This window comes from Syzygium oleosum, unplaced genomic scaffold (genome assembly GCF_021117445.2).
Source record: "Syzygium oleosum isolate NSW1041296 unplaced genomic scaffold, Sole_v2.1 Sole_v2.29, whole genome shotgun sequence".
In the NCBI taxonomy this organism is placed as follows: domain Eukaryota; kingdom Viridiplantae; phylum Streptophyta; class Magnoliopsida; order Myrtales; family Myrtaceae; genus Syzygium; species Syzygium oleosum.
Genome location: NW_026607513.1, coordinates 296,008 through 356,955, shown reverse-complemented (window position 1 = coordinate 356,955; position 60,948 = coordinate 296,008). Strand labels below are relative to the sequence as shown.

The window sequence follows — 60,948 nt, the reverse complement described above, 5'->3', positions numbered from 1 at the left end:
AATACATTTACTGTAGACTAATTTTAGTTTTGCAACAGAACCCAAATTGGTATCCTCGATCCAAATCTACCATCCGTTAATAGTTCATCTAATATCCTGTTAAAATACATACTTGTCAATACACGTAACAAACGAATGCAAGGTGGATTTGTGACGAGGAAAATCCAAGTATTGACACTATGCAATTTAAAGAAGGGTAGATTTGGACCATCAATACAAGTTTGAGATTTTTATGAGACGAAAATTAGTTCAAGGTAAATATGTTTTAGGGGTACCGATTTGAGATTTTTTGTGAAATGGAAATTAATTTGGGGTAAATATGTCAACATTTATTAATTCAGTTGTAAGGAAAGCTTTTCAGTAAACAAGGAATTTAGTAGCTACCTAACGCCGGTTCTGAAACTCCTGCCTCCTTTGATGCTCTCTCTTTGAGAAGATTTCTCTTGGAGTCATAAAATGAGTGAGAGACAATGTGGTGGTAGGGTTTTTATTATGGAGAAGTGGTTAGAAACGTGTCCAAAAAAATGATTTTTGAGGCCGAAAATCTTGAATTGAACTTTGGCAATTTTTTTGTCTCACTCCTCTCTATTATGTACATAAGTGTGGGATGCTCAAGGGCTCATATCCTGGACTTGGTATTTTCCGGTCCAACCCCCAATCCCTTTACCAATAGAAGTACAAGCCTGTTGGCAACTTTGGCAATTGGCCTAGTGACATCTTGCTCTAAATGAGCTTTTTCGTAGAAGTGGTAAATGGATCAAGAACCCATATGTTAACCCATATGTAATGATTGTGGATTATGAGTGGGTTGGGTTTAGTTTTAAAAATAGAATTAAATTGGTCATTAATGGGTTGTTTATTAACTTAATGGGTCTTAAATGTGTATTAAATGGGTCATAAATGGATTACCCAATAAGCTTAAGTGAAATTTTCAATGTTTTTTAATTTTCTGATTTTTGTAATTTTTATACTCTTTTTATTCTTTTTCTTTTTCTTTTTTTCTTTTCCTTTTTCCTTTTCTTTCCTTTTCTTTTTTCTTCTTCCCCTGCCGGTGGCCGACCACAGGCACGGGACAAGCTCGCTAGAGGCCGACGAGCTCGAGTCTCACCAGGCGAGCTCATCCCTCGCCTGTGGCCAGCCGCCATCGGCGGGGGAAGAAGAAAAAAGAAAGAAAGAAGGGAAAAAGGAAAAGAAAATAAGAAAATAAGGAAAAGAAAAAGAAAAATAATTAAAATGTGATTTAAAAAAAATAAAAATATTAAAATGAATGCATAGAGGAAAATATGATTTTTCATACTAAACGGCGGAAAATATTTTCTAGTTCATTTCCAGGTTTCAACCAAATATCGGAAAATATTGTTATTTTCCTAAAAACATTTTCCAGAAATGTTATATTTTCCGCGAAACAAACGGAGCCTCAAGTGTTTTTTAAAAGATTTGTATTGCATGAAGATGTTTCCGCAATACAATTTTTTAAAATAATTATTAGAAATAAGTTTTCCTAGATTTCGTTAAATGGGTCGGGTACTACAAAAAAACTGGATTTTTGCCACGAAAATTTGCGACGAAAAAATTTTCGTTGCAAATTTGCGACAAATTTTCCAACGAAAAGTAAAATTCGTTGGAAATTTCCAACGAACTATATTTCGTCGCAAAATTCGTTGGAAATTTCCAACGAAAAAATTTTCATTGGTAAATTAGTTGGAAATTTCCAACGAAACAAAATTCGTTGGAAAATTCGTTGTAAATTTCAACGAATTTTCCAACGAATTACAAAAACCCGATCTGTTCGGGCATTTTTATATTCGTTGAAAATTTGTTGAAATTTCCAACGAATTTTCCAACGAATTTCAATTTTCCGGGCAATTATTTCAAGTGTGTGCAATTTTCGTTGGAAAATTCGTTGGAAATTTCCAACGAATTTTCCAACGAATTTCAATTTTCGGGCAATTATTTCATTGTATACAATTTTCGTTGGAAAATTCGTTGGAAATTTCCAACGAAAAAAAATTTGTTGGAAATTTCCAACGAATTTTCCAACGAATTACAAAAAAAAAACCGGTACCGTTCGGCATTTTTAAAATTCGTTGGAAAATTCGTTGGAAATTTCCAACGAATTTTCCAACGAATTTCAATTTTCGGTCAATTATTTCATTGTATACAATTTTCGTTGGAAAATTCGTTGGAAATTTCCAACGAATTTTCCAACGAATTTCAATTTTCGGGCAATTATTTCATTGTATACAATTTTCGTTGGAAAATTCGTTGGAAATTTCAAACTAAAAAAAATTCGTTGGAAATTTCCAACGAATTTTCCAACGAATTACAAAAAAATCGGTACCGTTCGGCATTTTTAAAATTCGTTGGAAAATTCGTTGGAAATGTCCAACGAATTTTTTTTCGTTGGAAATTTCCAACGAATTTTAATTTTCCGGACAATTATTTTAGTGTGTACATATAACCCCCCCGCATCGGGTCCTTGGAGATCGGGCGGCGGACTCCTCGGGGAGCGAGCCGGCGTCCGGAGCGAGAAGGACGACCTCCTCCGCGCCCTCGGCTCCGCGCTAGCCGCGAGCGGGGCATCCACGGCCTGGTCGATGGCCTCGGCGCCGCACTCCTCGTCGTCGGCGATGATCCCGACCGGCCTCTGCAGCTCCTTCTTCACCTCGGTGGCCCTCGCCGCCCTCGCCGCCGGATCGGCGTCGAACACCCCGGTCTTCGCCATCGCCGGCAGCGCTTCCCGCTGATCGGAACGGCCGGAACGCGCGCCTAGAGGGCGGGAACGGGTACGGGAACGGGACCGGCGGGCATCATCCTCGGGGCAACTTCTCCGGCGCCACCGTCCGGGCTCCTCCTTCCTTCCTCCCTCCCTTCCTCCTCCTTCTTCCTCTTCCTCTTCTTCCTCTTCTTCAGTGAAATCCTGCGGGATGGAGAGAAGGAGGAGAGAAGGAGAACCACCGCACAGCACAGCACTCTCTCTCTCTCTCCCTCGCCATGGCCGGCGAGCTCGAGCTCGCCCAGATCTGGGCGAGCTCGGCCCTCGCCGGCGACGAGGGCCATTTTTCGGCCAAAAATTTTTTTTTTGAAATTGAAATTTTTCGACCAAAAAACAAAAATTCGATGGAAAAAAACTTTCCACAATTTTTCGATCAAAAAAAAATTTGTAATTTCCAACGAAAAAAAATTCGTCGGAAAAAAAAATTCGTTTCCAACGAATTTAGCCACGAGTTTTCCAACGAAATTTCCAACGAAAAAATTTTCGTCGCAAATTTCCAACGAAAATTGAAATTTTTCGTCGGAAAATTTTCCAACGACCTATTACCAACGAATTTTTTTTCGTTGGAAAATTTGTTGGACAACGAATTTTCCAGAATTTTTCGTTGGAAATTTCGTCGGAAAAAATCAGTTTTTTTGTAGTGGTCGGGTATGAGTCAAGATTTTTGCCTTGCGATAAATGTGTCATAAACGAGTTAAATGGGTGAAGTTGGGTCGGACCATTTATGACCCGACCCAAACCGACCTGACCTATCCGTTTAATAGGTTTACTTTTCCGGTTGTACTTACGTGCATTGTAACTCTACCCGGATCAAACTCTATGTTCTATTCATTATATAGAAAGCGTAAAAGTCACTGCATTAAATAACCTGCAAAGCTTTCTTGGTCTAATTGTTGAATGAAGAAGTGAGGTTAGGTACAAAACTTTCAAAATGAAGTCCTCGAGATTTCGTATCAACGTGACTCACATGTAGATCTCGTTTTTTTCTAGTTGAAACATGTAGATCTCGTTTGAATAGCCATATGTTGCTCAAAAGCAATCTGTCGTATGGTATCTTCAAGAGTACACTAAGCAGCTAGCGTGCGCTATTCATCTCATACTTTAACATGGCAACTAACTGTAGTTTGTCGCGGCTCGTTTACTCTAGTTTAGGTCGAGGCATGAAGTAATTGCACAAGTCATAAAAAACCGAGCTCTCCATATTCCAAAAAGTTAGCGTGCGCTAGCAATTGCACAAACCATAAAAAATCGGCTCTCCATATTCCGAAAAGCTAGCATGTGCTATTGATTTCGTGTTCTACATCGGAACCGACTAGAGACACATTTATTCCAGGTGAAGGCATGAAGTAATAGCACAAATCATAAAAAAAAGTTAGTGTGTGCTATTTATCTCATATTTAACTAGTAAGATCCCTAATGAATTGCCGCGAGCAACTCGCATTACAAGTTGTACTTAAAATCAAGTTCAAAAGTCATGAAAGTAAGTCAGCTTGAACATAAAATGACCTGAAGCCCGCCAGTGCTCGGGCAAGTACGTTAATGTCCGGCCTGCATTTTCTTTTCTCTTTGTATGGCCACCGTCTGGCATGGTCGGACACCATTTTGTGTGCTTGGTGAAGTGAGATCGCGCTCGTTATGATACTATTTTCAAATTGTTGGCAGATGCCTTGATTCAGGAAACTTCATGTGACGTCTTGGATTAACTCACTGAGATATTGTTTACTTTGGCCCATCCCATACTAAGCCTCACGGTTTTGTTTTTTGGCATACAGGTGGGCACCTTCCCTGGAGTTCATCCATCATGGGACTGCTTTCACCTGAGCATGCTTAACTTTGAAATTCCAAAGCAAAGTTTGTCGTTACGTTAAATGGCGCCTCCGTGAGTTAATTTCAGTTTTTACATATATAGCTCAAAATTGTTTTCCTCCTATTCGGTACATAGTTCGGTTCATTCTTGCCCTCTTCGCCATGCCCGCTCAGAGCCGCTCCTTGCCCGTGCCCTCCGGCCTCGTCGACTACTATCGACCCTCGTCGGACTGGGTTGTTAGACTTCATATTCATTTTTGTAATGGATGTTTCATTGAATCGCGCAACTGGGGCTGGACACTGATCCAAAAAACTGTGTGTGTGAGGTTGAGAGGCTCTTTTGGAGTTCTATAGCTATCGTTATTACACAGGCGCAACTAGGACATTGATTTGGTTAAACTATGACGATCACCCTCCATGCGTGGACATAGTTCCTTCGTGAAGGAATTTCGATTTAATTGTCCCCTAAATTTTATGAACATTCTTTATCGAGTGACGTGGATACGTATTAGTCACTAATTAAAGGATGTAGGGATCTAGGACAACAAGCGTGTTATTCAATTCATGAAAAATCACATACGTATTAGGCTCTGTTCGTTTGGCGGAAAATATTCTCTTTTTGGAAAATATTTTCCTGGAAGTCATTTTCCTGAAAAATGTTTTCCCGGAACACAATTTCTGGTGTTCGGCGACCGCCAATCCGGCGGCGGCGGCGGCTGAAAAATGTTTTCCCGGAACACAATTTCTGGTGTTCGGGCGACCGCCAATCCGGCGGCGGCAGGCTGGAGACCCGGCGGCCGCGGCGGCGGCCGGCGACCGCGGCGGCGGCGGCCGGCGACCGCGGGCGGCAGCCGGCGACCGGCGGCGGCGGCCGGCGACCGGCGGCGGCAGCCAACGACCAGGGGGGCAGCGGCGGCAACCGGAGGGGGGAAGGAGGAGTTTGGCGGAAAATGATTTCCGCTTTTCAGAAGCGGAAATCATTTTCCGCCAATTTGGTCATGTTTTCCCTCATTGAGGGGAAAATGTTTTCCGGGGGAAAATGTTTTCCGCCCCCGAACACCGGAAAACCCGGAAAATGTTTTCCTGGAAAACATTTTCCGCCAAACGAACACAGCCTAGTCACTAATTAAAGAATTTTGAACTTTTTATTGCGTATTTTATTTTAAGCATTTGTCTTCTATGGCTTGTTACTTTCGGCAAGTTGAGATTTCTGTTGTTGCTTTATCTTAGATTTTTGTTTGATTTGTAACAGTGTTCACTATTTGGTTGTTCCATATCACATAAACGATTGACATGTAATTTCAAAGAGCACGTTTGTCGAAATACAAAAAAACGAGACAAAAAAAGAATTGATTGATCTTTGGTTGACCTTGGAATCGGACCGAACCCATAAAGTTGGTTCAGTCCTTGGTCCCAGGTTCAACATCGTTGGTCCTCAGTCCCAAAATTTGGGGACCAACACTGTGCGGGTTGGTCCCTAGGTGAAATGGTGGATCGGCCCAACTCGGACCATGCTCAACCCTGTGGATGGGGGTGGATATTCACCAATCCTAGAACATCTCCGATTGGTTTGACCACAGGCCAAGCCTCGAGGCAGTTTTGCGGAGGCTGATTCAAATGAAGTAACTTATGCTAACTATACTTTACTATAAGAGAATTTTCATTTTCTTTGTTCGTAGTAAACTTTACTTGCTTGTGGTAAATAATGTTAATTGGAATAAAAAAGCTTACTAAGAATAAATACCACGGACAAACGATGTTTATTAATGATTGTTCTTACTAAGAAATGAGATGATTTACCATGAACCAAGTAAAGTTTACTATGAACAAATATATTTTACTTACAAATACACTCACTTTACTCTTAACGAAGGGGATGTACCACAAAACAGATGAAGTAACTTATAATAACTATACTTTACTATAAAAGAATTTTCATTTTCTTTGCAAGATGAAGATCTACTAAAAATGAGATCGATTTTACTTTTCGTTAAGACGATTTTTTATCAATGAACTTTGGACCTGTTAAATCAAATAAGAGACCTCACCTTGTAGTGCGGTGAAGTCACCTTACACTAGAAGCCCACCTCTCGAACCATATACATCCAATAAATAGTCTTGCAAAACTAAACTGAGCACTCTAGATGTTAATTCAAACTGGCTGCTACAATTATCAGCTAAGTTCTCCATAGAAATGAACCATGATTGCATTGGAAGATATATACAAGGTGTTCGCAGCCATGGTGCCTCTCTACGTCGCCCTGATGCTCGGCTATGGCTCCGTGAAGTGGTGGCGCATGTTCACCTCAGAGCAGTGTGACGGCATAAACCGCATGGTCTGCTGCTTCATCTTCCCTCTTTTCAGCTTCTAGTTCATGGCCGCGCACGCCAATCTCTTCGAGATGAATTACTCCATCATAGCGGCGGATGTTATCTCAAAGTTCCTCGCTGTCCTGATGCTTGCCTTGTGTGCCAAATGCAGCAGCAAAGTGGACTATAGCTGGTGCATCACCACCTGTTCCTTGCTCACCTTAAATAATCTCCTAATTGTCGGTACACCAGTATTGAGATCGATGTATGGTCAGGTGGGAATGGATCTTGTGGTTCAATTAATGGTTATGCAGACCATTCTTTGGTTTCCGCTTCTTTTGGGTTTTCTCGAGTTTTGGAAAATGGGGATGGAATTTTCTCCAACGATCGCGAACACTGATGATTCGGTGCCAAGCGAGAAAGATATCAAAGGGAACGGCCGAGGCTGTGGAGACCAATAACACATGACCAAGATTGTGGACCGCCGTGATAATTGTGGGTCTGAAAACGGCTTTGAATCCTAACATCTACACTTGCGTCCTCGGCGTCGCTTGGGCAGTAATAGCACAAGGGTTTGCAATTCAAGAGATGCCTTTTGTTTTCGCAAGCAATGTCAGATTCTCACCGAATATTCATCCGCTCACGTAACTATTTCTCTTGTAAGGTTCAAAGTAAAAATGCCAGGCATCGTCAAAGAATCCATACAGATTCTATCAAGAGCCGGGTTAGGAACTGCTATGTTCAACATTGGTAAGTAAAGAATTAGCTTGAACTAGAACCATGTGTTGGCATGCTATTAAAAGGTTCGGTCGACATCTAAGAGGAACTAATCCTAGTTACTTTCATTTACAAGAGTAGGATTTCATATTTGCTCTCATCTGATATGTGTGCAGGTATATTCGTCGCAATGCAGAGAAGGGTGATAGCTTGTGGCATGAAAATGACATTTTTGGGAATGGTCTTGAGGTTTATTGCTGGACCAGCTCTGATGACCGTGAGTGCTGTTGACACCTAGATTTAAAAAAAAAATAAATAATAAAAAAAAAGACTCTTGGTCTACCAAGACCGATTGGGCCTAATATGCCCATTCGGCCCACTGCGCGTTCGGCTTATCTTTCTTTCCTCGTTTGGGCCGAATCCGGTCCCCTCTTCTCTTTTCTTTATTTTTGTCTCTAAGCCCAATTTATTTCCTTTGAGCCCATTTCTTTTTACCCTCAATCTCACGCCCGTGATCCCTTTTGTTTGCTCACGCTTGTGAGCAGAAGATGGTGACGAACAGAGGGACCATCTGTGGTTGAGAACGGCAGTGACGAAACGAACATGTGACGGAAACAAATCCAGGTAAGGTTCTAGATGCTTGCTGAGCTGTAGAAGTTGTTATCAGAAAAACAGAATGCATTAGTGGAAGCGCGGGAAGATATATATATTGACTCGAATGAAGAAGAAAGGGGGGATGAATCAGAAAAATCGCCGGGGAAGAAGGGTCTTGGAGAAGAGAGCGTTCGGTTCTTCTACTCGCGTAGAAGAATTCCGGCAAATCTCTTCCCCTTCTTCCGTCGTTTGTTCACCATCGCCGGAGAACTCCTGCAGCTGCTACTCTAGCTTTTGATCCATCTCTTCCCTTCCTTGGACTCGGAATCTGCAACCTCCAAGTTGTTCGTCGCTTCGGACGTACGAGGCATTATTGTTCGTCGTTTCTTCGCCGTGCCAGAAGAAGCCAAGTTCCGTTGCGGTCCCGTTCGTAGACTACCGTGAAGTCATTGTCCACGAACCAGGTAAACCTTCTATTTGCAATGCTTTGTTTCTCTGTTACACTAAAGCATAGAACGCCGAATTGAATGAATGATTTCTAGTCAAAATCATGTGAAACTGAAGCGGATTTGTGGAATATATTGGTGATTCAGAACTTTATATATTGTGTTTACGCTGAAAATCGTTGGAAAATTAAATCAGAAAATCGTTTTTGAAGTTGCAAATCATATGTTCGGCGAAATGCATAACTGAAAAACCGAATTGATTTTTGTGAAATCGACGCATGGAACTCGTCCTTTGTGCTTGATTAGGTCCTAGTTTGATGAATCAATACTGACTTCGTGTTTTTCCTTGATTTTGTGGCATATTCATCATTTTTCCGAGTCGGCCATTGATGGAAGATCCATTCCACTTTTGCCGGAGCGATGCCTGCGGTTAGAGGCCGCTTCAGTTAGTCTATGTCACGATCTGATTTGCATATATGTTTCCTACGTGGGACTGAGTTTCAGTTAACGTGATTTTTAAGTTTGAGAGTTTCTCGCCGGAGTTAGTCCGACGGTGTAGAAACCGTCGGCCAACTAGTGGCCGGTGGTCATTAGCCGGCCGTGGTTAGTTGACGTCAATGATTGAAGGTTGAGGTCGACGGTACTATGAAGTTCGCCGGAAGAAGTGTTCTCGGTGAAGGTGGCAAATAGCTATTCTCAGTGAAGATGAGGGCGTGAATAAAAAAGGCCATCAGGGAAGAAGACCAAAACAAAAGGGAATAAAAAAGAAAAGAAAAAATGAAAAAAGAAAAAAAAAAGAAGTAAAAAGAGTTGATTATAATGGAGATCGAGTCACGTTCTGATTTGGGTGGAGCAAAGATGTAATGGGCTGTATGTCAAGTCAATTGAATGGGCTGAATTGGAATTGGGCCAAGATGGATAAAAACTGAAATTTGATAGTTTGGGCCTTATTCCTATTGGGCCCAAGAGCTTGCCCGAATTGACCTAGCCCGGACCATCAGGGTCTGGGTCGGACTATTGAATCAAACGGGGTTCTTAGACCCAGTCTGAAGTCCGTTTTCCCGAAAAAAAAATATAAAAAATATATAAAAATTTAGAAAAATAAAAAAATGTGAAAAAAAGCTAAAAAAAATGTAGAATTCTCTTGGTTTGGGACTTTCAATAAGCACTTTTGGCTTGAACAAAACTTGAACCCAAAATTTAATAAGCCTTTAGGGCTTTACCTTAGGGATTTTTTATTGTTTTTTTTAGAGACGATGTTAGGTCGTTATTTGTGTACCTTCATTTTGATTTCATTTGATTGCGTACTTTAAATTCATTGATTGTTGTTTTCCCCTTTTAGAATGATTAGGATGAAAATTCAAAATTCTCAATTAGTAAAAGACTACTGTGATATTTTGGTTAGCAAATAGTCGAGTTTTGGTATCGAAAGGGCATTAGTTGAAAAACTAGTGTAATCAAGTCCCCAATCCCTAATAATCTCTGATTGCGTATGTTTTCGAGATAACACTCCCATATCTCGATTAGGGTTTCTAGTCGACCTTTAATCGTAGCTAGTAGCGATTCCTATTGAACAAATAGATTTAAACAACCAATGTCACACGAGGTATGAACTTAGGGAGAGTCTACCTCTAAACCTACTTCCTTGAGGCGGCCCTCGAAGATTAGGCTGTGACAAGTTCCCTTGTTATGGGACTGCGCGGCGATGTTCTCAGAATCACTATCATGCAGGTAATGAAACTAAAGATCATTGCCTATATTCGACCACGGGATGCCATGAGATTGATTCCATCTTATGAACTCAAGCAATGGATAGCTCATATTTTAAATACGCCAATGTAAACTAGTATTGCTTAAGTAAGCCTAGTGATAGAACTTCCAAAGCTATAGCTCTGGTTGTCACTTTTATTTAACTTTCATGGATCCAGAAGAGTGATTGCCTTTTCCCCGTTTGCAGGCGGCACTACCACTGGCGATTACAACTTTCATCTTCGCCAAAGAGTACGGGTTACATGCAAATGTTCTCAGCACTGCGTAAGTTGTCTGAATTCATTCAAATTAGTTCTGTCCACAATGTTCACCCAAATCAACTTTCATTGACCTAAGGAAGGCATCTGCACTTGTATATTTGTAGGGTGGGCACTAGGGGTGTCAATGAAACCCGCGCCGGCCCGGCTCGATCCTAAAATTTGGGGTATTTTGGGGTCGGGCCTTAATCTTATTCGAATATGGCCCTAAAATTTGGGGTTTCATTAGGGTTGGGGTAGGGTCGAGCCGACCCATTCACACTCTGGGCCGGCCCACACCTCTCTCTCTCTCTCTCTCTCTCTCTCTCTCTCGTCTCTCCCCTTCTCTCTCCTCTCTCTCACTTTCTGCGCACATTTCGTCGGAGATCCTTTGATTTTTCGACACCGATCTCCGCATCCGTCGCCTGGTTTTCGTCTCGCCGGAGCTCGCTCTCTCGCTCTCTCGCATGAAACTCTGTTCGGAGATCCACGGCGCCTCGTCGTAGCTCGTTCCTCCTCGCTCGTCTCATCGGAGCTCGCTTGTTCGCTCGCTTGCTCAGATCTCTCCGCTTCCGCCGACAGGGTCATGTCCTCCCGAATTCATCTCTCTCTCTCTCTCTCTTCTCTGCGAATTGTCTGCAACTAGAGAGAGAGAAACGGTGAAGAAGACGAATCGCGGCAGCTATGTCGGTCGCGCTGCACGGCGGCCACGGGGTCGAGGTTGAGCCCCCCGGGTTCTCGATCGGCGCCGCCCGGCCCTCGGCCTTCGATCCGCCGGAGCTCAACTCCTCCGGCGGCGAGGGGGGCGCGGCAGCGCCGGCGCCGGCGCGAAGCGGCTCGTCATCGGCGGGGTTGTCCTCGATCGGGAAGGACAGCGACGACACCGGGAACCGATCGTCGGGAGGAGGGGGGGAGGAGTAGGAGGAGGACAAGTAGGAGAACGAGGTGCAGAGCTCTTACAAGGGGCCGCTGGAGATGATGGACGCGCTGGAGATTGTTGTCTCTCTGTATCAAATTCATCTCTCTCTCTCTCTCTCTCTCTCTCTTTGTGGTCTCTGCAAATTGTCTGCAACTAGAGAGAGAAACGGTGAAGATGACGAAGAGGAGGAGGAGAGAGAGTGGGAGAAAGGTGTGTATGTGTGTGTTTGAAGAGAAAAAAACCCGAAACCCGACCCGGCCCTTGGGGTGTATGCTGAACAGGGTCTTGGGCCGGGTCTGGACGGGTCAAGTACAACCCTATTGTTTTCGGGTCGGGTCGGGTATCATGAAAGCCCGACCTGACCCGACCCATTGACACCCCTAGTGGGCACATTGGCATCCCTTCCACTGCTGATAGCCTATTATGCTGTTTTAGAGGTTATATAAAAGCTGACCGAGATCCAAAGATTAGATAAGAAACATTTGAAGACAGAAAATGGAGGATCAATGCAAGAGCGATGAGAAAATTTGTGGCGATTAACTCATGAATTATCTAACATCACGGATTCCTTAGTTGTGATTTGTACACCCCAAAAATTCCCGAGTTCTTATAGAGAATTAGCGTTAGAAAAGAAATTTTAGGGGGAGTTTCAATTGCAAACTTAATAAAAATCAATTGTGGGTGATGTCCATGCAACTCACCAATTTTGGAAATTAAAATGTACTTTTTTCAATGCTTTGATTGGAATATTGCAAAATCCAATCAAGGTTTATACAATGTTTATTTTTGAGATGTGAAGAATGTCACGCTAATGGTTAAATAAAAGTTTAGCAGCCCCACTTAGGATTTTTTTATAGGTTAAATAAAAGAGACACGGTATATTCACAGTCCTAAAATTTATAGATGACATGTTATCGAGTCTTAAAACTTTTTAATGGTGTAAGAAAATCTTAAAATTTATAAAAAAATGCTAAAATAAAGTATTTCCATTAGCTCGATAGTTTTAAGTGACAAAAAATTTTAATGTGACTTTTTAAAATATTTTCTCTCTCGTTAATACAGTGTTTAGAAGACACTTAGCGCTATATGTCGTCAAAGTAGTTGTCACATTAGAGAGAGAGACAGAGGTGACGGTGGACAACAATAACGGCTAGAAAATGGTCCGATCCATTTTGACACATTCAACCGGCTTTGATCCATTTTCATACAATACAATTCTAGCGACTCATATCCGACCCAACTCATACTCATATTTCATACAATACAATTCTAGCGACACATACCTAACTCATATTGCTAAAACACTTTAATATTAAATCTAATTTAGAAAAAAAAATTTCTTATAAACTTTTAAAATATAAATATTGTTAAAACATGGTGGACAATTTTTATAATTTTTAAAAAAATTCTGATTTTTTATATTTTATGGATTTCTTTTTTTTCTTTTTTTTCTTCTACGTCCGACGACTGGTGATGACCGGCAGGGACTGGCGGTGACCGGAGGCAAGGAGGTGACCGGCAACCGGCGATGACCGATGACCGACGGAAGCCGGTGGTGACCGGCGACCTCCAAGTGGCCAGCGATCGGCGACGACCGATGATCGACAGTCAGTAGTTATCAACGACGGCGGTGATCGTTGATCGGCGACAACCAGGCAACATCGTTAGGGATGAGAGTTCTAGATCTTCATGTCAGACCGTGGTGATTTGAAGGTCTATCGTGACATCCTGAAAAAAAAAATCCGAAAAAAAGGGGGGAAATCAGAATAGTCAAGTGAATATTCTGTCCGAAATTGCCTTTAAATCCAAGGGTCCCTCTCTTCTTTTTCGTTTTCCTCTTCTTCTCTTTCCTTCTTCACCAAACTCTCTCTCTCGCTCGTCTCTCCGCCGAACGCCGCTGCTCGAGTCGACGACCGACCGTCCACTACCCGGCACCGTCCGACCAGCAGCTGATCATCTTGCCGTCCCGTTCCACCCGCGCCACCAGCAGCAGCCGCGCGAGCTCAAGAAACCGCCGCCGCCGTGCCTTTCCTCTCTGCCTAGACCTCATGCCGTGACTGCCGCACTCGCCGGCAAGGCAAGTGTGCCCTCTCACTTCATACTAACAACGACAATGTTTGCACGTCGATTTTGGGTCTCGGATAGGTCGTTGAGTTGGCTGGATGGCGGTAGGAGAGATCGATCTGTTGAATAGTTGCTGTTCTTGTGTGTTTGATCCTCTAGAATGAGCTTTTTCTAGAGCTTTGGCGAGTCTTGATTGCTAGACCACGTTGGAGAAGGTTTCCAACATGTTGCATGTTGATTTGAACTCCTGGTGTGGTATTTTCGTGGCTGAAAAGTGGTAGATATCAAGATTGAAAACGTTTCTTGGAGTTTTATCTCGGTTCTAGAATGGGTTTTACTGTACGTTCCTGATTTTCTATTTTTATAGCGCCTTTTATGGTCCGAATCTTGCGAAGTGTTCCCCAAAGTTGTTCAGAAGATCTTGATCTATAACATACTTAAATTTCAGATTTTTCTGAGTTCAAATGGGTCACACGAAGGTCCAACATCTTGCCGAATCAGAACTGTTTTATACTGCAGAACCCGTGACCTTCGTACCTTCTCAAATTTTAATAAAAATTTCCAGTTTGATTTCAGTTACACTTCCTTCACAATATTTGTTAAAGAAATCCATATCTACAACATATAAAAATTTCAAAGTGTTTTGAAAAGATTTGGTTTGTGAAACAAGTATTTTCTCGTGGTTTGGTTTCTCTGTTTGGACGGACCAGTTTCGGTTTGTCTTTGAGCCATTAAAGTGGCCTTTACATAAGGATTTTTGGATTGTGTTCCCATGGAAAATATTTGTTAAGGCCTTTTTTATAACATATTCGAATTTTAGAATTTTTGGAACCCATTTGCTATGTCTTTGAAATTGATTTCCCAAATCATGCAAATTTGTCCAGTTTTACTAGATTTCAATGATCTGCCGGTTTTTACTTGAAATCATTGGCTTTTGATTTCTGGTCTACTGGAGATAGTAATCACACTTACCTGGCTTTTCAATGATGCTTATTTGGCCTTGATTTGATGTCATATGTTTTTTGTAAATTGGGTAATCTTTGAAAGAACAGAATATGGGAATTGAGTTGGGGAGATGTGTCGAATAAATTGAAAGGGTTGTTTGTGTCTCGGCTGGGTTGATATACCCCATATATGGATTGTTATTAATATGCTTATGTTAGACTCATTTGCACTCATCATATCATCATCGTGTGATAATGGACGGTGATGATCGTCAGATGGGGGATCCCTGATGATGTCTTATATGAGTTTGCTTCATATGCATCATGTAAAAATGAATGGTGAGGACCATCGGCCTGTGCGCCGATGATGCCCCGCGGGAGTATCGGGATGCCCAAGTACGGAAGGCTTGGATGCCGTCGGTCTGCGCGCCGACGATGCCTCGGAGTGAGATGCTTGTGGTTGGTATACCATGGAAGTCTGGTCTACGCGCTAGAAGTTACCTGCACGGGTCGGTTTGTGCACCGATGTAACCGTGGTATGGGGGTCGATATTTGATGAAAGAACTGAAATAATAACTGGCATTCAACATGCATTGCATCCATTCACTGCGTTTGCATCATTTCCCTCATAATTAACTGGGTTCTCACGGAGGCCTGGGGGTGTAACACGGTTCCCCGGAGGTCCTCGGTTACAGTTGATCACCGTCACAAATATACAATGAGAACTCGTGCGAATGGCTGTTCATTGATCGAAAATCTCTTTGCCTGGTGATTAGTCGCTAAATGAAAAAGGGAATCTTTGTATGTTGTGGCTGATTCTGGATTGGTTAGTTGATTATCTACTTGACCCTGTTGAGGTGCACGATATTATCTGTTTAGTATGGTGTGATAGAGCTTATCTTGCTGAGCTTTCGCTCACTGTTTATCGTTGACACATTTTACAGATCTTTGAACATACCACCGACCCCTTATCCTGACAGTGACACTAGTGATCAAGGTGGTGTCGGCAAGTAGTGGGGTGGAGTTGTGGATGTAACTACTTTAGGGGAGTAGGATCCCAGTTTGGCCTCCCAGGTGTATTTCTGCCATCGTGTTTGAAGAGGATATCATCCAAATTACCTCTGTATACAAATATAAAGGTTTGGGAAATGAAAATGTGGTATTTTGGTGGTGCTTTGTCTTCCGCTTGCGCTATAAGTGAAAAGATTTAAGAACGCTTTTAGTAAGTGGCGTGCCTGGGACGTCACATCTATCTTGGTGACATGCACGACATGCACACCTACTTGATGCCTCATGCCCACCTAGTTGATAACACATCCTTACCTCCCAGGTGTCGTCAGAGTTATATTGTAGGAGAGAGAGAATATCGCAATAATTGCATGCATAGTTTCCATCTATCAAAACCGACCTAGTCACCAAAAATATACTTGATTGTACTATTCTTTTATAAGTTCTAGATTTAGATTGCACTATATGAAGTTTCCAATGCTTGATTAAACTTTGGGTAAAAGTTTTAGAACTTATAGTAAATCTATAGAGGTTGATTTTACTTTTTTAGACAGTACCAATATAAATGTAGAGCATTATGATTATATGCAATTCAACAGGTACCATACTGTAAAGAGTTTCGAGTGAGTTATTGATTACAAATCACCAATTTGAAATACCACGAAATCTTTGAACTGCTGGACTTTAAAAAGAGAAATTACCTTACCTTAAGAGGGGGCCTCCTTGGATCCTTGGTGTTTAGTAAGGTTTACCTCACCAAGGAGGAGTGTTTTCATCTGTGAGGGCTACAACGCCTTGTTTAAAGAGCCGGCAGCAAGTCTACCCTCACACCCTTGTCGCGACCTAACCTCCGCGGTGCACCACCTAGAGGTTCCACTAATGGATTATTAAGTCTAGACCTAACTCGGGCTCTTCCAAGTCCACACCAATTCACGACTCATGGTTTAAATTCTTAACATGCAAATGATTTTCAATTAGGAGTCGCCACTAATCAGTTTAGTGTGGATCGATTAGAAACCCAAGTAAAGTATCCTACGAACCATAGATTATGGATTCGGGGACTTAATTAGAAGATTATCCTATCTTTCTAGAATAAATTAAAACATGCAAACTATCTATAACAATCAATTTAAATTATCTAATCTCTTTTTGGGATTTTCTTTTAAATGAAATAAAATCTTTTTTTTGGTAACGCGAGACTGTAATGTCTATTCTTCTCCCCAATGTCTATAGTTGCCACACGTCCAAAATCTTCACGATCTCCTTGCCAACTGTTCTTATGCTTGCAGGAAATAAAATCACATAGCCCACAATGTTATTATCAAATCTGGACAACATTCAAAAGAAGACAAATCCACCACTTAAAATTATTTAACCGAGATTCTGGCAACACTTTTTGACCGTAGACTTCAGGCTTGCAAGCGGTGACCCAAAAAAAAAAAAAACATGACGTGATATCGACATTGGTCGGGAGATATTGGCCTTGCTGGAACTTGGCGAAACCGTCAAACTAGATGGAACTCGCAAGAGTCTTCGATGATTCTGAATTATGGCAACGGTGGTTCAAGTGACCCTAGGATGTGCTTGTTCGCGGTATAGCAGAAGCAACAGATCGTGGATCGTCGGGGATGCAGGAGCTGCTCGGGTGATTGATGCAAGAAGAAACCACGGTCTGTTGTGGCTGCAGCGAGTTGAGCAGCAGTCGAGTGCGAGGAAGGCAGCAGCTCCGTCAGCGTCTCGGTTGAGTGGGGGCTCGTCGGAGCTTGGTCACACGGCAGTAAGCCTCAATTGGGAGGAACAACAAGTGTCGTGGGGGTCAGCACAGCAAAGCAGCGTCGGAGTCGAGGCGGCGGCGAAGCGCGGCTTAGAGGAGCCCGGCTGCGGGTACTCCTCTTCTCTCATTACTCTCTTTTGTTCTCACCTCTCACGACTTTTCCGGTTTCTTTGAATGGCCGTGTATGAATTGTGTGGCCTCCTTTCAAAACCTGCAGGAAGAAAAGGAATTTTCTTTCCCTCTCTTTCTGCCTCGCCTTTGTGGCCGAGTGTTCAATATGTGTGGCCTCCCCCTCTGAAGCTTGTCCTCACTCTTCTTTATATAGGCCAGGATATAAAACTTTGAACAAGGCAAAAAATATATTACTATTCCCTTTCAATAAAATGAGATTCACTTTTACTTTTTCCCTTTCTTTATGTGCCAAAATTGCGCGAATATGGCCAGAGGATCATGCATCAGTTCTTTCCTCTTCATTCAATGCTGGTCAATTTTCTTGCCCTCCCCATGTTGACCGAATTTTGCACAATTTTACGGCTCAATGCATAATTTTCCTTCCAAGCGTGGCTTCTCCATATGCAAATTGGTGGCCGCGTACACAGTGCTCTTCTTTATATTTGTTCCCTCAAATAGTTAAGCATGCATGTATATATTGGGAATTTATACCAATTGCTTCTTGATAATATAAAGATTATTGTTTCAAATTTCGATCAAATCAATTTTGGCACACACAATTTTGGCTCTCACGGGCTTAGTCCGATTAAGCTGACAACCATCTACCGCCGGTCTAACCATCTAACTACTAATGCAGATGCAATTTAACTAATATTTTTGTTTAGGAACCGAAGTCGATCCCTAATGTTCTATGCAATAAATAATTTACTAGATCGCCAAAATTTAGGTGTCAACACCCATTGTCCCTCCCCTTGTGTCTTTTCTTCCGGGGGGAGACTAGAATACTCTCTTATTTTCGACATCCTGAGATCTAAATGAAGTTTTTTAAGTACTTGCTCAAGTCCAACGATCGATAATAGTAGAACACATCAACTTTTTTGATGACTTTAGAAAGAACATTTTTTTACTAGCAATGAAATCACCATGAAATTGTAAGATTATCTCCTAATCAATGTGGCCGTTCAATTCAAAATTACCACTAACACATACTAAAATCCGTAGAACAACACATGTTCCATATAAGTAGATCTTTATTTAAGAACGTTCAAAAGATCAAGCAAGGTCACATTTATGAAAGAACTTTCGGCGGGTCATGAAAACCTGGTTTTGGAATTCCACGCTTCGTCATGATCGAAATGCGGCATAAGATGCGACTATTGAAGTCAAATTGAATCACTCACGATTGGATTACTTGCAACACTGCTCTTAGGCATGAGCCATTATTTAATCGGTTGTACATAAGGTCTTCGTTGTGTTGAGAAAACTTCATAATATATTTTGAAAATTGACAAAACCTTTCATAGTATCTATTGAATCTAACGAAAGTATTTTCAGGTGATTTCATGAAGAAACGATATTCAAATAGCTCCAACACATTGAACCACTATTGAGTGCATCGAGTGTGTCTGCGCCGCCAGCCTCGCGCTCTTCTAAAGTTTCAGCCTAAATTTGCCTATTATAGGAGAAGGGTCCAATTCCAAAGGGAAAGAAAATGTCTCATGGGGCCTTGAACAACACAAGTAAAGAGCAATTCTTGCACAAAATACACTGGAATAAATAGTTCAAAAGTCCACTCAGTAATTAGAACAGTACCATGCACGGAATTAATTATTTACTTTTTTGACGAGTTAAAGATTTCATATTGGCAAACTCGAGCTTGTTACTCAGCAGCAACTTTTTCTGAATTATCCAACAACTTTTTCATATTGACGACTTCACGGTGATTATCGTCATATATGAATATATAAGACACGTTTTTAATGCATGGTGATGAGAGCATCTTTCTTCATGACTTGACGATATGCACTTATCCTCTCACATTTGGGAGCTTCTCCATAAATATCATGATGGAAACATTTTAGGGAGGAAAACCGCAGTTCTCACATATAGGATTCTGATAACAGTAGAGTAATGGAGATTGTTGCATCTTCCCAATACTTCAGCACATGGTTTTCTCGCGTGATACCTCATTGATAATACATTCTCTCTTAAAATCTAACGTAACGCGCATCCTTGGTTCTACAACGACAAATTACGCAGCCCATCAAAGTAATGTTTAACCTGGTATTTATGAACAAAATCAGCTATAATCTCTATTGAAACCTGGATTCAGTTCATAAATGTAATTAAGAGCCTCAATATGTAACAAATTAAAATTGGTGAGTTCCGGCAGAGAAGTATGACTGTATGACACCACTACCATTGCAAAGTTCTCAATCTACCTGGGCTTCGAATTAGTAGAAATATGGAAGTATCCATACAAAATGAGGAACCCGAAACCAAACATGATAGAATAGTGTACGCTCCACAGATTCCTTTATATGGAAAATTAAGTCGCACTTGACATCAAGTATCTAATTCTATGCTGCATCACATCCCTCAAGGAAACATATGCATCTTAAGTTGGAGCAAGTGCGGTTGGACATTGCAGCCAGTAAGCCTCCAATGTTTTCTCTTCCCATACACGATGACCATGAATGTTAATGCATTACAGAAGAAAAAAGCTGCCAGACATTTTAGGTGAAATTTCGCTTGCGTTCAACGAATCTTCCCAGATTCATGACCCAAGAAATGCCTGCAAAATGGATAAGTCCAGGAATTACACAATGATGAGATGACAACATAAAATTCCATGGAGAGAGAGAGAGAGAGAGAGAGGAATTGCCAACTGAATGAGATTCTAAATGCATTGATCCGTGAGCATCACATCAATCAATTTCTACGCATGTCTCAACTTACCTCTCACTTAACCAGATCGGTCTATTTGCAGATTTGGGCAGTTGAAGTCAACATGGCATTGAGGTGGTACTTTGAACACAGTGCTGCTTAGACTAGGCAAGCTGCACAGTCGTAATCTTTTCAATGAAGAACCTGCTGAGCTGCCACTGAATATAGTTTCCAAGCGTTGACATGAGCTTATCTCAAGAATCTCCAGGTTTGGCAGTGATTTGGATGAGGGAGAAACTTCTTTGAGCTGGGGACAAGATTCTATTTTAAGCAGTTTTAGCTTTTTGAAGGTCCCCGGCTTCACTCCCCCACTGCATATGGTCTTCAGCCTAGCAGCATGGTAAATATGGAGAATTTCCAGATTTTCAGCTTCTCCAAGCACTTCATCTAGATTCTCCAGATTCTGACATTTTCTCACTTTCAATACTCGCAGGGAGACCATCATAACCCCGATTCTCTCGAGCTTTGGTAATTCCAGAAGATCCAAGGTCTGCAAGTTACATTCTGCGGACATATCAGGGTTGAATAGCTTTTCCATTTTCTCACAAAATTTGATTTGGAGGGTTTCGAGCTTCTTTGGCAGCTTGGACAACGGGAAAATGTCAGCGAGCATCGGGCAACAATCTATATACAAGCTCTTAAGACCTTCAAAGACCTCGGACTGCACTGTATCATCACACATGCGTCTTAAGGAAGAGAGATTACACAGATAAAGAAAGTCAAGCTTTCCTGAAACTCTGGCATCTTCTTCTCCAGTGACTATACTACGGATATTTGTGCACCTATCAAGCCAACAGCTCCTTATTGATCTCAGATTCTCTTTAACAAGTTCAGATAAGTGACTAAAAGAGCTATCATCCATCAACGATATGTGATCAGCATGCTCGAGAACATGTTCAGGTATACTGGAAATGCAACAGGATCCATGGATCTCCAGATACCGCTCTAGTTCTTTATGATGAGGAATTCTTCCTTGAGATTTGATATCCATCAGTAGGCCCCTGTCTCCGAGGTTGTATATCCTTCCATCTGAATTTTTGGGAAGCCAAACAGAAAAATGGAATTTTTGGAAGCATGTATTCCTCAACAAGAGATTTTTCTCCACGAACTGGAAAAATCTGGTACCACATATCTTTATGGAAGGCCAGTCAGAAGATGCGGCAATCTCAGAACTTAGGGATCCACAACCACCCAAGTTGAACTCCTCTGGAATACACTTTATCTTCGTCCAGTCAATTTCTTTAATATGCTTCATATCCCGCAGATTGAGCTTCCTTAGACTAGTCAGATCCGAGGTTTCATAGGGAAATTCTTTTATTTTTGTCCCTGAAAGATCCAGAACCTCCAATTCAGTAAGAGACTTCAAATTTACCAAACTTTCGAGATCAGCACAATCTCTTAGCAGTAGTTGTTGGAGCTTGCTAAAAATCTCAAGGGTAGGTAAAGACCTAACCTTGGTCCCCGATAGATCCAGCAGCTCAAGCTCCTTTAGGGCATCCAGCTTCGACACTTTACAGGAACAACCTCTCAGAGAGAGCTCCCTAAGGTTAGTGAGGTGGGACAGAGATGGCAATTGTTCAAATTCTATTTCAGAGAGGTTCAGAATCCTTAGTTTGCTCATATGGCTAAGAAATTCAAGTTTTATATCGATCAAATATTTTGCACCACAGAGGTCGAGTACCTCCAGGTTCACCAGAGCTTCCAAGGAAGGAAGGTCATTCCATTCGGGGCAATTTCTTATTATTAGGTGATGGAGGCTGACAGGGAAGAAATCTGGAGGAAGGCTTTTGATTTTAGTCTCTGACAGATTGATCGTCTTCAGGTGAGACATTGCCTGGAAGGAGTCATTCCATGCTATCACCAACTCAGAGCATCCCGAGAGATTAACAACTTCTAGTTTCTTGAGTATACTCAAGTTTTGCAACTTAGTAAGGAATTTACAATTCTTTAGCAAGAGCAAACGAAGTTCAGAAAGCTCGGAAAGTGATGGCAGAGCTTTGATTCTAGTATTTGAGAGGATGAGTCGGCGAAGGGAATTAAGATGTTCAAATGAGTCATCTTCGAATTCTTCCAATATAGAGGCATCAGAAAGGTTCAGCTCCTCAAGGCCTCGGAGGTTTTGCGTGGATGGCAATTTTGGAAGCTCTACACAGCCACTCAAAAGAAGATAAGATAAGCTGCTGATGTTGCAAGGTAGCTTATTTACAGCACTACCCGTGAGATCCAGAACTCTAAAGTCAGTCTTAGTTTTCTGAGAATCATCTTGCACTTCTTTCAAAGATGTTGTCTTCGCAAGATCGAGAATCTGAAGTTTAAGTAGTGGTCTTAAGGTGGGAAGTCTTGCAAGGGATGGACAGTCACTTAAGAGGAGTCGAGTGAGCTCTCTTAAATCGTGAAAGAAGGGCATGCGCCTAATGCTGGTCTTAGAAAGATTGAGAATTTGAAGTTTTTTGAGCGGAGAGAGGGTCTTGACCTGGATTCTTTGGAAAGAGTCTGAACCAGAGAAATCAAGCACTTCCAGCTTTGCCAATGAAAGCACTTCCTGATTTAATGCTTCCTTTTTCTTCAATAAATAAACATCACACAATTGTTCCAAATTTGGACAGTTTCTAAGAATGAGCCAACGGAGTTCGCCCAGATTTAAGACAGAAGCAGGAAGCCGCTTAATGCCAACTTCAGATAAGTTCAGAGATCTAAGATCTTTCATAAGCTTGAAAAGATCGTCATGGATTTCCTTCACAAAACAAGCCCCAGATATCTCAAGAGCTAGTAAGTTCGTAAGTTCATGGATCTCATCTACACTCTCCAATAGACGACAGCCCCTCAGAACAAGTACTTGAAGCTCCTTCATTTTTGAAAGTGGTGAGGGCACCCTTTTGAACATCGGATTTAAGATGACCAGGACTTTAAGTCGTTGTATGTGTTGGAAAAATGTTTCAGGGACTTCCCTGCAAAAACGAGCACCATCTATAAATAGCGTGGACATCTCGTTCCTTTTCTTACTACTCGTCTTTATCATCCCATCAGTCTGTATAATCCTCCCAAGACCAGCCCAAGTTTGGTCATTCAGCACACTAGCCACGCCAACATATGCAGACCCGCTGAGTCCATCGCGTCGGTGATCATCGACTCCCAAAGCATCACTTTCCATATAAACATAACTATTCTCTTTTCCTCTAAGAATTCCGCGATTTTTGAGCTCCATCAGAGTGCGATGTGCTTCCTCATAGGCCTTCTCAATATTATCATGATGATCAAAATACCCTTCCAGTAACCAGTGAGCTATCAGCTCATTGTAGTGGATGCTATCATGATGGAGAAACAAGTATCTGCAGTGCCAACAGCACTTATTGAGGGTACTTGGCAACATTTTATAAACATGCTGCAATAATGTTTCAATATCAGCAGATTCAATTATAGAGGCCGCTTCTTCAACTGCATTGTCCAACTCAGAGGTGTTAACATTATTCATGGCTTTTGCGATCATAATAATTGCGCCAGGATGACCTGAGCTACTTTTTCCAATAGCTGCAGACAGTCTTTCAAACCCATTTGCCCTAGAAACTTCCACCTTGACCCTATTCTGCAGTAAATCCGAAGATTCGACAGGAGACAGGAATTTGATTTCATATGATCTTACATTGTCTGTCCGAACTGTATCCGCATTTCCCTCATTGCCAATACCGATATCACTTCCCCTTCTTGTGATTAAAACCTTAAGCAGGTGCCCCTGGAGGAGGTCACTTAAATCAAGAAGAATTTTGTTTTGGTCCATGTCAATAACATCATCCAGAACTACGAGAAGATATGGATCTTTTCCAGCGGCAGTTTTCATCAACTCAAGCTTTTTCAGTATTCCCCGTTTCAGATCCAAGTCCACTTCTTGCTCCTGCTGCTCCACATCAGAATCATCATCTTCCTCCCACTCCTCATTAGAAGGAAATACAGACAGCTGAAAGTCAATATTTTCAACAAGAGATTTGCCTTCATAATAATATCCTGGGACCACCCAAATAGTTCCATAGGAGGAGCCCTTGAGGCTGGCAGAATTAGCAATCTCTTTTGCCATCCATGTTTTAGCTTCTCCAAAAAGGACAACTGTTTTCACGTTATTATCACTTAAAACAGTTAAAATCTCTTGTTTCCAAATTTCCAGAAAATTTGTCCAGTTGGCCATCGCGGGCAAATGCAACTGTACCAAAACGACATTGATTAAGCATGATTTTTTTTTCTTTTTCCTTCTCTGCCGAATTATCCTTCTAGGTTAACCATTGAGAACAAATTCATACACAATTTGATATAGTGCTTCAACACAAGCATGCATTGTCAAATATCAACTACAAAGGCTCCAAAAAGGGGGGAAAAGACCTTCAGGAATAAAATTTAGTTACTCCAACCTGAGAACTACTCGATGTAAAATTGTTTATTTTCTCATCAAACATGAATGTCGCATATTATTACTCCTAGCCTCTAGGAGCCCCCAATTCAAGAAGAATGATCGCATTACTTATAACCAATGTGCTTGATATCTTACCGATAAAATAAGATGATTATAGCCTAACTATGTGGTTTTCGAATTCTTGAAGAAAAATTAGCATGCTGATAAATATCAGCAATGAACCCACAATTCTCGACACTCTTTGCAAATGTCTCCCTGTCTCCAATTGATCCACCAAGGAATCGTCAATCGTTCTCAGCTCGCTCGTGTTCGCATCAGACGATTGTGATTTCCAACGATGGAGTGATGGAGTGACGCATCTGACAAATATCAACGATGAACCCACAATTCTTGACACTCTTTGCAGATGTCTCCTAGTCCCCAATTGATCCACCAAGGAATGGTCAATCGTTCTCAACTCGCTCGTGTTCGCATTAGACGATTATGATTTCCAACGATGGAGTGATAGAGCGACGCATCTGACAAATATCAGCAATGAACTCACAGTTCTTGACACTCTTTGTAGATTTCTCCCTATTCTTCAATTGATCCACCGAGGAATCGTCAATCGTTCTCAACTCGCTCGTCTTCGCATCAGATGATTGCGATTTCGAACCTCCGCGTGGTTCGATTACCCAAATGGAGAATAAATTGAAACTGACCCTCTTACTGGCCCCTCCTCGTACTCCAACAGACCCAGTTGATTGTCATGACCATTCACATCGTCAATCTCCTTTGACAATTCGTCAGTATTAGTATCAATTGAAACAACCTTCTCACTTGCTTGTCACTAAGGATTCATCGTTTGAATGATGGAGTATTGATTCTGGTTGTTCGTTTCACACAATGCCAAACAAGAAATAGTTTATAACTTATCAATTTATGGATATTGGTAAAAGTGTAGTCGGGAAACAACGCTGTGTACGATGTTGTGGGTTTTGGCGATATCAAAATCAAATTGCATGACAATATTGTGAGGACATTCACTAGAGTGAGTCATGTTCTAGAATTGAAGAAAAATATAATTTCCTTTAGTGCCCTGGATTCAGTTGAGTGTTGGTATACTTTAGAAGGTGAAGTTATGAAGGTCATTTGAGGTGCCTTGGTAATAATGAAAGGAAATAAGTATAGTGTTCTGCATGAGCTTCAAGGAAAGACAGAGACAGATTTCACCACTAAGACGTCGGATGCATTTGTCAGAGAATCTAGATTGTGGCACATGCATTTGGGGTATACTGGTGAGAGAAGTTTGAAGCTTTTTGAGTGAAAGAAATCTATTGTATGGTTCTTTAGCTAAGAAGCTGAATGTATGCAAGTGGTATGACTAAGAAAAATGGTGGAAAGTACAATTGTTAGAGAAATCACGGAGATTGTAGAATTAATGCACTTGGATGTTCGCAAGTTGTCACGATTTCCTTTGAGGAAGAGTGTCAGATTAATGATAACAGTTGTGGATGAGTACTCGCCACTGCTAAACAAGTTTGATACTAAATTGTCAAGTTCAAACTATTGAGAGTTTTGATAGAAAATGATACTGGTAATACAATCAAGCATGTGTGGACTGATAGTAGCATGGAGTTGCTAGGAGCTATTAAATGAATTCAGCATAAAGAAAGTTATAATGTGACATTGCGCAAGTGCTAATGAGCCACATTAGGTTGTAGAGTTGATGAGCAAAACATTACTAGAAACGGCTCATAAAATGCTCTCTAGTATTGATATAGCTAGAAGATTCCTAGTGGATGTGTTTAGAACAACAAGCTATATGGTGAATAGATTTTCATCAACTAAGATTAGATGTCGGACTCTCGAGAAAGTATGGTTAGGTAACATTGTCTACCATAAGTCCACGATTATGATGAAGTTTAAGTGTGACTTAGAATTGGAAAAAGTCTACGACAATAAAGCTCATGAGGGGTTGTAAGCATAGAAGTAAAGTTCAGATTTCAGCTACGCTATTATGACTTGATTAAAATGTCGAGTTAAATTAAGATTGTCAAAAGAGTTAATACTACGAAAAACCCCAAACTGATATATTTGTGACAAATTTACCCCAAACTAATTTTTTGATCACTAAAAACCCCAAACTAGTACATCCATGACAAATTTACCCTTCATCAGTTTCCGTTAAATTTTACCATCAAATTTCTGAGTTAAATGACACGTGGTAGTTGACGGGTGTATTGATTCGGGGTTTTAAACCTCCATTTGTCACAGGTGTAACAATTTTTTATTTTTCGTGGTATTAATCAAATTTAACGAAGGGTAAATTTGTCACAAATGTATCAGTTTGAGGTTTTTTGCGGTCAAAGAATTAGTTTGGGATAAATTTATCACAAATGTACCAGTTTGGGATTTTTTATGGTCAAAAAATTAGTTTGGAGTAAATTTATCACAAAATTCACAGGTATTTAGGATTTTTTGTGGTATTAACTCTTGTTGAAATGAGCCCGCCAAACCAACCTAGCCCTAGTTGAATTTTGTGTAAGTCTGAATTTGAGTCGCTATCAAGAATGAAAGTCAACTAGGAAATTATATTGGATACAAGTCTGGTTTTTGGGATACACGGAAATCAACTTCCTGATCGAAGACGGTGAAGAAAACAACAAAAAGGGAAAGTCTTTGTGGATTCTCCAATTGAGTGTGGTCTTCTTTGACCAATGCAATTTAGGATTTCTCTGGTGTTCGGTACAAATATATATTCGTGGTTTAGTCTTTAATGCCTTCTTGGTTGATTAAAAAAAGGGCACAAATCCAAGCCATTGTTGAAGTGTGCCATGATTGCCAACTGTTTTAAAAGTTTAAGTTATTAGATAAAGGCGTGGTTTATAATTTAAATATTCTAATACTCTCCCTCATGCTTAATATGGTCTTTTTGCCTAGTAGTAAGTGTGGAAAATTTAATTGGAACGGCAAATAAGGCTTGGAAAGATTCGAACTCAGGATCTCTAACTCTGATATCATGTGAGATTTTAGTAGGATTATTACCAACTATTCTAAATGTTTAAGCTGTTAGATGAATGTGTTGTTTATCATTTAAATATTCTAACATGTGAATTGCATCCAAGAGACATGTATTCAAGCTAACAAATCTTGTGGTGAGATATATGTAATTTATTTTTGAGATTGAAAGATTATTTTATTAGGAATTGTGAGGGCTAAAAAATGTATGAGTAATTGGGTGTAATGGGGTATGGGAAAAATTAAGAGCAATTGTATGACTCGAGTGTAGTTGTAATTTCTGCTATATCGATTGATTTATAGTGGAATTTGTGTAGCTCTCTTCATGGAGTAGGTCCCAACGACACAAATCATGTAAATCTGGTGTCCAATATGATTCATTGTTCTATTTTTTAGTTTGATTACTTGTTTTTTGCAACAATAATTACTGAAGTAAACTGCCAAAAGATTGCTCATGTGCCAATCTCGCCAGTAAACTATATATCTTCGAAAGTGGGACCGCAAAACTGTGGACATTTTGGCCAAAAGTCCAACATTTAATGGCAGAAATTAGTGTCAAACATGCTTTTTCAGTAGGAGTTTTCTGATGTGGGCTAAATTAATTGAAATTGATATTTACCGTTTTACAGGATTGGTCTAATAAGGTAAGATATGAAGATTTTTAATTAGACTAATATGGAATTGGCTTGTGTGGGCTGAGTAAAGCTCGGCCTGTGATGAGAAGGCTTGTGATTTAAATCTCTATAAATAGTTGTCAAGTCTTTCCTCTAACCTTGATACACACAATATCCTCACATAAGGAGCAATTACATGAGGGGCAGTCTCATTGAGCCAGTGATACAAATGGCATTAGAGGAGAAGCGCTTGAGTTTGAGGATCGTTGTTATTCCGCATCAAGAACGATGGATTCCAAATTAAGGGCGCAAATCTCTTTTACTTGATTATATGTGTTCTAGTTTCTAACTATGGATATCTTTGCCATTTGCGGCCTACATATGGTATCTAAGTAGACATTGCCTATAACTCGAACGTACGGATTTTACCTGTTTTGAAATTTTCTATCTGTTAAAAATTATTTTTGATCACATAAATGGATAGCGCTCGTTGAAATGAGCATTTTGATAAGCAGCGCACCACTTGGGGATGCCGCATGCGCACCCACGAGCGGCCATGGCCACAGGGCGGCGGCGTGCGTTGAGCACGTGTCGTCATGCGCAGAGCGTTCCAGCATGCACGCGCTGGACTGACATTGTGCATGACGTTAGCGACCCGCTGATGCGAGTTGACCCGGTCAATAGGGTTGGGCGACCCGACTCGGGGCTTAACCCGAATGCTCGACCAGAGTTGACCGTTGACCGGTCAAACCGGTCGGACCAATTACCCAGACCGTACCGGTTAAATGGTCAAACCGATGAATGGATCGGTCAAGTCGGTCAAACCAGCAATTCGAGTCGATTTAGACCAGCTGAATGTGCACCACATGCGCCGCGCACTCAGGTGGCGAGTGAAGGTGCGCCCGGGCTCCTTTTGGAGTGTTCCCAGTACCGATGTGTTCTTATTGAGATGCTCTGCAATGTGGTGTATTTATTTTACATGTTTGATACTTTTATGGATGTGAAAATACATACAAAACCCTATATACATGTATTTTTAGGGTTTTTCTTGCGTATTTTCATGTATTTCTTTATGGTTTCAGAAATACAGTTGCTAGCTCACATGTATATCATCACATAAAGAATGTGTAGAGTGTGATTCATTGATAATATGTATAAAATTTTAACATGTATCAATGAATGGGGCAATATAATTGGAATGATATGTGATTTTCGTGACAAATTGCCACTATCTTCAAGTCTAAACTTACACGTTTATGGTGCATGTGAGACATAAAGTTTATATCCTTGGTATAAGAGAGTTTCAAGAATTCAATTGGGTTGTGACCGCCAAAGTGGCACACTTGATTAGGTTTGAGAAATATCGATCGCATCCCCAGCAAGGCTCCATATCCCCTTTTCAATAAAGCACACTTTGGCGGGCACCTATGTACACAGGCAAGATAATTATTCTTACATATTGTGGTGGGGTGTCTCTTGCTCTAATGCGTGATCATACTCCCAAAGGAAGTGATTGTGTATTGGCTCATGGAGGGACATATGTATAGCAAGTGCTTGAGAAGTGACTAATCCTAGTGGTTCATACACCTAAAGGTGGTGAATTCATGGCCACTGTCATATGGAGAGTATACAACTGCATGTCATATATTTTTCCTAAGGTGTTTAACTCTTAGGATGTGTACTTATATGGTTTTATGTTACACAATACTCACATAATGCTAATTGTATACATTACTAGTCAAATCAGTCACCTTCTCTATAAATGGCAACTCCATTACGATTGAGGTTCTTACTGGTTTAAACTTTAAGAAATGGAAAGAGGATTTTCTGTTTGGGATGAAACTGGTGGATCTTCATATTGCTCTTACTGCTGATAAGCTGGCAGATCTCACTACGAAACAGTACGGATCCCGAGAAGGCAAACTTTGCTGTTCTGTAAAAGAGAAATCGGATTTGCTTGTTATCTATGAAGCAATCCATTCAGGAACACTTGAAGAGTGTTTTGCCAACTAACTACACTGCTAAACAGATGAAGGAAGCCTTGGAGGCTAAGAACTGTGTCTCGTCTAATGTCGAAATTGGGACACATCTACCAGGACACTTCAACATAAAGGTATAATGGTTCTAGTGGGTTAGGGACACGAAGAGTAAGAGGTCCAAAATCGTACTCATAAAGGAACTCATGAAACCACCAGTCAGTTTGGTGATTTGAATCATAATAAATTATCCTTCAAGAAGGAAGGTGACCGTCGCTTCTTTTGTAAGAAGAAAGGTCACATAAAGATAGACTGCTATAAATATAGAACTTGGTTATCCAAGTGTGAGCATGCAGGTAATAATTCTTTGGCATTTGTTTTTGAATTCAACCTACCAAAAGTCTCATCCAGTTTATGGTGGTTAGATAGTGGTACAACAAATCATGTTGCATTTACCATACAGGGATTCATAAACTATAGAAAGCCAAATCATGATGAATCAAAGCTCACCGTAGGAAACATGATTATGGAAAAGTCCGAGTCTCTTGATAAGTTCAAGATTTTTCGGATTGAAGTTGAGAAACAGTTGGAAAAGGTTATAAAGGTTGTCATATCTGACCATGGTGGTGAGAATTATGGTAGGCATGGCAATGCTGGACAACTTAAAGGGCCGTTTGCCAAATACTTGGAGAATTTTGAGATAGTAGCTTAGTTTACCATGCTTGGGAGTTATGAACAAAATAGTGTAGCCGAAAGGTCCAACCGCACCCTTGTGGACATAATGAGAAGTATGATTAGTAGGACTAATTTACCTGGTTTTCTATGGGGTGAAGCTTTGAAGACAGCTCTCTACATACTAAATCATGTTCGTACTAAAACTGTTCCATTGAATCCTTTTGAGTTATGAACTGGACGTAAACCTAACTTGAACCATCTTAAGGTTTAGGGGTGTCCTGTAAGTAAGTTGGACTTCGGAACCACTTGGCGTTACTTTGTATCTTGCCTAGATCATTCGAAGGGGTATCGATTTTATAATCCCAATAGAGGCACAACAATAGTGGAATCGCAGACAGCGAAGTTTCTAGAATTTGATGTGGCTGAAGAAAATAGCTGCTCACAGACTATTGAGGATAACAATATGGTGGGGACTAATGTGTATTTTTCTCTACCTATACAGACGATTGTGGAGCCTCCTACACCACAGGTTGAGTTTGTTGAGGTCTATAATCCTGTTGTTGAGGCAGATCTTGAAAAAGTTCCTCAAGCCCCTCAGGTTTACGATGAGGTTGTAGTAACTCCACTTAGGAGATCTGTTAGGCAGAGATGATCAGCTATACCACCTGACTATATATTTCATTTGGGAGAGCATGACTATGACATCGGGTGTATGGTTTATCCACTGACTTATGCATATACTGTTTCTTGTCCTCAGTCATATCTTTGGTTGGATGCGATGAAAAACGAGATGCAATCTATGAAACATAATGGTGTTTGGGAGCTTGTTAAATTGCATGAAGGTTACAAGCACATGAGCTGTAAATGGGTGCATAAGACTAAAAGGGACTCCAAATGAAAGATTGAGAAGTTTAAAGCTAGACTAGTAGCTAAGGTTTTCACTCAGAGAGAAGGAGTAGACTATGAAGTAACTTTTTCCCCAGTCTCTTCTAAAGATTTTTTCAGAGTAATCGTGGGTTTAATAGCTCATTTTGATATGGAGTTTCACCATATGAATGTTAAAACTACCTTTCTAAATGGAAACCTTGATAAGGAGGTCTATATAGTGTAACTCAAAGGTTTTACAGCTGATGATTCAGGTAAACTCGTGTGCAGACTGAAAAAGTCAATTTATGGCCTCAAGCAAGCTTTTAGACATTGGTACTTAAAGTCTCATGGTATTGTCACTTCATTCGATTTTGTTGAGAACAAAGTGGATTAGTGTATATACCTGCAAGGTCAGTGGCTGGGAATTTATTTTTCTCATACTCTATGTGGTCGATATCTTGCTTGTGAGTAGTGATCTTGGATTACTGCATGAGATAAAATGGATGTTGTCGAAGAATTTTGATATGAAGGACCTTGGTGAGGCATCTTTTGTCCTTAGCATTAAGATCCATAGGGAACGTTCTTGCTGTATATTGGGTTTGTCTTAGAGGACATATGTTGATCATAGTTTAGAAAGATTCTGTATGTAGCAATGCAAGCCAGGAATTGCTCCTGTCGTTAAGGGTGATAAACTGAATTTGCCACAGTGTCCTTATTCAGTTATTAAGAAAGCCTAAATGAAGAATGTAACTTATGCTAGTGCACTTGGTAGTATCATGTATGCTCAAGTTTGTACTAGACTAGACATTACTTTTGCAACAGGACTTTTAGGCATATATCAGTCAAATTTAGGACACGATCACTAGGTTGCTGCCAAAAAGGTTTTGAGGTATTTAAAGAGGACTAAAAACTATATGATGATTCACAAACATATTCAGGACCTGCAGCTAGTAGGGTATTTGGATTCAGATTTTACTAGCTGTTAGGATGACAAGAAGTCGACAATGGGATACATTTTTATGTTAACAGGAGGTCCAATATCATGGAAAAGCAAGAAACAAAAAAATAATTATGTATCATCCTTTACCATGCAAATGGAGTTTGTAGAATGCTTTTCGGTCTTTGGTCTCTACTCAGGCTATTTGACTCTAAAACCTCACTAGGGAGTTGACCGTATTTGACTTTATGGATATACCCATACAGTTGTAATTTGACAATAACTTTACAGTGTTGTTGATCAACAACAACAGAGGTTTTAAGGAGTCTAAGCATATGGCGGTCAAGTTTTTGACCATAAAACAAGCAGTTCAGAATGGTGACATTACAGCAGAACATATTTCCACAGATGAGATGGTTGCGAATCCACTAACTAAAGGTCTTCGTCCTTGTGTATTTGAACGACATGTCATAAGCACGGACTTATAAGCATCATTTGATGTTGTTATTTAGTGGGAGTTGTTTTGTTTTTGCTCTAATAAAGTTTACATCCGTGTTTGCTACATTTAGTGCCGTTTTGATATGTATCAACTCTTTTTCATTCAATAAAGTATTTATGAATGTATTGTTATATGTTGAATACATATATCTGGTGAAAATCTCAAGGTATTATATAAACCATGAGTAAAGGCTAGGGGCATTATGTTATTAGCCTTAAACATATGTCTTGTTATACATAAAGTAAAGTTAACTATAAGGATAAGATATATGTAGGTTCATTGGAATCATAAGGATATTCTCTGGTGACACATCAGATTTTGTGATACTTAAGAAGAGAGAATGTGGACTGACAAAGGAGATGACACATAAGGTATCACTCTCTATGAGGTGTTATCCATTGTTACACTACCATATTGAATCCATATGAATAGAGTTAAAAGCATTTGTGATCATAGAAGGCTCTGTGTGTATACATACAATTATCACCATGATTGGGTATTTGAGACTTTATGGGTTCGGATTGACTATTAAAAATAATCTCTAGACCAACGTGAAGGTGCGCACATAAAGTACAGTTTCAATTAATATAACTCAAGTGAGAGAATGTAAGAGTTTTCTGATGTGGGCTAAATTACTTGAAATTGATATTTATCGTTTTACGGGATTGGTCTAATAAGGTAAGATATAAATATTTTTAATTAGTCTAATGTGGGATTGGCTTGTGTGAGCCGAGTAAAGCCCCGCTTGTGATAAGAGGGCCTATGGCTTAAAACTCTATAAATAGTGCTCAAGTCTTTCACAAAAGAAGTAGTTACTTAAGGGACAGTCTCATTGAGCCAGTGATATAGAAAGTAATCGAGGAGAAGCGCTTGAGTTTGAGGATCGTCGCTATTCTGTATCAAGAACGATGGATTCCAAATCAGGTAAGCAAATCTCTTTTACTTGATTATAGGTGTTTTAGTTTCTAGTTGTGGAGATCTTGGAGCGCCGCCATTCGCGACGTACACTTTTGACAATTGCACTATTAGTTAATCGCTAGTAATATGCTTCGAGAATGACTCATCCTGAGGAAAAGTTCACTTGGGACAAGAACTCGAGACAAGCTGATGCATGTTGTGAATGCACAAGGGTAAAGTAGACAAAATAAGCTGTAAGGAGAAAAACGATATAGATGACAGACATCAAATGAATGTACTTCTCCCACGAAAGAAAGACGGAAAGAAAGATTGTAAAGTTGTGACTACAGGTTGAAAATGGGCAGGTAGGGTCTGTTTCGGATTCATATAGTTTTAGGGTTGGTTTCGTCAAGTTATGCTTTCTCGGATACGAGTCCGGTTCGGTTCGGCTCTCAAATCATCTCGTATTTCACTTTCTTCAGACACGAGCCGAGAACTATCCAGTAAGTGCTCGGTGGCTCTCGGATAATCTGAAATCAGTTTTCCTTCGTTCGAGTTAAGTCAGGTCAGAATTGAATATTTCGACATGTAGAGCATCTTTCATACCTTTTGAGTCTTCAACTTGTCGGGTCAAATCTATTTTTTTCAAACTATTTCAGTAGGATGTATATACGAACAAGTATAAATCATGCATAATATTGAAGATAAGAGCCACATCAGAAGCGAACGCGCAGAGAACCGGGAATATGGAGGTTTGGGTCAGTGAATGCGAATTTCAAACTCTCAAATTCCACATACATCGTTCCAATCCGGCAAGATCAGTCAGATGTAGTCCTTCGCTATGCATCAATCATACATTCAAGAAACACTGTATCGATCCGGAACTCAATTAACGCCAAAAGAACAGAAGCAAAAGAAGGAAAATTCATTCAGCCAATTGAACAAACATCTTGCAACAAAACCAAAAAGGAAGAGAAATGAGAACCTGAAAGCTTTTCGGAGCTGAGACCGCAAAAGGCAAAATACAGCAACTCTGACGGATCTCTCTCAAAGCTCTCCGTCGGCTTAATCAATCTCGCGCCTCTGCTCCATTTAGCGCTCCTGCTATTATAATCCCGCCAGAGTCGATGGACAATAATAGTGTGCTGGGCCTTCTCCTTCGTATTTGCTTTTTTCAATAAAACAAAAGACGGTCTTCCTTTTGTCCTTCTCCAATCGTTTCGCACGGCTATCACCAAAAATCCCAAACTAAATACTCGTGTCACGTTTAATCCAAACTAATTTCGTGTTACTTACGCCAAATTAATTTTTATGTCACAAAAAATTCCAACTAGTACGTCCGTACCACATTTGCCCCAAACTGATTTCGTGTCACAAAAAATTTCCATTTTTGGGTTAAATGTAGCATGAGTGTACTAGTTTGGGATAATGGCACGGGTATACCGGCTTGGGATATTTTGTGACACAAAAAATAATTTGGTGTAAATGTAGTATACGTATATCAGTTTGAAGTTTTTTGTCGCAAGAAAATTAATTGGGGTAAATATGGCACAAGTGTACCGGTGTGAGATTTTTTATAGTAATAACCCTTCTTTTTTATACTTTTCTTAATATATTTTGTTCCTCTCTTCTTCACTAGATTTCTCTTCTATCTTTATCCATTGTTGGCCAAATCCCAAAAACAAAATAACACAACCTTCCAAATGTGAAGAAAAGTCCAATTTGTTTGCCCTTAGAACAAATATAACATAAACTTTCAAATGTCTAAAAAAACATAATCTCTTATCCACCGGACAATAAATGACACCCGCTAAATTCCATCCATTTTCGGCGTTAAATCATCACGCATCATCCTTCGTGGTTCACCGTCTACAGACTTCGCTTGATTATGCAAATTTGTGGGCTACTTTATTTTTGTATACGTTGTTTATGAAAATTAAATAAATTTTGTTACAAAATTGGATAATCATTATAATACGAAACATATTGAAGTATGTGTCATTTTAACTCTTGCACACAACTTTAATAAGCATGGACTCTCCTTTTCAAAGCTTCTAAGCGTGAAACAACATGTTTTCCTTTTATATTGCTTATGGAGAGTATATCTCTAATTTTACATGTTGTGACACACGCTTAATAATTGTATCGTCTATTATAGGAAGAATGCAGATGACGTCTCAAAAATATGAGAGATATGGCAGTATCATATTTTCTGTTTTTTGTTATGTTCTATGTGTATATGTATCTATAATATCTTTACTAGATATAAAGCAAATTAATGACATATTTGGATACAAGTCACTTCGTCTCATAAAAAGTCAAATGCAGGGATAAGTCGGCTTACACTAGGTGGTCAAATGGCAAACTAATCTGATCCTCGTTTTAATGAATGTTTCGTGAGAAAAGCAGGTTGTGTGATTGGAAAAGTGATTGAAAAGCAGGAAACTTACAATGACTGGAAATTGAAAACGCTTGCGACAAAAAAGTACTAGAAATTGAAATTTCGACTGGAATAAAAAATAAACTCGAAACTAAAATTGAAGAAACATATGCTTACAGATGCTCAAACTCTTTAAATTTCAAACTAAAGCGAAGTCCACGCCTGAAATTAATTCTCTCTCTTTAAAGTACAACATACATAAAGTAGAATTCTAGTTGTAAGAAAGCCAAATAAGAGTTTTTCATAAATGGAACGTGTGTGAACCAAAATTCTAGTCTTTTTCTAGTAATATACTTTTTTTCATCAGCCGAAAGCCATTCAAGATTAATCAAGCAACAAGTAATAAATAATGAAAAATTATTTTCTAAAAGAATTCAAGTTAAGCATGCTCGTATGAGAGCACTACCGGGATAGGTTATCTCCTTGGAAAGTGCTTACCTGTACACCAAAGGACAAAACTAGAAGGTTCGATATGGGACAGGCCAAAGTGGATAGTGTCTTGAGTGAATTAATCCAAAGATGTCACATTACGGTATAAGAGTGGAGCCTCCTCCAATAGGTGTGTGATTAGGGAACGAACCACGCAGAAGCTAGTGGGCCTACAATAACCCAATCCAACGAGGGCGAGGATTGATTGTCTGGGCGAGAGGACCAGGACAAGGTGTGACTCCCGGCAGGCTTTTATGATAGTGAAAGAGGCAGGACTGAATTGAATTGCACACCGAACAAGGCAAGAGCACTCCTAAATTATATATGTACAATTGGAATTAACTCACAAAATGTGCATGTTCACATAACAACAATAACACCAATCTTAAGCATGCTCAAGTGAGAGCACTACCAAGATGGGTGGCCTCCTGAAAAAGTGCTAACCTGTACACCAAACCGTGATGCTCGATAAGGACTGGTCAAAGCAGACATTATCTCAAGTGAGCTAATCCAATGATGTTAGAGGAGCTACTAGATTCAATTATTCAATCGGTCCATAAAAAACATTTCTAACTATAAGAAATGTTCTACCATCATCTAGATTTAGTTATAATGTTCCACCAACCTTATATGATCATTTCCTACTCAACAATATGAAGTAATCGTTCGTTCTACCATCATCAACTTTAGAACAGCTCTTTGTCGCTAACCAGTGTCAGAATGGCTCCTGGCAGTGGCAATTTTTCCAAACAAGTTAGACTGCTCTTGTTATAGTCTATCTTCTGCTAGAATTGCCATCATCTCTAGTGCTCCTGTTATGAATTCCAAGCCTTTGTAACGGCTAGTTTCATCTTGGTCAACATTCCAATCAGATATGCAAATGACCGGCAAATTCTAGGACTTGATATCAGCACGATCCCTTACCCAAAGTCAGGATTACTAATTATCATCAGTCTGTTGATGCTGTCCACTGACGAACTTGTGTGGAATGACTTTCGATCAATCATCCAATTATCCTCTTGGCTTCATCAGCTTCCAAAGACTTTCAAGGATCTCAACATCTCTGTTGATTCCTCATCTTCACTGATTGACTGACTCAACATCTAAAGACCTCCAAAGACATCAGCATCACCACTGATTCCTCGTCTTCACTAAACTTACCAAAATCATCAGTATTGTCACTATCTCTCCACCTCATCTGAAATGAACTCCTCCAGCCAACAATGTGTTGTCACGATCACGATCCGTTGCTTTTCCATTTTCTTGTCCTTCCAAGCATATTTATGATTGTGACTTAACCAAGCTGTTCACCTTCATGGTCTTCCAAGCTCAGCTGGACACCATTTAGACTTATCCACAAGTGCGGTCCTTTCAAGCTTCAACAAACATCACAGTTCTAGGTGTATTCCCCATCACCAAGGTCATCTAGTTGTTCACTTTATCTTGATCTTTCCATGCCATCACGAACATCCCTACTCTTGTTCTTCCTCAATAAAGGTCTTTCCAGCATGTTCACCTTTGTATAAATCCTTCCAACTTGTAAACATATCCACGCTCAATACCTTCTTCAATTCAAACATACCTTTGCAAATGCAAAACGTACCGGAATTTAATCAACGACAATGATTGTAAAGTACTGTTATTACAAACAAACCAGATGTAAAGAAACTCTACCGGAATTTAATAGACAACAAAGCTTGAGAATCAGAGATACTATGCAGAATTTAATCGATGACGCAACACCCAAGATAAAGATACACTCCGAAATTTAATCAACGACGCGGATCTGGAAACTACAGCTAAAAAACAAGCTAGAATTCAATCAACGCTACAAGTCTGGAAAAATGAAAGTACATCACAGGAACGTAAAGATAACTGAAGTACAACAAATTTGTTTGATTTGTGCCCACAGTGGGGGGGGGTGTTCTATAGTAAATGATTGGTGGTATTTATAGAGATTGCACCATAACTGCTTTTGAGCGATTTTCCAGTGGTTGTATCCATGTTCTTCCGTCTCCGAAAGTTCTGTGCCCATACTCTCACGACACCATGATCTCTTCCTTGAACGGTTGTCCCTTTGAAAATGTGTGTGCTCCATGATCTCAATCACTTTGTTTTTCAACAACTTCCCTCTTGTAACTGCAACTTGATACTCTCTATGTGTCTCTATTGATGCCTTGACAGCTCACCAATCTTATTAATCGATATCTTTGTCGCCCACCATTAGCCATACGTCACTGTATATCAACAACTAATTGGCAATAATCATTGATGTGCATCAGTATCGATATCGATCCATGTAGTTGTCATTGTCGGAGAAACATCTCTAAATAATTTTGATAATACCCAAACTATCCTTAGTATAATATCTACATTGTCTAAGTACAGCTATATTCAAAGGACTGAGTGATAATTATAATGTTATTCATTGAAAAAAAAATCACAAGACTGTCCTTAAAGGATCATGTAAATAGCACCATCAATCTCAAAGATCAGCTAAATAACGATATCTTGTTTAAGCTGAAGAGATCTAGTAATTGGTGATGTTTAAGTAATGGTTCATTTAATTTGACCGTTATGTCACTATAATAGCCGTTGGGACTAGACAGGCACAGCAAACGATCCGGCAGAAAGGAGAAGAGTCATTCTGACAGGTAGTCAGTATTACAACTACAGTAAAACAGCAGAAGCTATTTCGAAAAAGTCTGCAGAAGTTCAGGAATAGGCTGTATGGGCAATCAGTTCCGAGGATAGCAGCTCCAACGACTCTAACGGCTACTTTGCCTCTCCGGGACATTAGCAACGACTAGTTTGAAGATGCCTATAAAAAAGAATATCTCTGAAGCCAACAAGTTAGGGTGAGAGTGTGTGTGATTACAAGAATTCTGAAATTTCTTACTTGCTATGTACTAAGCAAAAAACTCCTGCTTGTCAATATCACTTGCTACATTATAATTGTGTTGAAGTTTCAAGTGTACAAAGTGATAGCAACATCCACCTCCGGGTAGTGTGATCTACAATTTGATAGGAGTGGTGCTTGCTGAAGTGTAACTTGATCAACAAATTACTAGTGTAATCCAGTCCAACTTGTGGCTGTTAGTGGTGAGGTGGACGTAGGCTTGGGGATAAAGCCAAACCACTATATATCATTGTGTGCAGCTGTTTATACTTTTGTTTATCTTCTATAGTATACAAGTGATACATTGTCTCTCATACATCTAGTGTTTTCCAATATCTCTTTGTTACACACTGTTTTTTGCAAAAACTGTAATATTTTTCGAAGCAACCTATTCACCCCCTTTAGGTTGCATAGTTAGTCCCAACAATTGGTATCAGACTTAGTTGCTCGTCTTGAGAAGAGTATTTCTTATGAGTAGAAAGATCTTCTCTTATGGCTAACTTTGGTGGTTTTATTACTAGTGAGGCTCTTGCTCCTGACAAGCCGCCTTACTTTGATGGAAGCAATTACTACTACAAGAACATAATGCAAGCATATCTTGAAGCAACTGATCTTGAAATATGGAACGTGATCCAACATGGCGTGGAAGTACTTGCACCTACTACAACACAAAGAACTGATCAAGAAGTTCCAGTAGAGAATGCCACTGCTAATTTTCCCGCGGCACATAATGCAGAGGAAACATGAAGAAGAAGAGCAGCACATAATGCAAAAGCTAAACATCTTATATACTGCTCTTTATCTATGACTGAGTATAACAAAATTTACACATGTGTCACAGCTAAAGAAATCTGGGATCTACTGGAACTCACGTACGAAGGGACTCACTGAGTAAAAGAGACGAAGCTAAACATCCTTCTTGGACAATACGAGCTCTTCAAGATGAAATTAGATGAAACAGTAGCTCAAATGTTCATCAGGTTCACAGACATAGTGAATGGCATTGCACATTATGGAAAAATATTCACCGATGGAGAAATAGTGAACAAACTACTGAGAGCTTTACCAAAAGAATGGAACAATGTAAAAACCTCAGTTCGAGAAATAACAAGGATTCAACCAATCATGTTGGAAGAACTGACTGAAACATTCATATCCTATGAAGTAGAACAGCAAATCGAGGAAGGTAGCTCAAAAGGTAAGAAAGCCATAGCCTTTAAAGCTAACAATAATGATGCAAGTGATCTATTATCATCTGAGGATGATGGTGATGATGAAGACATGGCGTTGTGAAGGTTCAACAGCCTTCTGAAAAAGGGAGGAAAATTCAAAGGCAAACGACAAGTGAAGGCTCCTGAGGAAAGAAGATTCTACAAGAGCAAGGAAGAACTCAAATGTAGAGATCTTGTATGTTATGAATGCAGAAAACCAAGTCACATAAAGCCAGATTGCCCATTGCTCAAAAAGAAGAGAGGAAAGTATGAGAAGAAGAAGAAAGCACTGAACGCTGAAACATGGAGTGAATCAGAATGCGAAACCAGCGATGAAGAAGAAGCAAACCTCTGTTTGATGGCCGACTCGGATCATGAAGAAGAAGAAGAGGTACTTCAGCCTGAACTTTCTTATGAAGAAATGCAGGACTTTTTAAAGGAAATGTTTGATGAACACAGAAAGGCTTTAAAAAGAATTTCTATTTTGAAAAAGGAAGGACTAGATCTTACCACGGAAAAACTTACTTGCAAGACTGCATTTGACAACTTGAAAAAGGACTATGACCTCCAAGAAAAGAAAGTTAAACTTTCTCAAGTTGAGAATGACTCTCTGAATGAAGAAATTTCAAAAATTAGTACTAAGTTTTCTCTCGGTTCGAAAACCATGAAGCACATTCTCTCAATTCAGATTCCTCACTACAATAAATATGGTTTAGGACATAAGGAAAATGAAGATGAGAAGAATTCTTTTCCCAAATACAAAGAAAGACTGGCTAAACGACCTCCTATACATCTTTATAAGAATCATTATGCATGACACTTTACCATAGCCTCTGGCAAGCAATTTCCTAATTGCTCAATCTGCAATGAATATGGTCATTTAAATTAAAATGTCCAAACAAGCAGATGATGCCCAAAAAGGTTCACAAAAGATTTGATAATGTTTTTAAATCTAACACTAAATGACCCAAGTTTAAGTGGGTACCAAAGAAAAAATGAGCATCTCTCTCTTTGCAGGTAATTTTGAAAAAAAAAAAAAAAAAAAAAAAAAACAAGTGGTATCTAGACAGTGGATGCTCAAGGCACAAGCCAGGAGATAGTTCTAAGTTTATAAGTCTCGTCACCTTAGATGGAGGCACTGCTACATTCGGAAGGAAAAGACAAAGGAAGAATCATCGGTCAAGGAAATATGGAATTAGGACATCTGACTATTAAAGATATATCACTAGTCAAAGGATTAGGTCACAATCTTGTAAGTATAAGCCAACTCTGTGACAAGGGATATAAAGTCAGCTTTAAGGAAGAAAAATGTATCGGTATAAGTCAAGACAGATCCCAATTATTCACGAGTAAAAGGTATGGCAACATCTATCTGCTAAATGTGAATTTTGATAATGTTCAATGTCTAATGTCTATCAAGGATGAATGTGATCTATGGCACAAAAAATTGGGACACATCAATTGTAACAGCCCGAATTTCGACGTAATTCCGGGATCAATAAAATTGACAATATTTCGCATTTCATTTTAGCAAGTCTCGCCCAGAGCTGATCACTCTCGGGATACTAACCAATGGGGTATGGCTAACTAGGAAACGGTACGTGGACCAGGGACTCGACAGTGAACGGGACACCGATCTCGAGATACGATGAGTGAATATTTTGGGCCAACGTGGGCCGATCTTAGGAAAGGTGATGGATTTGGTTTGGCCAAGGTCAACGATGTACAATCGGATCGCAGGTGATTCTGCAAGACCGAAAGTGCACGTGGCCAACCAGTCCTGAACCTGAACCGAACGATCGTGATCTTTGGAACTAATGATAATTTCTCATTCTCTCAATGATCGGGACCGTCGTAATTCGAATAACCCTAGGTCGATACGCGTATGTCCTAAACAGCCGCCGTTAGCCAGAGACCCTGAAATTGAAACTCGAGCGAGTTTTGATCACGAAATTGGGCCCGGATTTCGATGTCGATTTTCGAAGGCTTAAGAGACTATTTTTGGGAATCTGACGTCATATTACGCTGGCCACACACGTTTGGAGTTAGTACGAGCAAAAAGTGGAATTTCGGTCCGGGGGTGAAAAATTACGGTTTTGCCCCTGTGGGCACCGAGGCTGGATTCGGACGCCGTTTGAGGTTATTTTTCGCGGCCAAGGTCATTTTGGGGTGGCCATGCACATTTAGAGTGGTTTTGGCCAAAAATTGGAATTTCGACAAAAATTGGAAAAATAATATTATTTTATTCCCGAAACTTCGCAGTCGATTTTCGAGGGCTTAGAAAGTGAATTTCGCGAATCCGACGCCATATTATGTTGGCCACGCACATATGGAACACGTATGTGCGAAAATTGGAATTTCGCCCCGGGACCGGAAAAATGACGGTTTTGCCCCTGGGATGTTTTCGGGTCCGAATTTTTGGGAAATTTTCGGGATAAGCAACTGTGGTTATCAGCTGCATTATTGGCACCAAAGACCCAATTGCCCCTCAATTATTTAAGCCTATCTCTTTAGAACCGTTAGATTAGGGGCGTTTTGGTCATTTTTCACGGATCGGCGACACGTGGCACTTTGGGCTGCTTTATTTGACCAAGTTGGACTGTTTTCTCTCTCCTCAGCCCTCTCTCACGGCAGAACCAGCCCCCACCAGCAGCTTCTCTTCCATTTTCCTCTCTTTTTCTCCATTTTCTCTCTTGGTTTTGGCTTCGCCGAGTTTGCCGCCGGCCACCTGAGGTGCCGCCGACCGCCGTGCCCGCCGTCGACCACATAGTCCCCCAGCTTCAGCCTCGCCCCTGTCCGGGCCTTTTCTCTCTCCCTTTCTCTCTCTTTCTCCCTCTTTTTCTCTTTCCCGTCCGGCAAAAAGGGTCGCCGGAGCTTCGCGGAGCTCGGATCGTTGTTCCGTCACCACCCGGCCCGTCCGGCCTCGCCGTGCGTCGCCATCCAGCCCTGTCCCGTACGGTGTCCGTACGATACTGTTCATCGCGCCCCGTACGGATCACTGTTCATCTCGACCGTACGGCCGTCGCGGCCGTCACCGGCCACCGTTTTCCGCCGTCCGTACAAGTCCGCCGTCCGTACAAGTCCGTACCGCCGTGAACAGTACCCGTGAACAGTGCGCGTCGCCGGGAATTCCGCCGCCGGTTTCACTGTTCACCAGTGATCGGCCGCCGTTCCTCGTCGTCGTGATCTTGGATTAAGTGAGTAAAATTCCTAAATCCGGATTAGGACTGTTAGTGCATTTTTTTGGACTGGTTTAGGTATTATCGGTACAATTTGGACTGGCTTAGATAGTATCAGTGTGTATTTCAGACTGGGTAGAAATTATCATTGGGAAATTTAGTGGATTAATGAGAATTATTTGGGGAGATTAATTGGATTAAATGACCAATTTAGGAGCCCGTTGGAAAATTACCGGGTATGTCCGGGTTGACTGATTGTACGTCAATTGTGCTTAATTGTGGTTGATTTCGTACTGCTATGTCGTATGTGGTGTGGCTGATTTTATGGAGTGCGATTGGCCATTGTTTGGTTTACAATGATTTACTGATTTGTGAATCGCACGTTAGGCCACACGGTATTAATTGGGCCAATTAAGCACGTGTTGTGACATTGGGTGTCTGAATTATGTTGGTGCTCGTGGTGCATTGCATTGCATAACATGGACACGCATTGTGTATGCCAAGAATGAGGCATGTGATGAAATATTGCGAGAATGCGTGTCTGCCATGAGCATGTGTTCACTTAAATACCCTGAAGCGTTTTACGCTGGGCTCAGATAATAATGAGTTGTGTGATCACCTAAGGACCTTCGGGTCGATACCGTCCTCATGCACTTTGAAGCAGGACGATGCCTGGTACGTCCGGAAGGCGACCATCCTCATGCACTTTGAAGCGGCCTCGGTTCGCAAGGAGATCGATGTTGCACCTCATGCACTTTGAAGCGAGCTAAAGACACCGGCCGAGATCGGTTCTTGCTGCGCCTCATGCACTTTGAAGCGAGCTAGACGCACCGGGCCGTGAAAAATTGATGACTCGAGTCGTAATAAATAATAAATTGGGCGATTGCCGGTGTGCCGTATGGGCCGGTGGGCGGGAAATACACGTGACATGTCGACGACATTTGCATGCATGAACATGCATGGACCGGCATGCGAGTGTGTGAGCCTCGGTGCATGAGCATGTGATTGGCGTACGTGTGATAATATGTGCCACGTACGTGCCGTGATTATTATATATTGAACTACCTAACCTGCAGGGTCGGAGGATTATTTGATTGTTGTTGCACTATGGTTTCACATATTTATTTTCCGGTCAGGAGATTGCATGCTAGCCTAGCCTAGGTTTAGGGGTTGAACTCACTGAGATTCGTCTCACGGTTGTGTAAACCGAAACTTTTCAGACCCCCAGCCGTAGGATGCCGAGGAAAGCGCCTCTTTTTGGTATACCGCAGTTCATCCAGAGGTCATCTAGTGTGCACCCTTGTGGGGACGGACCTGCAGCCATGGTCGAGGAAGTTGAGGAGCCGAAGTGTTTTTCATTGACCCCTTTTGACTAAGTGGCTGCTGACTGTGTGTTTCCTCTGCTGTTGTCTAAATGAATTGTGTAAAAAGTTTTCTTTGGTACTACTAGTATACATACTTTCAGAGGTGTTGTTTGCTGGTTGTGCTACCTTGGCCTCATGTATTTTATTGTCAGGGTGTATATATATATATATTTATATACGTACTTCCGCTTGTGCTTGATCTCTGTTTGGGTTTGGGTCGGCGACGCTTCCTGGGAGCGTTGCACCTTAATCGACCGTGACGAGATATTGTGCTTCGTGGGGTACGGGGTGTGACATCAATGCTAAGCAAATCTCTAAGATCTCATCAAAGGATCTAGTGCGTGGTCTCCCAAAAATCAACTTCAGCAAAAGTGATTCATGCAATGCCTGTACTCTGGGAATTCAGGTTAGATAATCTTTTAAATCAATAAACACAATTGCTACTAACCAATCTTTGCAGCTTATGCACATGGATCTATTCGGACCTACAAAGACCATGAGTCTAGGAGGAAGAAGATATTGTTTGGTAATTGTTGATGATTACTCAAGGTTTACCTGGGCAATGTTTTTATCTCACAAGAATGAAGCATTTCATTCATTTGAGAAATTTGCTCGAAAGATCCCGAATGAAAAAGGATACAGCATCTCAATAATCAGAATAGACCATGGAGGAAAATTTGAGAATCAAATGTTTGTTGATTGTTGTGATGAGAATGGAATAGAACACAATTTCTCCATAGCATACACCCCTCAACAAAATGGAGTTGCTGAAAGGAGAAATCGCTCTCTACAAGAAATGGCCAGAACCATGATGATTGAAAGTAGTACGCCTACATATTTCTGGGCTGAAGCAGTTGCTACCGTCTATTACACGTTGAACAGGATACTACTAAGACCATTGATGGAAAAGACTCCCTACGAAGTTTTTAAAGGCAGAAAACCCAATATATCATATTTCCATGTATTTGGTTGCAAGTGCTTCATTCTTAAAAATAAGAATGAAACATTGGGAAATTTGATGCTCATGCAAATGAAGGCATTTTTCTGGGATACTCAACTACTAGTAAAGCTTATTGTGTGTTCAATAAAGATTTACAGGTAGTTGAAGAATCCATAAATGTGAAGTTCAAAGACAATCAAAAGGGGATACAAGCAAATGATCGTGATGAAGTCATGCTCTTGCCTTCTCCCACCAATAGGTAACAACAACAGCACCAAAAAGCTGATGTTTCCAAGCAGAACACAGTTCTCAAAGACTGGAGATACAAATCGAGTATCCCAAAGAACAAATCATTGGAAGCATAAATGAAGGAATCAAGACCAGATCTGCACTAAAAAATCTGATGAATTCTTTGGCTCTCATATCTCAACAAGAACCCAAAAGGATTGAAGAAAGGGTTATTACCATGGAAAAACCCCATACTGGTACACTTGTAATAATTTTACCCAAAACTAAATTTTTTACCACAACAAACCCCAAACTGGTATACTTGTGACAAATTTATCCTAAACTAATTTTTTGACTACTAAAAACCCCAAACTGGTACATTTGTGATAAATTTACCCTCCGTTAGTTTCCGTTAAATTGAATTAATACCACAAAAAATCATAAATTAGTACACCTGCAGCAAATGGAGGGTAAAACATAAAACTGAACTATCAATCAACTGCCGTGTGTGATTTAACAAAGTAATTTGACAGTAAAATTTAACGGAAACAAATTGAGCGTAAATTTGTCATAAGCGTGCCAGTTTAGGGTTTTTCGTGATATTAACCCTTGAAGAAACTATCTCTGACGAAAGCTAGATAGAGGCCATGCAAGAAGAATTGCATCAATTCAAACTTAATGAAGTTTGGGAATTAGTGCAAAGACCCTTAGATCGTCCTGTCATCGAAACAAAGTGGGTATTTAGAAACAAACTTAATGACAAAAGTACAGTCACTCGCAACAAGGCAAGATTAGTTGCAAAAGGCTACTCACAGGGGGAAGGTATTGACTTTGATGAAACTTATGCTCTTGTTGCTAGACTGGAAGTTATACGACTATTAACTGCCTATGCATGTTTCTACGATATTCATTTATATCAAATGGATGTCAAGAGTGCTTTTCTTAATGGTAATATTAAAGAAAAAGTCTTTGTTGAGCAACCTCCAGGATTTGAGGATCCAAATAGACCACGTGATGTATACCGCTTGAAAAAGGCCCTATATGGACTCAAGCAAGCTCCAAGAGCCTAGTATGATAGATTAAGTACATTCTTGGAAGAAAATAATTTTGAGAAAGGTAATGTGGATACTACACTATTCATCAAGAAGGAAGATCAAGACCTTATCATACAAATATATGTTGATGATATCATTTTCGGATCCACTAACGAAGAACTACGCAAGGAGTTTGCAAACATCATGAAAAGCGAGTTCGAGATGAGCCTGATTGGATCACTCAATTACTTTCTCGGTCTCCAACTAAAGCAAACAAAAGATGGAAATTTCATCGATCAAGAGAAGTACGTCATAGAAATTGTAAAGAAATTTGGTCCGAAGGGAAGCAAAAAGGTAGAAACACCAATATCTGCTTCTATTAAGCTGGATAAGGATGAGAAAGGTAAATCTGTTGACTCCAAGCTATATAGAAATATGATTGGTTCCTTATTATATCTAATAGCATCTAGACCAGATATATTATTTGGAACATGTCTATGCACACGTTTTCAGTCTGACCCAAAAGAATCTCACTTATCGGCTGTTAAACGTATCATTCGATATATTGGCTCATATCCTAAGCTAGGTATCTGGTATCCCAAGAATTCAGATTTTACACTACTTGAACACTCAGATGATGACTATGTAGGATGTAAGATTGATCGAAAAAGTACATCTGGTACGTGTCAATTATTAGGAAATATGTTAATCTCTTGGTTCTCAAAGAAGCAACATATAGTTGCTCTCTCAACAACAGAAGCTGAATATATTACATTAGGAAGCTGCTGTGCTCAACTCATATGGATGAAATAGCAACTTCACAATATTACACTCTTGTGCCAAGCATATTGAAGTAAGACATCACTTTATCAGAGACTTAGTACGTAATGGAGAAATCTCCATTCAGTTCGTTGAGCCAAAACATCAGCTGATTGACATCTTCACCAAGCCACTGGACAAACAAGCTTTCAAATTTATCAAAGGGGAGCTAGGCATATGCAATCCACTTCAATAAATCAGGTAAATATTATCAACTCAATTGGAAACATCCATTCAGCAAGAACAACAAACTCCAGGTACGCATTTGTCGAATTCAAAATTTATTACCATTGCAGTAACTGCCCCTAGAGATTTTCTGACCGTTCTGACATGTTGATTTACTGCCGTTATACCCGATCTTTTCTCATATGCTATTATCTCGATTTTTTCGTGAAAATCTATTGAAGTAAATAAGAAAGTTACCGTTATTGAGTAACGGCTAGCCTTCTGAACGTGGCTGAACTGCTCCTATTTATAAGGAGATAGTGCTCATTTTATCCCCCATCTTGTAAATCGCATGGATAAAACCGTTCATCATTTTCTATGACTCCCTTAGCCATTTTCATCTTCTTTATTCACATAAACCATCTCTCAAATGGCTCCCAACTCTCGCAAAGCCATTAGCACATGCAAATCCACTCGCACCATTACAATGCAATCGAGACTCTCTAAGGAAGGATCATCACACATTGATTTCATTGACCAACCTAAAGCCTACACTGAAGTAACACAAATTCAGAGTCCTCCTATTTCTCAACTTGCTGGAGAACATGGAGAATCTGCCACGGCAAGCATGACTCCTCCATCCTCCACAGAAGGAATTGTTCCAAGCGCCAAAACTCCATAATCTCGAATGCGCTCTAGAAAGGGAAAGGCCATCCCATATGATCTTTTACTATTGCAACTGGAAGCACCCTCTCAGCCAACCATTTTGCCTGGCACTTCTCTCGAACTGATAATACAGGCATTCGTCAAAGAAAAAGGGTATGTGCTTGTCCCTGCTGTAAGCAAGGCTCCTGAAACTCAACCCCTAGCACTACTTGCTGACAAATCGTCTCAACCACTGCCAACATTGCCATCCACAAAATCTTCCACTAAGATAGAAGAAGAATCTAAGAAGCTAGAAAAAGAGCCATCACCATCTGTTCAAACTCCTACTCCTACTGCACAAAGCGACCTAAGGACTGAGACAGAAGAAACCGCTAGAGACAATAAGTGAGAAGACGTCGATGACCGGGTCTTTCAAAATTTTGAACCTACTGAAGGTTTCATTCTTGACCCCTCATTTGATTCTGAACTCTTTTTCAATCAAGAACACAAGGATGCTTTTGAATCTTTCGATAATCGAGGTACTATTCTACATCGTTTTGTCAATTTCGACTATCTCGATGCTTATGGCATTTTTCTCTCTGAACTGTTTGAAGATTTTCAGCTAAAATCTTTCTGCACAATGCAAGATGAAGTGCACCCCACTCTCGTAGCCATATTCTATTCAAATTTACATTTTTCAAACAGGGACACCTTCTTCGTCTCTTTTGCCAAGAAAAACTACACTGTCACTTTAGATGAATTAGCCGAAATCATCAACACCGAGTTCAAAGTTTTTAAAAAGATTTATGTTGAGCCAGACACTGCATACAGCTTCATTTTGGAAACTCCTGATTTTACTTGAGGCTCTAGAGAAATTGTTCCCTTGTACTTACCGCCCCTCAAAGCAAACTTTATTTAGAAAATCTTGGCCTTCTGCCTATGCCCAAAATCATCATCAACCAACGATGTATCTCGTTATGAAGCACGGGTTATCCGGGTCATTCTCACAAAATATGAAGATTTTTCCCTAGCACACATGATTTTCATCCACATGTACCGAACTGCCAAACGCAAGACAGGCAAGCTATCCTACGATGCCCTCATCACTCGCATCTTTAGGTACAAGCACATCAACTTCTATGATGTTGTACCATGTAGCTTACCTTATGTGGAGATTGAGAAAAAAACTCTGGATAAAATTATGGTGAGAATGACGCCGGAAGGATGGATCAATCAGAAGAATGAAGCTGTTCTCGTAGGTCAAGAAGATAATGAGAAAGCGAAGAAGGTACTTCAAGAAAAGCTGACAACACAGGCTGCATCATCAAGCAAAGGGAAAGGCAAGACAACCATACAGTAGCCGTATGCTTGTCCACAAAGACCAGAGAGGTCATCCTCTCCTACCAAATCATCGGTTACTCCCATTGCTGCAATCTCAAAGCTTCAAGCTGATGTTCAGGACATAAAAAATTCCATCACTCCTCTCACCAAGTACTTGGTGAAAATCGAACAAACATTGCTTAACTTCGATTGCTATAACCCTACCCGGCCTGACCCTGAGGAACCAACTATTCAACCCTCACCACCCGGCAAAGAAAACGCCCTTGCACCTAACTTCTATTATCTGCTCATGTTTTTCTTTGCTTATGTTTGATGTTAGACCAATTGTACCTATCTACTCATATTTGACTTCCTTATCAATGCAAGTACTCTCTTTTCTATATGCTGTCTATTATACGCTCTTTTTGCTGATAACAAAAAGGGGAAGAGAACTTAGATGTGAAAGATATCGAAAGGAAGAGAATCTTGAACAATCTTGAAGATAGAGAAATGAATTACATTGAAATAGGGGGAGCAACATACTGAATTGCAAAAATTTATGAGATATGGCGAAATACTGTATTACATCAAAATAGGGGGAGCTATATCGAAACAGAAAGAACAATGAATTGTGTAGATTAACTCTAAATTTCTTGCAATATGTTTCTGATGATATTCGCTCACTTCATAGAATCTAGAAGCTCTGCTCTTTTAAAAAGTATACTATTAAAAGATCGTCTAGCTATCGTCTCTAATATTTCTTGCAAACTTTTAAAGACTTTCTGCAAAGTATATTCTTTATGAAAAATCTTCACTCTATAGATTTTCGTTAACAACACATTAAACTCATTATATTTGTTTCACATCTTCAGGATAGTTTTGTTATCATAAAAAAGGAGGAGATTGTTGAAGAAACATCTCTAAATGATTTTGATGATACCCAAACTATCCTTAGTATAATATCTACATTGTCTAAGTGCATCTATATTCAAAGGATTGAGTGATAATCATAATGTTATTCATTGAAAAGAAGATCACAAGACTGTCCTTGAAGGTTCGTGTAAACAGCACCATCAATCTCAAAGATCAGCTAAATGACTATATCTTGTTCAAGCTAAAGAGATCTAGTAATTGGTGATGTTTAAGTAACGGTTCATTTAATATGACCGTTATGTCACTATAATAGCCGTTGGGACTGGATAGGCACAGCAAAAGATCCGGTAGAAAAGAGAAGAGTCGTTCTGATAGGTAGTCAGTATCGCAGCTACAGTAAAACAGCATAAGCTATTTCGGGAAAGTCTGCAAAAGTTCAGGAATAGGCTGTATGGGCAATCAGTTCCGAGGGCAGTAGCTCCAACGACTCTAACGGCTACTTTGCCTCTCCGGGACATTAGCAACGACTAGTTAGAAAATGCCTATAAAATAGAAGATCTCTGAAGCCAACAAGTTAGAGTGAGAGTGTGTGTGCTTACAAGAATTCTGAAATTTCTTACTTGCTATGTACTGAGCAAAAAACTCCTGCTTATCGATAGCACTTGCTACATTATAATTATGTTGAAGTTTCAAGAGTACCAAGTGATAGCAGCACCCACCTTCGGGTAGTGTGATCTACAATCTGATCGGAGTGGTGCTTGCTGAAATGTAACTTGATCAGCAAATTACTAGTGTAATCTAGCCCAACTTGTGGATGTTAGTGGTGAGAGTAGACGTAGATTTGGAGATAAAGCCGAACCACTATATATCCTTGTGTGCAGCTGTTTATACTTCTGTTTATCATCTCTAGCATACAAGTGATACATTGTCTCTCATACATCTGGTGTTTTCCAATATCTCTTTGTTACATGCTATTTTTCGCAAAAACTCTAATATCTTTCAAAACAACCTATTCACTCCCCTTGAGGTTGCATAGTTAGTCCCAACAGTGGTCAACGATGATTCACGCGCTTGAAAATATTCACGCTTTAATCACGTGCTTATCCATATTGACAATTTGATCATTTTTTTGCATAAAGAGAGGCCATCCTCAATTGCTTGCGCTTTTGCTACAAGATCTGTTGGTCTGACTTCTCTTTCTTTGGATTACTATCCAGCCCCATTTGCCTGATTCGATGAATCTCCATTACAGAACTATAAATGAAGTTTCCGGACGCAAGGCATATGTCAATAAATCGAAAATTAAACCATAATCGGCGCGATCGTACTTTACCAAGCACTCGATATGGCGTCGGACCATGCGAAACCAAATGCCAGTTTTGATCAACTAGGGAGGCAAGACCAACGCCGTGCAAAGAGGAAAAGAAAAGACAGGCCCGATCACCAGTGGGCTTCAAGTCATTTTAAGTTCAAGCCGATAGATTCCCTCGAAACGGAGCTAAGTACTCGTTTGAAGTGATATGAAAGAAATAGCATATGCTAGCTTTTTGGAATTACTTCATGCCTTGACCCTAGACTAGAATGAATGAGTCGCGACACACTACAGTTGCTTCCGATATTGTTATGACATATATTTTGCATATGGCAGCTTTTTAGTCGACTCTTGAAGACACGGACAAAAGCAAAAGTTCACAGACTCGAGCTTAAAGTAGATAATAATTCGATAAGTAGTGACCTCGGACTATCCAGTCGACAGTTGTTAGACAACTTTATTAAAGTAGTGGCCTCGTGATTTGTGAAAGCAGATTCCTTCACTAATTGCTGGGTGCACCATGGTCCTGTGTCTTTTGGATAAGGTTTGTCGTAATCCCACAAATCCTAAGAAGAGTCTATTGAAACTATTTTTTTATAAATTTTATTGGGTTTGTATGATCATATAGAGAGATGCAAGAACATAAGCATACGCGTATAATAAAAAGGTTTTAAATGTGTGTGGAGAGAAAAAAAAATTATCTAAAGATATGAATTGGTTCGGAAAAGATATTTATATAGTCATATATTCATGATATTAGGTATTATTATCTTAATTAACCAAATCGCAATTTTGTTCCATTTTCTTATATTATAGTCTATAGTATCATAATGATATTGACATTTTTTGGGTCTATTCTTCTTCAATTAAAGAACACTTTTTCGTTCCTAACGCTCGTCATGAACACTAGAAAATTCCTTGTGCTTCAAGCAAAACGACAATTCATCTACAATAATTAAGTTACAACTATTTATTATTTCAGTACTTAAAAAAATAAATTTGATATTTTTCAAAGATAATTTTTTCTCATTTGAAATACCATCTATAGTTACTATCACGTTCACTTTTAAGGAAATCAAAATTGAACCAATTCATCATAACTTTGTACTACGAAAAATGTCTTTTCTATTTAAGGGTCTCATTTTCTTAGTTCCATAAAAGATAAGTGGGAAATTAATGATTCCTCAATATATTTTATCTAGATTTTCTTTCCTTTAATGTAATTGCAAAATCATTATCTCATTAATCATTTGAAACTTCTTTGATCAGATAATATTCTTTTCACGCCTGAAGTTACGTGCTCTCATAAACTTATCAAGTAGTTATATTTTTCATATGTTTTACTTTTTAAACTTTTTTTGTACCTTTAAATGTAAAGATAACATAATTTCAATGCTTATTAACAAAACTAGTTATCCATAACTATTTTTGATTTAGATAATATCTACCCTGACATTTTTAAATAGTAGTTGATCACCTAGATATCTGTTAATGGAAGATATTTTTTTTAAAATTTTTTATTATTTTCGGTAGTTTTCATCTAGGTCCCATTATTCTTTTGAATTTTTTGCCTCAACCCCTCCCTCCCGACACGCCCACCCCTTTCTCCAGTCCCTCACAAAAGCAAAAGCTTCCAGGCTTTTAATAATGCAAACTCTGAAAAGATAGCTACGGTCGATACAGTCTCGAACTCAAAATGAGCAGCGACCACGGAAAAATAACTTTAATAATTCAATAGTCGGACAAACAAACTTTAGTAAAGTAGCGCGTGTGGCCTCGTGATTTCCGAAAGCAGATTCCTTTGCTGATTGCTGGGTGGGGGTCTGTTGATTCCGACAAGTTCTGTCTGTTTTTTACTAAAGCTTGACGAATGACGGCTTTGATTGCGTGACAGGCATAGGAATAATCTCATGACATCTCTTCCTGATAAGCACTAAGTCATAATAATATGTGAATAATGTGATTTCTTTTCATGTGAGATCCTTTGAATCTCTCAATATTTTTTAGAGATTTCCTATAAAACTACATGTATAGTTTGGTAACAAATTAAAAGATTAATATCATGAAAAATCCTAAATTGATACACCTATAGTAATTTACCCAAAATTAATTTTCGAATTACTAAAAACTCCAAACTGGTACATTTGTGACAAATTTAGCTTCCGTTAGTTTAAGTAAAATTTTACCGTCAAATTGCTAAGTTGGATGACACATGGCAGTTAACGTGGCAAGTCCACTTGGAAATCCAAAGGGTTAATATCATGAAATACCCTTAATTGGTATATTTGTGATAAATTTACTTTAAATTAATTTTTGGGACACCAAAAATCTCAAATTTGTACACGCGTGACACATTTACTTCCGTTAGTTTTCATTAGTTAACGTAGCTAGTCCACGTGGAAATTCATGACACCATTCTCTCTCTCTCTCTCTCCATCAGAACACAAAAAACCCTAGATAGTCATCCTCCGTCTTTGTCTAAGGTTATGGATATTGCGAACACCATTTAGCGAGAACTCTTTAGTGACACTTTTCTTGATAAATCTAGGTCGATGAACGAAGCGATCGGGCTGAATTATGATGTGCAATCAACTTTCTTTTCAAGATTTCTCTAACATTGCCTCTATATCATCAATTTCTATATTTTTTTCTTTCTAATTCACTACAAAATTTTACCAAGAAGAAAAAGGAGTTGCTATTAAAGTAGAATCGGTGTGAGCATTCTTCATGGGGAACATCCTGAGATAAAGAATCTACGTTGTTCTTTACGCACTCTTGTTTCCACAACCGCAAGGATCTCTGTTGTTCTTTATCTCAAGATGTTGCCCACGATGAATGCACTTATTTTACTTTAATAGCAAAGCCTTTTTTTCTTTGTAAAATTTTGTAGTGAATTAGAAAGAAGAAAATTCAGGTATTGTTAATATAGAGATGATGTTAGAGAAATCTGGCAAAGAAACTAGATTGCACATCATAACTCAGCCTGATTGCTTCATTCATCGACCTAGATTTATCAAGAAAAGTGTCACTAAAGAGTTCTAGCTAAATGGTGTTTGCATTTTCCACAACCTTAGACAAAGACGACGATGAAGAGGAAGACGATCTAGGGTTTTTTGTGTTCTGAGAGAGAGAGAGAGAGAGAGAGAGAGAGAGAGAGAGAGAGAGAGAGAATGGTGTTATGGATTTTCACGAAAGTAGTGCTATGGATTTCCACATGGACTTGCCACATTAACTAACAGAAATTAAAGGAGGGTAAATGTGTCATGTAGGTACCAGTTTGGGGTTTTTGGTGATTAAAAAATTAGTTTGAGGTAAATTTATTACAGGTGGACAAGTTTGGGATTTTTCGTGATATTAACTCTTTTGACTTCCATGTGGACTTGCCACGTTAACTACCACGTGTCATCCAACCTCGCAATTTTACGTTAAATTTTAACGGAAACTAACATAAGGTAAATTTATCATAGGTGTATCAGTTTAGAGTTTTTGGTGATCCAAAAATTAATTTCGAGTAAATTTGTCACAGGTATATCAGTTTAGGATTTTTCGTGGTATTAATCCTAAAATAAACAAAGTTAATTTAACTTGCTGGCCCTGAAGTGTAGAGTCTGCATGGTAGTTGTAGCTTTCTTTTCTTATTCACCAACAATTGCGCCTTCTGTCATGAAGGTTTTGATGACGTTATGCGCACATAACCAAAAGTCACGTGTAAATATATTGGACTTAATTCGAACATATCATAGTAATTAAAAACCTTTATTATTTTTTTATAGTAGAAATCTGTATGTAGTTGTTAGAGAATATAACTTGGCGTGTGGATTAAATGCATGATTCATGTTTGATTCACTATCATGTATAAATGAACCTTGAACGAATAATACATACAAGCATCAGCAGTATCTGACAGACCTTTCTCATTTCAGAATGTACAATTTCTTCTTCTTCTTCTTTTTTTTGATAGGTTTAGTCATGTACATATTAGAATCAACAATTTTGTTTGCGTCTTTTCCCACTTCCGCTTCTATTTTATGCCCAAGTGGAGATTATACCAACACCTAATTGATGCTAGTAAACAGATATCTTGACTTCAATTTGGGAAAATATTACTCAAGCAATCCTAAACCTATTGTATGGATATTAATTTAGTCCTGAACTTTTGCACTTTGTCAATTTAGTACTAATCCTTTGCGCGAAGTTCCAATATAGTCCTTCTTGTCAATTTTTGCCAAAAATCACTGACTTGGCTATCTAGTTATCACTGGCCGTCCTATGTAGCACACCACCGCGTCATCGATTTTTCGAAAAAAATTTAACCGAAAGAATTACGTAATAATTTCGCGTAAAGGTTTATAACTAAATTGGCAAACTTGGAAAGTTCAGATCTGCATTGGCATCTACACAATAGGTTTAGGACTAATTGGATAATTTTCCCTACAATCCGCAGGTCGAGCATGACTCGTAGAGGCGATGAACGAGGGGTCGGATCCATTGTTTATCAAATCGATTTCGATTTAGATTATATCGGATATGAGTCATTTTAGCTTATAAAATGTCAAATGTGGGGATAAGTAGGATTACACCAGGTGGTCATACCGCAATTGAAAGGCAAACTGATCGGATCCTAGTTTTCACTCCTCGATTGGAACTTGACCATAATGTGATCAATATCATGGATTTTTCATGAGAAAAGCAGGTTGTGCGATTGCAAAAGTGATTAGGAAACTTAAAATGCCGGGGAATGGAAAACACTTGCGAGATTAAAGTATGAGAGATTGAAATTTCGACCAGAATAAAAAATAAATAAAAGGGAAATTGGAAATTTTTTTTGGTCGAAGGGAAATTGGAATTGAAGAAACACGTTTTTACATATGCTCGAACTCTTTAACTTCCAAACTAGAGCGAAAGCCACACATGATACTAATTCTCTATCTTCAAGTACAACAAACACAAAGTAGAATACTAAAGTAGTTGTGAGAAAGCCAATTAAAGTTTCCCATAAATGGAGCACGTGAGAACCAAAACTCTAGTAGTATTTTAGTAATATACTTTTTTCATCAGCAGAAAGCCATTCAAGATTAATCAAGCAACAAGTAAAAAATAATGGAAATTTATTTTATAAAGAATCCAAGTTAAGGGTGCTCAGGTGGGAGCACTACCAGGATGGATGACCTCTTAGTGCTTACCTGTATGCCAAATGACAAAACCCGGATGTTCGGTATGGGACAGTCCAAAGCAGACAGTACCTCGAGTAAGTTAATCCGAGGATGTCACATTATAGTATAAGAGCGAGATCTCCTCTAGTAGGTGTGTGATTCGGGGATGAATCACACGGAAATTGGTGGGCTTGCCCTGACCCAGTCTAACGAGGGCGAGGAGTGATCGCCGAGGTGAGAAAGCCTAGACAAAGTGCATCTCCTAGCAAGCTTCTACGATAGTGAAGGGGTAGGACTGAATTTAATTTGTGCAACGAACAAGGGGAGAGTATTCCAAATTATATATGTGAAATTGGAATTAACTCATAAAATGCACAGTTTCACATAACGACATATTTATTTTCATCGGAACTCCAATGTTAAACATGCTCAAGTGAGAGCACTATCAAGAAGGGTGACCGCCAAGAAAAGTGTTAATAGGTACGCTAGATGATAAAACCGTAATACTCGATATGGAACGAATTAAAGCGGACAATATATAGTAAGTTAATCCAAGAATGTTATTGGAGTTACTAGATTCAGTTATTCAATCGGCCCATAAAGAACATTTCTGACTCTGAGAATTGTAGTAGATTTAGTAGCGCTACTAGAGACGGTCCACGTCTGACTCTATAAGCCCAGTTTGGGTACTTCTTTCTGAAGCCATCCTCAATTGCTTGCGCTTTTGATACAATATCTTTTGATCTAACTTCTCTTTCTTTGGATTACAATCCAGCCCCATTTGCCTGATTTGATGAATCTCCGTTGCAGAACTGTAAATGAAGTTTCCGGACGCAAGGCATATGTCAATAAATCGAAAATTAAACCATAACCAGCGGATCTTACTTTACCAAGCACTAGATATGGCGTCGGACCATGCAAAACCAAATTCCAGTTTTGATCAACTAGGGAGGCAAGACCAACGCCGTGCGAAGAGGAAAAGAAAAGACAGGCCCGATCAGTAGTGGGCTTCAAGTCATTTTAAGTTCAAGCCGATAGATTCCCTCGAAACGGGGCTAAGTACTAGTATGAAGTGATATGAAAGAAATAGCATATGCTAGCTTTTTGGAATTACTTCATGCCTTGACCCTAGACTAGAATGAATGAGTCGCGACACACTACAGTTGCTTCCGATATTGTTATGACATTTATTTTGCACATGCTAGCTTTTTAGTCGACTCTTGAAGACACGGACAAAAGCAAAAGTTCACAGACTCGAGCTTAAAGTAGATAATAATTCGATAAGTAGTGGCCTCGGACTATCCAGTGGATAGTTGTTAGACGACTTTATTAAAGTAGTGGCCTCGTGATTTGTGAAAGCAGATTCCTTCACTAATTGCTGGGTGCACCATGGTCCTGTGTCTTTTGGATAAGGTTTGTTGTAATCCCACAAATCCTTAGAAGAGTCTATTGAAACTATTTTTTTATTAATTTTATTGGGTTTGTATGATCATATAGAGAGATGCAAGAACATAAGCATACGCGTATAATAAAAAGGTTTTAAATGTGTGTGGAGAGAAAAAAAAATTATCTAAAGATATGAAATGGTTCGGAAAAGATATTTAGTCATATATTCATGATATTAGGTATTATTATCTTAATTAACCAAATCGCAATTTTGTTCCATTTTCTTATATTATAGTCTATAGTATCATAATGATATTGACATTTTTTGGGTCTATTCTTCTTCAATTAAAGAATACTTTTTCGTTCCTAACGCTCGTCATGAACACTAGAAAATTCTCTGTGCTTCAAGCAAAACGACAATTCATCTACAATAATTAAGTTACAACTATTTATTATTTTAGTACTTAAAAAAATAAATTTGATATTTTTCAAAGATAATTTTTTCTCATTTGAAATACCATCTATAGTTACTATCACGTTCACTTTTAAGGAAATCAAAATTGAACCAATTCATCATATCTTTGTACTACGAAAAATGTCTTTTCTATTTAAGGGTCTCATTTTCTTAGTTCCATAAAAGATAAGTGGGAAATTAATGATTCCTCAATATATTTTATCTAGATTTTCTTTCCTTTAATGTAATTGCAAAATCATTATCTCATTAATCATTTGAAACTTCTTTGATCCGATAATATTCTTTTCACGCCTGAAGTGACGTGCTCTCATAAACTTATCAAGCAATTATATTTTTCATATGTTTTACTTTTTAAACTTTTTTTGTACCTTTAAATGTAAAGATAACATAATTTCAATGCTTATTAACAAAACAAGTTGTCCATAACTATTTTTGATTTAGATAATATCTACCCTGACATTTTTAAATAGTAGTTGATCACCTAGATATCTGTTAATGGAAGATATTTTCTTTTGAATTTTTTATTATTTTCGGTAGTTTTCATCTAGGTCCCATTATTCTTTTGAATTTTTTGCCTCAACCCCTCCCTCCCGACACGCCCACCCCTTTCTCCATTCCCTCACAAAAGCAAAAGCTTCCAGGCTTTTAATAATGCAAACTCTGAAAAGATAGCTACGGTCGATACAGACTCGAACTCAAAGCAGGCAATAGTTCAATGAGCAGCGACCACGTAAAAATAACTTTAATAATTCAATAGTCGGACAAACAAACTTCATTAAAGTAGTGCGTGTGGTCTCGTGATTTCTGAAAGCAGATTCCTTAGCCGATTGCCGGGTGTGGTATCTGTCTTCAGGTTCGCCATAATTTCATGAGTCTCGAGAGAAGTCTATTGATTCCGACAAGTTCTGTCTGCTTTCTTATAGCGTGATAGGCATGGGAATAATGTCATG

General features: G+C 39.5%; 1 protein-coding gene and 1 pseudogene across 1 annotated transcript; one reads left to right on the top strand and one right to left on the bottom strand.

Annotated features, from left to right (window-relative positions):
- Positions 1-6,783: 6,783 nt before the first annotated feature.
- Positions 6,784-10,687, top strand: LOC115694160 (auxin efflux carrier component 5-like; annotated as a pseudogene).
- Positions 10,688-20,280: 9,593 nt separating this feature from the next.
- Positions 20,281-24,439, bottom strand: LOC115694159 (putative disease resistance protein At4g19050). Its single transcript, XM_056303929.1, has one exon. It carries the CDS (start codon positions 24,437-24,439, stop codon positions 20,282-20,284), a length of 4,158 nt encoding a protein of 1,385 aa, XP_056159904.1. The 3' UTR covers position 20,281.
- Positions 24,440-60,948: the final 36,509 nt, after the last annotated feature.

Excerpts from the sequence above, each read along its gene's own strand:
- LOC115694159 (XM_056303929.1), bottom strand. The coding sequence starts at position 24,439 with ATGGCCAACTGGACAAATTTTCTGGAAATTTGGAAACAAGAGATTTTA.